Source organism: Pongo abelii, chromosome 1 (genome assembly GCF_028885655.2).
Source record: "Pongo abelii isolate AG06213 chromosome 1, NHGRI_mPonAbe1-v2.0_pri, whole genome shotgun sequence".
NCBI lineage: Eukaryota > Metazoa > Chordata > Mammalia > Primates > Hominidae > Pongo > Pongo abelii.
Window position 1 is genome coordinate 134856637 of NC_071985.2, and position 72089 is coordinate 134928725.

The 72089-nt window shown below is 35.4% G+C and overlaps 1 protein-coding gene and 1 long non-coding RNA gene across 2 annotated transcripts; both read left to right on the plus strand.

The window, feature by feature from the left end:
- The first annotated feature begins 30578 nt into the window (after positions 1-30578).
- On the plus strand, positions 30579-34610 carry LOC100936419 (uncharacterized). The gene is made up of 3 exons (XR_150921.5): positions 30579-31168; positions 33893-34001; positions 34124-34610. It is a non-coding gene; the product is annotated as an uncharacterized LOC100936419 (long non-coding RNA).
- Positions 34611-34662: 52 nt separating this feature from the next.
- LOC100433211 (uncharacterized) lies at positions 34663-39593 on the plus strand. Its single transcript, XM_054530921.2, is given in 2 exon segments — positions 34663-35351; positions 35354-39593. Coding segments are annotated over 2 exon segments (516 nt in total). The 5' UTR covers positions 34663-35113; the 3' UTR covers positions 35632-39593.
- The last annotated feature ends 32496 nt before the right edge of the window (positions 39594-72089 follow it).

Here is a 72089-nt window from a genome sequence, read left to right on the forward strand (position 1 = left end):
TGCCTTTAATTTTTACTCTTGTTCCATAAAAATGAATGAACATCTTTCAGCGTGGTTATTATAATGACATTTTAACATTTTAGTTAAATTATAATTCAAGATAAAATTAGATATTTTAGAGTAAATTGGAATTGGAGAAAAAATGAGAAGGAAGACTTGAAGCAGGTGGAGGATACTTGAAAGAGTCGGTGTGAACAAAGTGGGAGACAGTTAAAGGGAAAAAGAGCAGATTTTGCTAAAGTTTTGAGGGTCCAGCTGAGGGAGGTGATCAAGAATCTACCCAGTTGTATGATTTCTCTCTGTGTTTGTTTCATCTATGTTTGAACCCACAGATGGGTTCATTCATTGTTGAGCTTCCTATTGAAAGAAACAGGAACTATCACAGGAAAAGGGAGTATAGGATTTGATTAGAGACAGGCTGAGGCTTTGGACCAGAGAATATCAGCTTAGTGACGGGCAGTGGAGAGTGAAGATCAGCAGAAGGAGTATCAGAGAGGAGAAAGCAATGGGCCAATGACATCACTGAATGAATGAGCCACAAAGATAAAGATTAGGATAAAGACTAGGGAACAGAAATTTTCCCAATGACATGCCATTCATAGTGGGTTTTCCATTCTCCAAATTTCTCCAGATTTTGCATTTTGTACCCCAAAGTCAGATTATTTTTGTTATCTCAGACTTTCTTGCTACTCAGACTTCCTTGCTTCAAATCTTGGTTCTACCGCTTACTACCTGTGTGGCATTGGACAAGCTACTTAAATTTATGTGCTTCAGTTACCACATCTATAAAAGACAGAAAAGAGTGATGCTGCCTGCCTTAGCTTGTCATTTTGAGTTGAGGACACTATCAAACAATTAAAGTATGACAAATGCTTTCTCATTACTGGCTGTAAGAGAAATTCTGATTTCAGAGATGTAATAATGTAAAAACAAATACGCACATTGGATTTGATTCTTATTGAATTAGTTTGCTCCTTCACCATAGAACCTAGGACTTCTAAATTAATATTTTAAAGGCCAGATTAAAGATTTAATATAACAAAGTTACAGCCCATTAATGTTCATTACCAACCCACATTTCTCCCAGTGGTTCCTAAAACAGTGAAATAAACCAGCCCAAATTGTAATCATTCTGAAAAGGGGGGTAAGATATTTTTGTGGCTTCTTTAAGCAATGCTTATTGATAAATGTTTCTAGTAGAACAGTTATTAGATACAATGTGCCCTATATTCTTTGTGTTTATTTCATAATTGCAGGTTATTGTACCTGCTTATTTATGACCCTTTAGAAATGCAGAAAAATTAGGGATAATGATGTTAATATTCCTAAATCAAAAGACTATGTATAATAGGGGAAAGAATATTGATTTGGATTTAAGCTCATGTGTAGCCTTCTCCCACCTCTGTTACTTTCTGTCTGTATGAATTTGGATAAATTACTAACCTTCCTAAACCTGTTTTCTAATTTGAAAAATGAGTACAACCTAATAGGTAAAAATACATACCATTTAATAGAATTGTTGGGAAGTTTAAATAACATACTGTCTATAAAGTGCCTAGATACATGAGGCTTGAATGCTTGTCCCTAACCCCCTACATTGATTTCTGCCCTGACATCTCTAACAGTATAAGATTAAATAACAAGGGAATGCTAAGAAAGCTGGACCTATTACAAAACAGTTCATACTTACTAAGATCACTCCCCCTCACCCAAGTCATTTAGTCACTTCCTCTTTTTTTCAATATCCCATTAAAAACAGTCTTTTTCTCTTTAGTTTATGATTGATTATCTGGGAAAGGGCGGTAATGCTCTTTGTGAATAATGCTACATATTGAATTGAGAACAAAATAGCTGAAAACAGTCTGAGGCAGTTCTAGTTGGCACACAAATCAATTATAGATCATCATTTAACAGAAACCAAAACACACGCACACTACAGGACTAATTTTGCCCTCAATCTCTTTCTGAGAGAATATATATATACACACACACATATATATATACACACACACGTATATATGATATATGTATATATACATATATGTATGTGTGTATATATACACATATAATTGTCAGCCTTCTCCATTGACTTGTAATAAAAGAAAAAAATCTTAAAAATATCAATATTGCCATTCATTTGAATCAGAAAAGCATTGTCTCTATAGTATGTAACCGTAGGAGTGAGTTACCTGCAGTAAAACAGAAATTAGATTCTCTGCATCTTAACAAAGTATTATTTTGTGTAAACACCGATGCAAAAGAATGGCAAGAACTTTTAGCATAACTACTAATACTGATTCCAAAAAAAGGGGGAAGAGGCATAAATGCTCTCATGTCTGTGTGCACACTTCTTTGCAGTGGGACATTAATGTTCCTTTCATCAAGAGGTAGAGGCAGTTTCTTTATCTACTTATGTTTGGGTCTGCCTTATAACTCCCCGTGATCAATGGAATGTGATGGGTGTTATGTTATCAGAGTTCCAAGTCTATGCCTTAGAGGCCTTGCAGCTTCTATTGCCAACCCCTTGGAAACCAAGTAACACTTTCAAAAGAAGAATGAGCTAGCCTTTTTGACAATTGGTGAGGGGTGTGGGTTTTGCCAACAGCCAGACATGTGAGCGAGGTCATCTTAGATTATTTCATCCATTAAGCCTCCAAGTTGCTGCAGTCACATAAGGGACCTCATGTGAGACACGCAGAAAAAATATCCAGCTGATCCCAGCTGAAGCAGAATTAGGATAAATTCTACTATTCAAGAGAATTCAACAGAATTAGGAGAAAATAAAATTATTACTTTATTTTAAGCCACTGAAATATTTTTTTCTGAAAAAGGTGGCATATTTTATTAGTGCTCAACAAAGTTTTTCAGAAGATTAGAAGATTAATAATAACAGTTTGAAATAACATTATCAGAAATTGCAACTGCTGGGCCCAAAGAAAGCACAGGTTAAACCAAGATGAGTTCACTTCATTTCTTCTGATTCATTCATTCTCTACACCTCCTACCTCTGCTGCAGCATGTTTTGAATTTCATATTTCAAAGCAATGATTGGACAAGGACAGCTAGTAAACAACCTTGGCATTTCAGCTGTACAACACCATTCTCAAATCCTCTACAGGCCATTTCTCCTTTATCTTCTCCAGAGTTGGCCATATTCTAGTTTCTAACAATTTCTTATTTTTACCATAAGTTTTTTTCCAGATCCTTCTTCTCCTGAAGATGCTTCCTCAGAAAGTAAGGATAAACCAGGTGCAAAGAAGTCCAAAATTGTTGCATAAATATCTGGCTTCATTAAATGTCAGTCTACATCTTCACTTTCACTTGTGAAAGCAATGAAATCTGGGCTAAAGAAGACATTTTTGACTCCTTCCATCCTAAATAACTGCTTTGCCAGAAGGGAGTAAAATGCTGCAGCTGGTGTGGGAAAATCTATGGTCCTTGTCTCTAAAATTGGTTTTCCTCTAATAAACTTCAAACTGTTGGGATTTGGGGTATGTTATGTTTAACTAAACTTATTTTATATGCAGTTACAAGTAAGTGATAATTTCTGGTGAAATAGAAATTGAAACTAAATAACCATACATTTTACTACATCATTGTCCTATACATGTATCAGTTTGTGACATAGTGACCAGGCAGGCAGTTGGAAAAGTGGTCTTAATACATGTTGATAAAGAGGCTGTTTCTTAGAGATATGCAAATTTATCATATTTAACAGAATCACTAGCAAGGCTCTATAGCAATGGCTACAGTTTCCTCCAGCTACTATCATATGAGGTGATTTGTTACCCAGCAGTAGATAACTAATACATCCACCAAAAAAGGCAGTATATTTTGGTAAAAAGAATACTGAAAAGGCAGATGGTAATCTGGGTTCAAGTCCTAATTACACTAACAGATTAACCATGTGAAATTGGATGAACCTCTTAACCTGTCTAGTCCACAATTTCTTCTTGTGCAAACACAGAAAGTTTCATTGGACAATCTTTTTTTATTATTATTATACTTTAAGTTCTAGGGTACAATCTTTTAAGTCACCTCAGCTATAAAGTTTATGCTTCTAACTTACTATAGCTGACAGCAATTGTAGATCCAAATTAACTGAGCTTTAGTTTTAGAATGTGGGTCATAACTGTCTAGAAAGCCTGGATTCTCACCTGCTAAAAACAATGATACCTCTTATCTTTCTCAGAACAATGATTCTGGAAAACATCTAAGGGAAAATGCTAGTTTGAAAGATACTTTTCTTTTACAAGCTGAATTAATACAATATGATTGGGTGAATAGTACTGGCTTGTATGTACAAACCTAACACAAAAGATGAACTTGGAGAATTTTTAAACTTTCCCCTATTTGAGAAAATATTGTTTGTAAAAATCCTTAGCCGTGACAATAAATCCATATAAAGGAATCTGCAGAAATACAGACGGAAAGTGTTGCACCATGTTTTCAGAATTTCCATTTGCTAATGTCTTCATATCATTTTAAGTAGCAAGAACTAAAAATGATATGTGTTGTCTAATATTCCATTCTACCATAGACATCATTAAATCTACTTATTTTGTAGCTACCCAAATGTTAACCAAGGATTTTGAATATAAACATTTCCTGAACAATCAAAATATTTGTAATTAGCCTCAGGAAATGTTTGTGAGCTCCGAGAAAGTGCCCTTTATCTGGAGTCTGCCATCCAGAGCATTTGCAGTCAGCTTCCTAGCCATGTGACCCTGGGCAAACCACTAACCTCTCTGAGCTGTAGTTTCCTACTCTAAAAAAAAGGGATGAGGATATCTGTCCTAATTATTTCACAATGATATTGTGAGGATCAAATTGGAGGAATCAATGGAAAGGTTTTTACAAATGCTCAACGGGTAATATCCAGAGGAAAGGAAAAGTAAGGGGCCTGGATAATTCTCAAACCAATGCAATGCCTGAAAGTTGGCTGTATGTCCATAAAGCTGTAATGTTTGAGACAGAAATTATTAACACCAGAACTAGACTTTGTGTTTTCTTTTTAGGATCATTTACTTTTGTCAGTTGAAAACTTTTCCATTTTTTTCTTTTTTCAGCCCTTTTACTTTTTGTACCCCATGCCGTTCTCATTCATATGTTCAGTAACTCAACTAACAAACATTCATTGAGTTCCTAGAGAATGTGGAAGACACAGATGATCGAGACCTGCTCCCTGGCCTGAGGGGCCCAAAGTCATAAAGCAACAAGTCATTCCAAGGCAAGGAGAAACAGTAGTAATGAAATCACAGCCAAGGTGCCAAGGAAGCAGAAAGGAGGAACGACTCTCTTTTCTGAAGGGGAGAGAAAGATACACTGAGTGGCCTCTCCAAAGGAAGTGATTGGCATTTGAGCAGTGTCTTGAAACATGAGAATTTTTCTAAGTAAACAAGGGGCATCTGAAGTAAATCATAAGATCACAGCATATGTAAAGCCCTTCAATAAATAATGTTAAAAATAATATTAAGAGTTAACATCTAGCATGCATTTGCTATGTGGTACGAAATGAGTTTAGACTATATTTTTAAAGTAGAAGGAAGATATTTTTCACACTTAGAGTATTTCACATAGCAAATATTCAATTCCTGATTTTTTTCATTTTACATAATCTTTTGGTGAATTAATGTCTCTAATTGGCGACTCGGTGACATGATGCCCTCCAATGAAAATTTACCTCAAGGCTATGCATTTAGCAGTTTTTAAAATGCACCCTTTGGTTCAGTTTTGAAGAGAAAGTAATTAATGATTAAGAAGTAGAAGTTGTAACAGCTTAACAATAACACATTCAGGACTCTAGTCTTTCTGTTTACAAGGTGTTCAATCTTTTAAAAAATTGCAACTAAAATGCTAGCTATTGGAAGCATTAACAATTTAACTTGCACTTTCTTTGACATCAGTGAAAGGTTATTATTTATCACACTAAGTATATATTATAATCTTCTGTTGATAGTAAAAGATCAAAGATTACCTTGCATCAAACAGAATTATGATGCCATAACATTTTATCTTGTTACAGCTGATATCAATCACTAAGCAACAGTGAGCTGCAGAGGAGATTTTTCAGTCAGTATCCCTGACATGCTCAAACATCTGAAACATAGCAACCAAATTCTATGTGCATTGGTTGTGAAAGTGAAAAATGTAGTATAAACAAATAAGTGGCTGATTGCTAATATCATACATGTTGCTAAATATCACTTGGCTTCTGAGTGAAACCAAGTGATAGTATTCTTACTAAGAGCCTCATTAAAAGAGAGAAAAGACAGTGTCAATAAAAGGAAAAGTGGAACATTGTTTTAAATGGATGGTGGTAACATCCTCAATCACAAGATTAGGGCAAAGCCCCCTCCTAATGTAACTCTCTAGAGAAATATATATTCCCTCTCTTTCATCAGAGAGCTATATAAGGCCCTGACTGAAGTCACAAATCTCCCAAGCAAATCTTCTTTCTCAGGAAAGGTCACAGCCTCTTTCTTGCGTCGATTTTGAGTTATATCCTAGGCTCACTCAATGGGTAATCTAGGCCAAGTTTTCCCCCCCTCATGGTCACGTAACTTTCCCTCCCTTCTCATTACGGTGGTGGCTTTGCTTTTTAGATAAAAAGAGCAGAGTCCTTGAGTTTTTGCAATGTTCAATGTGCATCCAGCTCTCTCAAATACTGAAGCTATAGAGAGGAAAACATTTTAGTTGGAAAATCATTTGTTCATCTTCACATGCAAATTTTACAGCATGCTGATTCATGTCAAAAACTCAGCACTATATTCATCCCTTTGTCATACCTGCCTCTTTTTTGATATTTTTAAAAAGGAATTACAGATTAAAAAGAGCTTTATTATAAATCCCAAACTTTAACCTTTCCAAGGACTGAGTGAATATTAAAGTATTTAGCATTTATAAATTGTTACATTATTTATATTAACAATAGCAGTCACTCACCCTGTGAATCATAAAATCATTTGCCTGAAAATTGTATTTTCTTTTTTTTCCTGTATGGAGATGGTCATATATCATATTATCGAGAACACAGCAAAACGTTCCCAAACATGCAAAATTGTTGGATGGGGACATTCATTTTCATGCAAACTATATGCATATTCATATAAAACAGTTTGAAAAATGTATCAGATATAATTAGCATGTTTATGAATCTATTTGCTCTGCTATTAAGTAACAAATTTGTAGTAACCATGGCAACTGCAACATCACAGGCACAAATTCTATTTTTGTAATAACATGAGTACTTTTCTTAAAGCAACATTCATGCTCAAACCTCACATTTTTAAAGTATTAAAAGAAGAGTTTTTAAAATATGTCATTTCATTTTTCATTAGATAAGGGCACATTTTATATTTGAGTTTAATTTATATTAAAAGCTGTTTCTTTTTTGATGTGCGTTGTATCCATGTCTGTGTGCTTGTGTTTGCCAAAAATAATATTTAAGTGTAAAGAGGAAAAGAACCATGGAATATCAGGGGTATGTTAGTTGACACCTGTGGTTATGAGATTGTTAATTTTTTAAGATTCCATTTCACTTGAAACAATACAAATATATTACTTTTCCAAATTTTTATAATAAAAATGAAAGCCAAATGTGGTTTCTCATTAGGTTTTCATTTAAAATTCTTCTTTAGTTGTAACCATTAAGTTTTATCAAAATCTAAACAATAACATTTCTCTGCATGGTCAATTTGGGGAGGCTATGTTTTGGTTAACACTTTATTAAAATAAAGTTTTACTTATTCATCATCTTAGCAGAACCACTTTCAGATATGTCACCTGGGCATTATCTGTAACCTTTGAAAACCTGACTTTCCTTCACTGTAAACTGGAGATTGTAATAATACCATTATTAAAATATTTTGGGGAATATAAAATCAGAAAATGCCAGCTTGATAAAAACCTTCATAATCTTTAAAAATTACAATTGTACATTCAGATGCATTTTGTTAAAAATATCAAATCTAACCCTGAAATGAAAAGTTTCAAATAATACAGGTCCTACAAATATCTGATTTCTGTATTTTCTCAAAAAGCTGCAGAGGTAAAATGGGTGTCTAGGAATTGGGATGATGAGCTTGGGAAAAAGGATTTTGTAAAAACTACTTTTTTCAGTTAAAAAAAAAAATATCTGGCCTGGGTTTAAGTCCTTGAATCAATCTCTTACTGAACCTCATTTTGCTCAGCTACATATGGAAATAATACTACGTACTTCTTTGTATTTTTCCATGAGTAAATACAAAGTAGTCATCATATCCTATGATACAGAAGAGTTGCCAATAAAAGTAGTTTACTTAATTCCCGCCCTTCATTTTAAAACTTTATTGACTTGAGAAAGTAAAGAGAGGGCTAAAGAGAAAGTAAGATGTTCAGACGAATTTGGTCTTTTAGATGTATGCTCTGAACCAAGGATAGGCTGGAAGGAAATTTCTCTGGACAGACCATAGGAGATGGTGTTTGAGCCAAGACTCAGTTGGCTTTGAGAAGAATGGCTTCAATCTGAGCTTCAAGGGTAAAGCTGTATGCCAGATGGAAAGGACATGCTCATCCTGAGACAGAGGAAGGGACTCTAATCAAACTAGATGGTAAACAGTAAAAGCAAACCCAGTGATACCAAACTTTGGAGCTGGCAAGGTAAAGGAGAACCCAAGAAAGATGGAGAGAGTCTGTTAATCTTTAATTGTCCTCCTCTACCAATAGATTTAATATTATCTTGACCATTCAATGATAAAATTTCAGCCCCATTCAAGACACATCTATTCCCCCTCACTTTGCTCTATTTTATTCATAGCACTTATTACATTGAAATTTGATACATAATTCACTTATTGTTATTTTGTGTCTGCCTCTACCTGCTAAGATGTATACTTCAAAGACTTGCATTTCTGTCTTCACTGTTTTTTCCTCAGCAACTACTTTTTATATTGAAACAATAAAGACTCCGCGTGGTGTTTAGCTTCTAGTAAGTACACAGTGAAGAATATTTGTTATTAATTTTTTTTACTTTTTCTCAGAGAATTTAAAATTAAGGTCTTCCTGAAGCTGCTGATAATGGAAATAATGATCTGCCTTATTGTCTTTAGGGAAAAGAACTTAATTTTGCCTAGATCAATCACTAGAAAGAGATCTAAACATCTAATCTTCCAAGTGACTATAATCTGTGGCCAATTGAATACAAATTAATCCAATAGATTATTTAGTCAACCAGTTTAGTTGCTAAATCAAACAAATAATAATCAATCAAGTGATCATTCACTAAGATGAATCTAATTTTGCCATGAATTCCATATACATCTTTATTTCTGTAAGATCCATTCTTTATTCATAAAAATAAATAATTTGAAAAGTCTATCCCTTTGACAGTATAAATAGCCCCAAGACTGAGTTGCTTACTTTAGAGCAGGTACACGTTTTAACTGATTTGTTATCATTTAAAAATTTAGGAAGAAAATTAACGATGATGGTGTGATTAGGTCTAATTTATCTCAACCAATGCAGTAGACATAAATTCTCTCTAGTCAAAGTCAACATTTGTCAAGCTTACGTACCTTGTCTTATTTTGTGTGTGTATTTCAGAGGCATAGAAATAGGAGTCATTTTCTGAGCAATAATGTAGTTAGTGATATACTAAACAGAACTTACAAGCTTTCTAATGATAAGAGATATAAACAGTAAAAACAACAGGGAAGGAGTGTTGCCTATGTCTTAGGAAGAACTGGAAAAGCAATGGGTTGGTCAGGTGTGCTACTAGCAGTTGGTGAGGCAATCTGGATCAGATTGCAAGATAAGGGAAATGAGAGGACCATAAACGAGTCAGCTGCATTTTAGGGGACTCTTCATAGGAAATTTAAAAAGAATATTTTTACTCCAGTTCTATATATCAAACAGAACAGGGACTATCTGGATGCTCACAGAACTAGTCTTAACAGAATCGTGCGTCCGTTGAAATGCACATATCATGATGGCTGAAAAGGATCTTATTTAGTTAAACTGTATGACCAATTGCTGTAATGAAAATATTTCAAATACATCATGTCTCCACTTGATGTTTATTCATTCATTCTAGAAAAAATGTTGTTAAAGTTAAATTTAAAAATAATAGTATACATTGTGAACAATTAGAAGGTTCAAAAATAATATTAACCAATGAAAATCCAATCGCAAAGGGCCTTAAAGACAAGGAGAAAAATTGATTTTTATTCCTTCTCATGCTGTGGTGAAGACTTTCCTATAAAATTTGTATCCCAGAAACAGAATTGTAACAGGGCCCAGCAACACTATTTTGCAGCCTCCATTTCCTTGCCTTTCAATGTGGCGTCATGATTTTTCTCTCCAACAATAGCTTCTCTTCCAGCCGAAGCTATTGTTATGCATAAGTTCTGTTACTTCCAAGGTTGGCCCATAAAGCTCCCTAAACATCCCTTCAGGTTCTTCTCTCCTTACTATGAGTAAGAATGATGTGTTTAAGATGGTATAGTTCTTGTCAACCCAGGTCCTCAAATGATATTCATTCATTCAACAAATATATATTGAGTGCATCATACGTTGCTAGGCACTAGGTACTATATGGTTCTAATAATTTACAAAACTGGACCTATTTTATCAAAATGATTTAAATGTTATTTCAATAAATTCAATCATGCCATTCAAATATGTGATTTCATAACGTATTTAACGATGTGAGAAATGAGTGTGATATTTAAACTGAAAAATGCCAGACATAACACTATCTATATAGTATAATCCTAATTTTGTTTGACGTTATAAGAGTTGCATAGGCTTTTTCACACCCCATTCCACTCCCCTGAAGCATCAGAGGCTCAGAAACTAAAAATGGCTCATTGTATATCCCCTTGTAGCTAGTGCTCCAGATGTGATTTGGATTCCCCTTTGATTTGGGTGGGAGTTATGCAGGGAAACAAGGAGAGAAGCAGGATGCAAGGCACCTATCCAGGTTGTTAGTGTGGACCAAGGCAGTAACAGTGAGCTGCTGGAGCCAGCAGTCATGAGGGGAGGCTTCTTAATTTTGCTGATTCCTGTGAGTGGCAGACACAGTAGTCCTCTGGCTTCTGCTGTGCCTTGGAGTCATTTCTGAAAGCTGGGAATAGACACTGATTTTTCAGCCCTGCAAACACTTCTGTGATCTATCCATATTCTCTAGTAAAGTATTCTGTGCTTAAACTAGCTGAAACGGTGTGTGTGTGTGTTGTGTGCACATTGTTATATCTGAATTATTGGATTAAAGATTTCTTAAATTAACTGAATCTAACCCATAAGTCATTGGCAATTATTATTATTTTAATTGCATATAAAAGGCTTATTCTCCGTAAGTACTTTAACTCCAAATTGAATGTTCTAGTTGCTTCTGGAATTACTCTTTAAGCAGATTCTTTTCTTATGTCTCTATTGTGATAGTATGGAATCATAGAAACTGCAACTTCTCTAAAAGTGCTGTTACATAAGACATTTATAGTCATAGCATTAACTATACTCCAAAACCTTGTGACTAAAAGCATTTATGGTCCTTAACAAAAAACAGTAGTACAAATTATAAGCGCTGAAGATTGGGACTGGCATTAGCCCCAGTGGAGCCAAATCAGTTGAACATTCTAAACAATTTTATAGACACTTTTTAAAAAACAAAATAATCCAGAAACTTTTCAAACCATATATTTAGATATTATAAGTGCATAGAGCTTTTGTAATAATATTTATTATTATTAAACAGACATTTGTTTTGTCCAGTTGTATGGTGTCACTCAGAACTGAAAATGTACTGGCATTTCTAGCATAATCATATGCAGACCTCTTAATGGATATTTGCATAATTGTAATAGTATACTCCATTGGTATTATAAAATGGGAAATACATGACCACATCTTCTTGTTGGAAATTGATAGGCTCTCAATAAAGTAAAATAATGATAATAATTGGTATCAATGCCTTTTGGATTAACAAACAAAACTTCTGCACTACCCCTATTTCCATACTTTCAACCACAACTTTCAAGACTAGCAAATAAAGGTTGATATCACTTGGATTATGTTGCCTTTTTCATTTGCTTTCAATGCACTTCCATTGTGCTCTTGCCAGAGAACAATGTTATAATGCCTGTGACACAGCTATAGTGATTGATTATCCAAATATTTTAAACATCATGTCGCACAAGTATTTCACAATATGTCACTATCTACCTTCAGCCCAGTTTTTATTCTCTTCCTTCCAAATTCCATGTCTTTACCTTGATCAGAACTACTTAAGAAAAGGAAAAGGCAGCAGATTACTTGGGAATGTTTGAGCACACCCATTACTGCTGAATCGGGACCTGGTCATACCCAGACCTGGTGACCATATTCTGCCAGGGAGTGCAGTCTCACAGGCTGTTCCCAGGCCAGCTACTCCTAGCTGGGGCCTCACTCTCTGTGCCTCCTACCATTGCTTTTTGTCTCCCTCCTCAAGTGTGATGTGCCTAACTTTTTACACAAATATTCCTGAATGTGTATATAAATGTATATGTATGCATGAAGAGTTCACTTAATTATAATTATAATTCACGTAGTTAACATATTATAAATTCATTTAGAACACAATGCAGTATCTAGTGTGATTTCTGTTATGGTAGAAATGTAAAACCTCTGTTGAATTTCATTGAATTATGACAACTTTTTTTTAAATATTCTAAAGTAGAAATGTTTTTCTCTATTTTTTGTGATTAAGTAATCTAATGTTTATCATACAAAAGATTAAAAAGTCACATATAATCCCCCATCCAGTTATAACTAGAGTGAATAAATTAATGTACTCTGGTTTCTTGACAATTTTTGATGCAAATACACACATTTTTAATAAAAAAGAGTGTTCTATTTATACCATTCTGTTGCTTTCTTTTACAATTTAAAAATATTGGCTGGGCGCGGTGGCTCACACCTGTAATCCCATCACATTGGGAGGCAGAGGTGGGTGGATCACGAGGTCAGGAGTTCGAGACCAGCCTGGCCAAGATGGTGAAACCCTGTCTCTACTAAAAAAAAATACAAAAATTAGCCAGGTGCGGTGGTAGCACCTGTTATCCCAGCTACTCAGGAGGCTGAGGCAGGAGAATCACTTGAACCTGGGAGGTGGAGGTTGCAATGAGTCGAGATCACACCACTGAACTCCAGCCTGGGCGACAGAGCAAGACTCCGTGTTAAAAAAAAAAAAAAAAAAAAAAAAAAAATTCACATGTTCAGGTGAGATAGATGAGTCATGAGGATCTGTGTCAAGTTTTGCTCTATGTATCCAGTATTATCTCTTCATCTCCTTTTCAAGAAAATTTCCAATAACAACCACTGATAGATTCCAAAACAAACAAAAAAGAACAAATGTGTCACAAGAGGCATTCTCAGTTCCTGTAGTATAATGTAGTAAAGTAAATCTTCATTTCTCCACACTACGTCCAAAGGGCCATATAGAACAACAAAAAAAGTAAGTAAAACCACTTATCCCCCAGCCTACAGAATAACTAAGATAGAAGGACCACTACAAGTTTCCAATTCTGTGTAAATATGAAAATAAATACCCAAATCTAGCAGAGGAAGCTCCTGAGCCCACATCAAGCAGAGATTCTACACATGAATACCCAGAAGGAGCATTAGCTGACCAGTGTGGTACACAGTTAAAATGCCCATACCCCCCATCCCCTGGCCCAGAAAAAGAAAGTCCAACCTTGAGATGAGGAAATACAAGAACAAGTCTGAGATCTGATAGATCAGAGCACCATCGACTGGAAAATCAACAGGAAAGGGATAAAGTGCATGAAACAAGAAGTAGGTCCCTGGGAAAGCACCACTTCTGCAAAGAAAATGCCAGCTTGCAGAGGATGCTCTTGGAAGCTTGAGAGTGCAGGAAAATATGGAAGCAAGAAATGAAACTTAAGGAGCTTGCACAAACAAAAAAAGAGTCACAAAATCAAAACACGCAGCCCTCCACTATCCCCCTACCCAAGAGAAAAATAAATGCAATCAAAGAAAATCAATTTCACCATATTACAAGAAAGACACTTGGCCTAAGAAACCTAATGAGCCATGCAAGCATGTCTCCTTTGTCTACATAAAATTTCTAGTCTGAGAAAATTAAACATGTTTAAAATTTTTTAGAAAGATAATGTCAAACAACATTCATACAAAACTATTTTACAAGAAAAATGGAAAATGCAAATCAAAATAGTTCAGCATATATTCTCCTTAATAAAATGACAGTAAAGCATAAGGAAACTGAATTAAATATCCTTAAACAATAATTTACAGAATTTTTTTTAGAAAAACCTAAATCATAAGTTTATAAACTTCAAAACAGAAACAGACAAAAAAGCATGAAGATATGAAATAAGAATTGACAGCCAGAACAAAAGTCATTCTTAAAAAGACAAAAATCATCTTGGAAATAAAAACTAACTTACAAAATGCTCAAGCGAGAATTAATTCAACAACAACAAAAATAGATTATAAGAAATGCTGAAAAAAATGCAAGTATAGCATTATGCCAATGAAAACAAAGAGAAAAAATCAGAGAAATGTAGTTGACATAGAAAGTAAATACAGAACATCTACTATAGAAATAATATAATCCCCTGAAAAATAAAAAAACAAAACAATGAAATAGAATTAATATATAAAATTACAATCAGAGAAAAACATCCTGGAAATAGATAAAGACATGACTCCCATATTTTAAAAGGCCCATATGTACCTGGAGAAATCACCTAGACAAACTCTAATAAAACTAGTATTTTTTTTAGCCATTAGACTGTAAAGGTGAAGAAAAATCCTGTTGGTTTACTCAAAACACACACACACACACACACATCAGCTCTATCAATCTAAACAGAAAGAGAAACAGACAAGCAGATAAAGAAAATGTCTATAAAATGTAACACCGATAAATCAAGGTGAATGGTATCTGAGTGTCCATTGAATTATTCTTTCAACTTCTTTGTAGGCTTAATTTTTAAAATAAAAGCAGAAAAATTATCACAAGCAACACATACAAAAAAGATAATGAGCAATGTTTATGTAAATTATTTCCTAATTTCCTATCATAATGTCATAATATTTTTGGCTGCATAATGTTCTCTGTAAGAATTTTATGCCATTTTTTAAACCAATAAACCCTTCTTTGGCATTTAGGATTTGCTTCAATTATTAGAAATCTTCAAATTTTGAACATGGGTTAAATTTTTTTTAATGAACCAAAATGAGAACAAAAAGTAAACTGGCAACAAAATAATGGGACTGACTTTTGAAATGATTCCAGAAGACAATCTTAAAAAAAGTCTTAGCAATGTCAACATGAACAGAATAAATATAATCATTTTGAAAGGTGAAATGACATTTGCTGTGTAAATTTCATAGTTTGTTTCAAAAAAGAACCTTGAAAATAAGTAAAATTAAAAAGTAGAAGAAAAAAGAGAAAATGTATTACTTTATAGTCACACTAAAAAAAAATTGTAGGGCTATGGATATATCTCAAAAGATAGCACCACTTTCCCTTGATCTTTCTTTCTTTCTTTCTTTTTTTCTTTCTTTCTTTCTTCTCTTCTCTTCTTTTTTCTTTTCTTTTCTTTTCTTATACAAGCAGTCTAGTGTGATTAGTTCGCTGACTGATTGAACATTCATTGAAAATGTACCATGGAAAGCATAAATATATGATCCCTTTTCTCGTACCGCTCACATGTTTTTAGGGTACAGGTATGTACCTAAGAGCTATAATATGGTAACACAAGCATGCACCTAGCATATATAATGTAGGTAATACAGGCATACAAATAACAGTTATAAAACAGGTAAAGAGCAATCTGATATGTGCCACAGCAGAGGCAGAGAAAGTGCAGTGCAGCATAATAGAGAGGAGATGGTGCTTGGTTCAAATTTTTCAGAGGATGCCCAAGAACAGTAACAGAAAGTTACACAGATGCATAGGCCATGACTCAAGTGAGAAAAGGCTTCCCCAGAGAATTATGGGAAAAGCCTTACAGTCAGAAAAAAAAACAAAAACAAGATTTAAAGATCTTTGAGAATTACTGGATAAATGCAGGACACAATGTATGACAGCAAATACCCATGAGCTCATTCAAAAGATACTTATTGAGGCTGGGCACAGTGGCTCACACCTGTAATCCCAGCACTTTCGGAGGCTGAGTCGGGTGGATCACCTGAGGTTAGGAATTCAAGACCAGCCTGGCCAACATGGAGAAACCCCATCTCTACTAAAAAAAAAAAAAAAAGAAAAAAAGAAAAAAAGAAAATTAGCTGGGCGAGGTGGCGCATGCATGTGATCCCAGCTACTCGGGAGGCTGAGGCAGGAGAATCACTTGAACCCGGGAGACGGAGGTTGCAGTGAGCCGAGATCATGCCACTGCACTCCAGTCTGGGTGACAGAGCAAGACTCTGTCTCAAAAATAATAATAATAATAATAATAATAATAATAATAATACTTATTGAGCACTACCATGGGGAGACTTGACTGACATGCTCAGGATTTTGAAATTGGTCCTCAGAAAATACAGAGTTTTGAAGGTTTTGAAGCAGTGTAGAATGTGGTGATCATGCAAATGGTTAGTGGCATATGAGGGCCTGTCTCAGTCCAACACTAGACATCATAGTCTGCCTTGATTTTGTACAAATGACATGCCCAACAAGTTTATCTATCACTCCTGTGGCAACATGGTTTCTGCCTTAAAAACACTTGATTTCCTGATCAAAATTACCAACTTTCTATTACTCTACACAATTATCCTAATGAGCAACCCAAGGTTCTCTAGAGTAGTCATATGGCTGATACACAATAACAATAACAGAAGAATCAGCCCTAAGCTATATCACAGTATATATACACATGAATGCTGAATAAACAAATAATTTTTCTTCTAAATGGCCAGATATGGGTATAGCATGATTAATCACAGAGAAAGATAAATGGCCCAGTTATTCACTTTTTTCTTCTGAATGTTTGGACATAAAATCGGTTCAATCTAAAGGTTTCTAAAAACTCCAGAAACATTCTCCATATGTCTGGCAGAGACATCTACTTTGTCTGATGCTTCTTTGTCCCTTTCAATCACAAGGATGAAGATAATGTACTACATCAAGAATTATGATGTTATTGGAAGTAAGTGTGATTTTCTAGGTCTTCTGGAAAGTACTGTACATTTGGTTGTTGTGTTTTTACATGATTTCAATGTGAAGCCAACCTTTGAATAAATCTCCTTTGGCTGAACTGCTGTTAGTTTCGACCTCATTTGATTTAGGCAAAAAGAGTACAATCATGTGCAGAAAGATAGAGCCAAATTTCCTGCACAAGAAAGTAGAGATGTTGCCCCACTCCTCCTGACTATTAAGTGACAAAATGAAACAAACACTGGATTGGGATAGAGGACACTTGGATGCTAGGACTCAATCTGTCTCATTCATTCATTCATTCATTCAATAACTAGCTATTGAGCTTCCCATGCACCAAGCACTGAACTAGGCATTGAAAAGAAAAAGACGGCATTGACTTGGAGAAATATTCTTATTCTGAGTTAACCTTCTCAAACACTTTCAATATTGGGATATCTCCAACATAGTCATGAACTCCGGATGATTTTAAGAACCAAGTGGAAAATATGTGAAATGAGGATGAGAATTGGTGAGAGTGGTGAGGGATCATGCTGTACCAGATAATCTATGCCCCAGCTAAAGGCATTCAAATTCAATTTTTTGAAAAATAATACACTGGCAGGGGGGAACCACATATGTGAGCCCAATTTGGAGGGCTTCCAATTTCCCATCCTTGAACTATGTAATTTATAGGATATTCTCTGTTCCTCACATCACTTTCATACTTTAAAATGAAGGAATGAGGCCAGGCCCAGTGGCTCACACGTGTAACCCCAGCACTTTGGGAGGCTGAGGTGGGAAGATCATGAGGTCAAGAGATTGAGACCATCCTGGCCAACATGGTGAAACCCCGTCTCTACTAAAAATACAAAAATTAGCTGGGCATGGTGGTGCACACCTGTAGTCCCAGCTACTCGGGAGGCTGAGGCAGGAGAATTGCTTGAACCCGGGAAGCGAAGATTGCAGTGAGGCAGGAGAATTGCTTGAACCCGGGAAGCGAAGATTGCAGTGAGCCAATATCACGCCACTGCACTCCAGCCTGGTGACAAAGCAAGACTCCATCTCAAAAAATAAAATAAAATAAAATAAAATAAAGGAATGAATGAATGCACAAATGAATCTTGTTCTTTAAAGCTGGACTTCTGTTTAGTTTTTCACATATGCCTAGTCAAATACAAATTTTGCCAGGAGTCCCTTCTTCCATGAGTTGGTTCTATAGAAATGAGAAGCAAACTTGGGGAAAAGTATGGAAGCAGATAGGCAAAGGAGTTGACGACGCATTGGCCCACTTTGCTATTTCATTTTAGGTTGAACCTACCTATACACCCTTCCGCTTCTACACTTAGCCTAAGCTCAGAAGTGCCTTTTAGTCAAAATCTTTGTCTTAGATCTATGATTTAGATTTGGTGCTAAACAAGATACATTTTCAACCTGTAAAGTATGAAGTACAGCATCTGACACATGGTAAGTGTTCCGTAAATGAGAATTGTGAAAAAGCCACATTGCATTGTATATAAGAGCCTTGCCTCATAAATCAGAACTTGATTTGAAACCAGGCTCTACTTTTTTTTACTAGACGGGAGACTTTGAACAAGGCATTTCAGTCTCCGTAGTCTTAGTTCTCTCAGAGTAATTTCATGTGGGGTTGCTGTAAGATGCAATGGGATAAGATGTGTCCCATATTCAGCACAGTGACTGGCATTTAGCAAGAACTAAAGAGGCACCGGCCATTTTGTCAGCAATGATGAAAGTTCTGCTTATTTTTAAAAAACATTCTCATTTATCTTTCTGGAAATTGATATATAAAATATCTTAGGAGCACATTATTAAATATATCATAAAAATTACTTGAAAAGAAGTCTTACATATCAATTGTAAAAATTATACACGTTGGACGGTTCTACGAAGAGTTTAATCATTGCTTTATCTTGCCACTAGAGATAACCAAGTGGCACAAGGATCAATATCAAACTTCAAATTTTTTTTTTCAAAAGGAAAATCTTACATCTAGAGTTCAGGCACATTTTACACATCAGTGAAAATTCCAATCAATATTTCTGAAACTTGTTGGCTGGCATAGATTTTCTATATAGTTGGAAAATTGTATCCAGTTAAATTGTGAAATGTTTAAACAAGGCAACAGAAGTTATGCTGGTATAAATGCAAATAATATTTTAAAATTTAGTGACTAACCAAAGTCCCTAATCTTTGGTCTTATCTAAATCTAGGGAAATTAGTTTGATGATTCTAAGTCCTATTTGTGTATTCATCGTCCACATTCTGTTCATTTTTTGAAATCAAAAAGGGACATCCTATTTTTTTTGCATAAAAGCTTATTTTAATCAACAAACAACCATCATCCCACTGAAAATAATTAAATACCTATTTAAAACATAAAAGTCAGTATTTTCAAAAAGTGTACTTTTATCATTTACTTCTGTTTTTTAAAGCTTAGTTAGGATGAGGTATTTTATTTTTTTGAACGAAAGCTTTTTTCAGATGACACTAAAGGGCTGCCCTCCCTCTCTTCCACCCATATCCATACCAATCATTTCTGTGCCTCAAAGCAATTTCTGACATGAATACCATCTCTTCAACATGCTAGCTGCCTGAACCTTAAAAGTAAACACTAACAGTGAAAATAATCCCTCAACTTTTAAAAGGAAAATCTCAGAGGTACCATAATGCTAAGGGAAGACTTCATTTCACCCTGGATTTTATTTAACTATTATTCTGAGTTGTCTCTTTTCAAAGCAGGAAATACTTCTCCTTTGGTAATGTTCTAAGCAAATGACTTTATTTCAATTATATAAACCATAAATAAACAGAAATAAAAGAGATTAATGAGCACCGGTGCAACTGAATGACAGTCGTTAACGACAATTTTGCTTTATTGAAAAACCTCTCTCTGACTTTTGTTCCATTAAGACCATATCCTAATTATCTCAGTTTCATTCTGCCATTAATAACCTTATTTTCTTAGAAATAGAACTGATAGATGGGTTTTAAACTGTACTTTTATAAGTAAGACAGAGTACAATCAAGAAAGGGATTCCCATGTATAGTTTGTGGGAATACATTTGAAATGATCACACTTCCTAAATGGTCTTGCAAATCAGACTTCAGCTAAATGTAGTATTCCATTATAAGGGACAGGGGAAAAAATTGAATGTTGGAGTTCAAATTCATATAATAATTAGAAGGGACATTTATTTCAAAATGTGGAGGACTTGACAGTAAGAAAATGACAGAAATTCAGCTCCACCGTGAATTATAAATGTCAAATTACTGGTATGCATGTAAAAAAGTATGTAGCTATTAGAAACCATACTCTGCATTCACGTGCAGTGCTTCTGCCTTTATCAGCTTCTTATATTCCTCTAAGGTGTGCTGTCATTCACTGTCAAGTTTTCAGTGTAAGATTATAAGACATACGTCAGATGAGTGTCCAAAGCTTTCCAGGTTCTGGACACACCAATGCAGTCCCATATTTTACACAATATTAAGTATATTAAATGGGAAAAGCTGCTCAGTTATTAGAAGTCAGTTACAGAGGGTACTCTAGCATGTGATATCATCTACTCTGAGGAATGCAAAGTGCAGGGAAGGGGGGAGCAGCATGACTCTATATTGTGTGTGGACTCACGATGCTGTCAGAGTGTCAGCAGGATGAACAATGAAAAGGATGTTAACTAAATTTTGATGTGCAAGAACATGTGTTTAATTTGCAAGATGCTTTGTTTAATTAAAAGGTAAATACCATTTACAATTCCTCTTGCAGACAAATTTAGAGCAGCAACAACACCTACAGAGTGTTCAAATTGCCAGCAGAATTTCTTGGATGCATTTGATCAATTAAAAGGGTACACATTTGGGGAAAAATAATTATTTTTTTTCCATTTGTTTTCAAATAGAAATGGCTTTATTTTCTACAAACAGATTATTCCTAGAATTTAATGCCTAGCTAAGTATGGATTTAAAGATCCAAAAACCATATTATTATGTACCTGGTGCAGAGCAAATATATCTGAAGGCTAAAAGCTTCTCTTGTCACTCAACCTCCATCTCAAATAGGATTTGTTTTCCTCTTTCTGTCTGTCTGCTTTTCTTTTTTTAGCGGGTTAGCTCCAAAAGGAATGTGGGTCACAAAGACCCTTTCACCCCTCCAGAAAGACAACCTCATTCACATTATTTGGGAACTTCAACATAATTATTCCATAAACGCTGTCCAATCTTAAGGCAGATCGAAAAGATCTCAGATCTCACGTTTTCCTTTATTTAAGATTTGCTACTTTTTTCAGTGACCATGGTGGGAGAGCATGCTATTACTTCTTCAGCTGGCCTCAGGGCACAAAAAGTTGAAAAAGACCCAGACTTCTTTAGTTACAACTTCTAATCTCCATAATACAGGTAGTAGAGATAACAATTCGACCACATTTCTGCAATTCAACACTTCCTGTAGTTGTAGCTTGGTTTCGGATATGCTTGGAGGCAGGAAATATACCAGTGATTCTCCAGAGAATCCAACTTAATCATTTACCTGGTTGATACCACCACATGACATCTGACAACATGAAAGAGAAATTCTGCAAAATTTCTTCAACAGTTCACATGCAGTGAATTGGACTTGGGTGGCCCCCGCTATGTAATAATCATCTAATAGTTTCTTTCAACCAGTCCTGCTTACATGTTTTGTGTTACATGACTAACATGTAAAATACTAAAATATGAAATAGCCAAACTATTATACTATTAACATATTATATTATAAACTATATCTGTTACATTAATATATCATCAGAACTCCGAAGAAAATAAAAATTAAACTGGCAGAAAACAGTACAAAAGAAACTTCAGTGGAGTAAATGCACTTTTTCCCCTTGTAATATCAGACAAAACCCTCCTCTCCCCTGTCCCAAATTAACAAAAGTTTCATTCTGTATATTTGCCGAGAGGGAGCTTCATTTCATTGCCAAGTCAAATACAGTAAAACACTAAGGGAAAAAAAGTGCTCCTCTCAAGTGGCAAATATGGACATAAGACAATTGGCAATTGGTCCAAACCTTGACAGGCAAAAATTCTTGTGAGGAAAGTGGCAGTTTTAAGGAAGTTACTACATTCTAGTCATTTGATAATTTATCATTTCAATGTCCAGTATATGTTCTCTTTGTAATAACCAGTTCTATTTTCTTTAAAAAACACCATTTTTAATGCATCTCACAATCACAAAACCCAAGATTTTACAGAATTGAATTATTTATACATTTCCCTCCCCAATTATTCCATTGATGAGGGAAGACTACCGTATATCATATTCTAAAAGGGAAAAGTTGAGTTAATCACAAAAACCAATTATAGTAAGCCTTGAAGCTTCTGCCTTAAACTCAAGACAGTGCTCTCTTGCTCTTTGGTTCATCTGCTAGGACAGTCTAATATACATTTGAAAATGTGTCAAACATCTTGTTGAATAATTTCCTCTTTGATCTCTTTTTTATTTCTTTATCCCAGCTCCTGTACAAGTCTATGTTTTCTCAAAGGCATTTAATCCCCGATTCACAGAAAGATCCTGTGATGACTCTGGGAAACAGTCTTCATTGGTCCATGGATGGATCACCTGAGAGGGCTCTACTTACCTGGTTAGGGTTTGCTATGACCATTTACTACTTTTCCAGTTGGTGATTTCATTATTTGGCGATTTCATTATTTAGTGATTCATTACTTGGTTTCATTATAAGTTCCTCAAATTTCTTTAACAGAAAAAGCAGCAGAATATCAGCATATTTTTGTCTGCTTTGAATTTTATAACCTATTAGAGGTAATTTTTAAGAAAAATGTCTTTATAAAATGTCTTTATAGCCACTGTTAAGACTGCCATTTGATTCTGTCCCACTCCACCACCAGAATATGTTTCAACAAACGAAGGCCTTTTTTCAGGATTGTTTTATTTTTCCCTCTGTTGAATTCCTAATGCCTAGAACAGTTGCCAAGTTCATGACAATAACTAGTTGTTGAATGAGTGACTGAATCTCTCACAATGAAAGAAGTAGGGACGTGATGCTGTGAGACTGCATGGGTCTTAGAGCTTGAATACAGAAAATCTGGGTTCCAGTTCCCATTCTTCCTCTTACTAGATGGGTGACCTTGAGAATTCTGTATTACCTCTCAGGACATCAATTTATTCATCAGTAAAATAAAAGGGTTAGACTAGATCATTTCAAAAAGCCCTTCTTCGGGTCTAAAAATCTGTGAACGCATTTATGGTATAAATTCACACAGACAAGCAAGCTTCATTATATAACGTTAATAGTTCAAAACTGATATTGATACTAAGGGTTTTAATGAGAGGTGAGAAGGAAAAAAATCCCAACTTGACAATAACAATCATATTTAACTAAATTAAACCTTTGGAAAAATCACAGATCCCCAACATGACAGGAGGCCATGTGGCCAAATAATTTGCACACAAATGACCCAGAAAGCTAAGACATGGGCTGCAGCCCAATCAGTGACTTAAGGCAGTTCATCTGATTTTCTCTGATACTTTGAGCCTTACTGAAAATGGAGGAACCCTAAAATCGTTTTTTGAAACATATTCTGGACCTGAACTACCTTTAACGTAAAGGGTAAATCAATTTCCACAATTTACTTCAGTACATCGTAAGTGTGTCTTAAAATGTGGATGCCAGTCAAAAATCTTTGGTCAATTAATATTGTATACATTTTTTTCTGTTAAAGTGTTCATTCCAGAGGTTTGTTTTGACATTTTTACTGTAACCATTCACAGTTGCAAAGAAGAAATATATGAATGGAGATGAAAAGCACCAAAATCTTGTTAGTGTTAAACTCCTTTGTGAACAAAAGCTAGCAGAAATAAATGTAATGTGGAATGGCTTTCCTGGAGTAGGGTAGGATGGGTCTTGGGGGGTGGAGAAGACTAAATTGGTACTGAGACGAGCCTTTCAGATATCTTTTTAACTGCTTTAACTGCTTTTCAAGAAAAGCTGATGTAGTTATTTTAGTCTTTTGCCATTTTTGTCATTTAATTCACCACTGAGAATAGCCCTATTTCCACATTTGCATCCTTTCAGTATAAAAAGGTATTCACAATTAAGGTGAAAGAAAGCTTCCTCACTGAGAAATATGGGATTTGGGCTGTTAATGATCTACTGCTTAGCATTTTCAGAAAAACCAAGGATCTTTTTGTGTTTCAGCAGTATGGTTAACTGGAACGGATATAGAACCTGGATCTGCAACTCTGGTTTTAAGGCCTGGCTATGCACTTTGCTATGGTAGATAAATGGATTCATTCTCTCAGTTTTCTCATCTGTGAAATGGGGATAGGGAGTTCATAACAAACATTTTAAAAAGCAAATATCTCCCTTTGATCAAATGCTTTCATTCCGGGAAAAGAAAATATTTTCTTCTTTTTTTCATGAAAAACAAAACTGAGACCTGAAATATTAGGTTAGTTACTACCAGTCTGAATTCAATACAATAAATCTGAGTTCTCAAGATATCTCTTTTACTGCCTGCTTTCAGATCCTTGCTCTTCTGCTTACCAACTGTTATAATCTTGGTCAAGTAAATAAATCTTCCCAATCCTTACTTTCCTTCTCTGTAAAATGAGAAACTATTGTAGTACCTAATCCATAGGATTGCAGTGGAAATTAAATGAGAAAATGACGGTAAAGGTCGCAACACAGCACCTGGCAACGAATAAGCACTCAACACATGTTAGTTTTTATTGTTATAATTGCGATTTTATCCTCAGGAGGAGCTGCAACTCTTTACGACCTGTTCAGATCTCCTGGATTGATGAACACAGAGAAAAGATACCAGATCCCTCTTCATTTCAGCCCCATCCCCTTACTTATTAGCAGTTCAAAGATTCTGTCATCCATCTGAAAATACCAAATAAAACAGACGCCATTTTAAAAGATTGTCTCGTGGATCCTGCCTAGATAGAACAAACTAATTCCAGGGACAGTAAAAAAAAGTCCTTTGGCTTCTTTCCCCAGAAGAGTGTGTGAAGAAAGTAGAAGCAAATATTAATAGTACTGATCACTTACTAGACCTATCTACACTTATTTTTTGCCTAAGCTTTTGAATTTTTTTTTAAACTATTATTCTCTAAAGACAGTAAACATCCAGAGGCAACAGACTTTACTAAAAGTCACAATAATCATAGCATACTATGCCCATCTCTAACTCAAGGCTGCCTGAGTAGAAAGAAACATTGTGATTTCTAACAACCTTTTCCTGAGAACAGAGAAGCATACAGCCTATTTCACTGTATCACTCAAAGCATATAGCCTATTTCAAGGTTAAACTAATTTCAAAACGCCATACAAAACTAAGTCATGAATTGTCTAGATAAACAAAACAATCACTTCCCCAGTTCCATAGTGAGGGGTGGGAACACAGGAAACCTCGCAGAAATGGATGACTCTCTCTCCTTCTCAGTATAAGAATGAAAACTTTTCGGCCCATGCTAGGACTTGGGACTGAAAGTAGGATTCACACTCAGATACGGGAGGAAGGGTTAAATTAAGAGGAATCTGTCTTCCTTTACCCTCCCTCTCCCCAATTCACAGAATAATTATTGGTTTCTACAACCTGAAATATTAGTAAACATTTCCTCCAATAGCTAAGGAAATGCTTCCAGAAACATGCACATCGGTAGTACTCTTCCAGACTGGCAAGTGTGGGTTTGAAGTGTGTGTGTGTGTGTGTGTGTGTGAGAGAGAGAGAGAGAGAGAGATTTTGATGCTTGGAAAACATGTTCTAAAAAGCGGCCATAATTTCTTTTTCAGGGGGGGCCCCTTTTGGCTCCTTCAGACCTCAGCCCAGAGAACCAGAGAAGGGTCAGAAACGCACGAGGGAGAGGCTGAACTCACACTTACCTTTGACCAGTAGACGAGGTGAGAGTGGGGTTTGGCGCTTTGTTTGTTTTTGTTTTGTTTTCTGTTGCTTTTAGCACGCCCCCAGCGCCAGGGCGCTGGAGGGTGGAGGCGGGTCCGGGCTGGGCAGCGCCCGCGGGGCGGAGGGGACCGAGCAGGCCGCCGCGCCTGCCGCGTCCGGCCAGCAGGGGGCTCCGGCGCTCTTCTCCGGGCGTATTGGGCTCAGCCCGGGCGGCCCGGGACTCGGGCAAGGCAGGGGATCTGGTGAAGGGAGGACCAGGGGAGGAAGGCGAGAGCTGGAGAGAGACAAACGCGGGTGAGCCGCACAGCGGGGTTCCCCAAGAGCCAGCGGAGCCTTCTCGGAGCTGCTTAAGACATGACAAATCCTGGAGGAGCCAGGCGTTTTCGTGAACGGGGTCTGAGCCTCCGCCTTACCAAGGCTCCCGAGTCCCGCGGGGCCGTCTTGCTCCGGCCTCCAACCCAGGGCGCCCTTGGCCCGACGGGCAGCCGTCCTCGCGAGGGCGTTAGGGAGTGAGCCGTGGTCCCTGGCCCAAACTTGGGAGGACAGCAGAGAGCGTGGCCAGGGCTGCGGGGAGAGCGGTGACTCCCACGCCCCCGCGACCGCACCAACCGCGCCTCGCGCTTCTGGAGCGGCAAAGCGCAGGCCCACTTAGGAGAGGCAACGGTGTGGCTATGGATGTCCTGTGTAACCACACCTTTGCTTTGGCTTCGTTTCCTCGATCTGAAATCCACGGTGGTGGTTGATTTTTTCGCTCTCCTAGTCTCCCAGAGGAGGCCCCGGTCCGAGCCAGCGCTGGCGGGCTGCGGCTGCTGAAACTAGAGTTCCTGTGGCCAGAATGGTGCCCCTTGCCCGCTCCAGGGCTTCAGAGAAGTGCGAGCCTGGCCCGGGGCCAAGGTGGCCGGCCTGCCCCGCCAAGGCGCGCTGGGCCTGGAGACTTTGCGCTCTTCGCTTCGCCAGACGAGAGTTTAGCCCGGGGCCCGTCCGCGACACCTGGCCTCCGGCGGTTTTCGGGACCCTCTCTCAAAACTGCGCGAGCGCTGAGATCACTCTGGTATTAGCTCCCTTTAGATGAGGAAGGCATTGTATCTTTCTAAGGGGGTCTCTCAGACCTAAGTTATTTTGGTCTGCAGTGGTAGTAATGGCCTTGAATTTGTTTAAACTTACTGCCCACGACACCCGCTCCCCAAATCCCCCCACACCCACACGGTACGCTCCAACACGGCCACCACCACTCCCACTCCATTTGCATTTGAAAACCTCTGGAAACATAAGCGCTTTCAGGATGAACTCTCTCTCCCTCTCTCTCTCTTTCGCTCTCTCTCTCTCACTCTCTCTCTCTCTCTCACACACACACACACACACACACACACACACACACAGCCCGCCAAGTGGAAACTGAGTTGAGTCATAGGATGCATATGAATAGGATTGGATGGTCCTTTGCTTCTGCGGATAAGAATGTTTAATAACCCAGGATTCCGGCAATAACAGCATTACAGGGTTTCTAGAACTCTGTTCTGATCCTTTAGAAACTATTAGAACAATAGTAATGATAGTAGGAGGAGAAGTAGGACTATGTTTTTCAAGGCACTTGCAAGCAATCTGCTACATCGTTTATGGGAGAACTTAAAAATATTCTCCTTGATTAAGACTCACAGGTCAAATATCATCTCTCTTTTCTGGATGCTAATTAAAAGCAACTCTGTTCTTAGGTATTTGACAGTCATTTGAATCAAGATACTTGAAAATTTCTGACTCAATAGCAATGTGCTTCAGTACACACAATCAAGTATAATCATATATATGTGAGATATGACTTTGAAGAGGAAATGACTTTTAAAAAAAAAAAAAACGCATACTCAAAGACAACTAGAAATGGCTGCTGCAGGCAACCAGTCACTGTTCTGGCTACAATATATTTGCGCAATTAATAGTCTCACAGCCTAGTCCAAATCCCCTCTTTACTTGGAGCAGGAATGTTAATGAACTCTAGATGCCAAGCTCTTAATGTATAGATGTAGTGTCCTCTTGAAATTTAACAGGCTTTGAAAATGTAATAAAACAGATAAGTATTCAGGTTATTTTTAGTTTGTGTTGGCTTGCTGTGTTTTTAATATTGTCTAAAATATGACACAGTTATCCCCAGTTCCTATCCCACATGTCCATTCTGGAGGATCCAGAAAACATATTAGTAGTTAGGGTAACAAAAAATCCTGCAAAAAAGACCCAAGTTTTGCCACTAAACTTTAAGTCTTTATTGAGCATTTCATAATAGCTTTAAAAAAACAAAGTGCAGTTCATGTTTCTAGCTACTTTCATACAATGTTGAAATAATGCTTCTATAATTTGACTAAGTAAGATTCTTATTGATTGCTAATTTGGTGTTAGAATTGATTATATTTCACATAATGATATCCCACTGCTCAATGGGATGAATATTTATATAATAGGGAAATACCATTGCTGGTTTCTTTACAACTCAGTGTGAATAGTCACATCGTTGACTTCCAAAGAATAAAAGACTCTTTCCATAAACCTTCTGAAGTCGTTTCTATAAACTTGCTCCACTTTCTAATATTGTGAAAGAGTTGATGTAATTTAATTTCTATTCTGTCAATTATAAATTTATTTCCTCTTGACAAGGTGCCCTATTTGGAAAAGTTGATTGTGGGAAATGATGATAGTATAGCAGGAATATGGAGGATGAAATAATGTTTCATTTTATAATCAAGAGAAACGGTGTAATTGACCTCATCATATCAGGAGCAGGGAGAATCTGAAACAGTTTGATTTGCATGCACTTCATTGAGTCTACCAAAAGCATACTGATATCAAATTGCCCAGGGCTATATATTTATTATTGAGAATTCATAATTCCAATTCTGTTACATATGTTTTTTTTAATTTTGCTGGATCTTGTGGAATAAGGATAAGGGAAGATGAAGAAAACTATACTAAATGTGTCAAAATGCTCCTTGTATCACAACAAAGTGGATGGTTTACTCAATGCAGCTAAATTCTCAGAAGAAAAACTGAAATCACGTCTTTAAAGAGCATTTTTCTTAATGTACTACCTATCTGTAAATAAATAGTGTAAACCATAATGAAAGCAAACTTAAAAAGTTGACTCTAGTTAAATATTGGGAGAGACTGAGTAACCTGACTACCATCAATTTCTTGAGGACTTGGCCAAATTCTGCCTGCACTTTCAGCCTAACCTGCAGGGGGCAATAGCTTGACACGAATGACAACAAAGGCTGCTGAACTACAGACTTGAATATCTGACTGTGACCCTGGAATGTTGTGTAGGTTGGAAGAGTGCTTAATTAATGTATATTGAAACAAAAGATCAGGTAAATTGTTTGATTTGTCTTCAAGCTATATTTTTAGACTAATTTAATTCATAACTGTTAGGTTTTTTTTTCCTTAAAGAGATTATCAAAGTTTTAGGAGACAGATTCATCTTTAGAATTTTCCTGAACACTAATTGTTTACTATGGAATTTATGTAATGTATGTTACCAAAGAAAAGACAGCAGAATCAAAATGACCATAGTTTTCAGTGTTCAAATGGATGACAAAATCAGAGGAAATATGGAATTTTTAGATATATTTAATAAAAGATTGTCAAATATCTAGATAATAAACTCTATTTCAATGTTTTTTAAACCTATAACTCTAAGTGGGTGGGGGGCAGTCATCCCATTGTTTGCAATATGTCTTCTTTCCATATATCAAACATTATTTTTTAAAACTGGTTTAAACTTAAAATCATGATCAACAATTAGTGAGTTATCTCTTTTATTGCTATATATTTTTCTATTACCAGTGGAATAGAATTTACTGGCTATTGATAATCCACACTCTCTTTTTTCCTCCTTCTTGGTATTTCCACTCCCTCCCCCATCCGTATATATCCCCATCAACTGATCTGGGAAGACTGGAAACAGACCAAAAGGGGTTTTGGCTAGAGAGAGTAATTAGAGAATTAGAAAGGAAAACTCTTCTCATCTCCTCACTGCAATCATACTAAATGTTCATTATGTCAATTTTAAATGATACAAAATGCCTTCCCCAAAAGGCATCCTGGTTTTAAGAAGTCAAAAGAGTACCTGGCATTAAACAACCTTGAATCAATCCTGGTGGGATTAACTGGACTGAGTTTCTGTATACTGCACATGCTATGGATCTACTTTGATCACAGTAAGGAAAAAAATGATAATAGATTTTTTTTAAAAGAATTGCTGCACAGGAGTGTTCCGTTTCTTTTATATGGCAGAGTTTGATCTTGATAAAAACCTTTTAAAACATCCTTTTCCCCCCACTATGGTGAAGAGATCATATCTGTTTTTGCTTTTCTTTAAGAAAAGAAAATGGGGATTGCTTACACGGGGAAAGAAAATTTTATTCTCCAACACCCCCTCCCATTCTACTAAACCATTTTAGTCGACATATGTTTGTTATCAGAGAGAGGTGCTGTGAACACACAGCCATTTTCTTAGCAGCTTTTTGACTGTATGTTACCATAGTCCCACAAGGCATTGGTCTTTTCCCATTGGGAAGTCATGAATAAGAGACTATGAAGCTTGCACGTCAGATCTTCCTCAATTAATCCACCATTAGCATGTTTGGGATCCACTACTGGATGGTTAACAGCAGCTTTTGTAACTGTACGCCGACCATATCCAATTATGCTCTGCTAAAAATGAACTCTTTGCAGACCAACCCTCTCGGCTGTCAGTGTTTTCCGTTTTCCTATTTTAACGTTTGTGTATAGTGGCAGGCGACAGATGGTGTAGATCAGATCGATTTGATTGCATTAGATGATTTTTTCCCTTCCCCACTCCTTTCTGGAAGCTCGCATCAGCTGAAGGCTATCGCCTGGGACTCCTCGGAAGCATGAGCAAGCCGCCACCACGCGAAGGCACTGGGGCACAGCCAGCGCGAGGCGCCGAGGTCCCTTCCCAGGGCTTGTTAACACTGTAACCCAGCACTCGGAGAGAAGAAGCAGCTCCCACTGCCCAGAGCCTACCTCACTGCACATCAGATGACTCCCTGGCTTCTACACACAGTTGGAGTTCCTCTTGAAACCTGGATTTAGAGGGTAAGCACTTCAATCGAGATGGATTTGTGACAGTTACTTTGCCATACAGCAAGACAAATCTCAGCAAACGTAAAGGATGTAGGATGTATGGGAGAGGGAGACTATGTTTACATCGAAAAATGTGTTTCTTTTTGTCTGAGAACGAGAGTATTATTCAGTAGAGATGTGTATACTCTTTTTCCATTGACTGTAAGAGTCGACTACCACCCTCCTCCCGATTTTTTCTCTCTCCTTGGTGTTTCCCCCTTTCTACTTGAGAGGGAAGGAGAGAGGGAGAGGGAGGGAGTCAAGGGGGAAGAGAGAGAGGGAGAAGGGGGGGGGAGAGAGAGAGAGGCATTTCAGCTTTAGCTTAATTAGCTTATTTCCTCAAACCGATTGCTTTGTCGCGTTTCTTTATGTATTTTTGGTTGCAAATTGCGAAGCGATTAACTGGGATGGGTGTTGGAGTGTGGGGGATAGCATAGGAAAGTACTGGGAACCGTCAGTCAGTCGCGGTGGCCTTGAGAGATCAAAAGGTGCTGAAAGCCCCCTGCCCGCAAAACACACCTCTAGTTATTGGGGCGCGAGAGAAATGTAGATTCTAATAAACATGGCTTGCAGGAGTCGATGAACAAAGGTACTTAATGCGGACCTAAGCCTCCGCTGATATTGTTCCGCTAGCAGTATCTAAATATTCAAAAGCGAAGTGTAAGTTGATCAACAAACGCCCTGATGGTATTGGGCTTTTTCCCTTTTCTGTTTTTGTGTGGAGGGTGGAGAAGGGGGGGAGGGTGGATGGGTGGGGGAAATCCGACAGCTTAAGGAGGCTTGAATTGAATATGCACCCAGCGGCAGTGGTCTCGTAGGAAATGGTGTTCTCGTAAGTCAGGCTGCCCCGCTCAAGCACGAGAGAGAGCTTTGGTTAGAGCTCAGAGCGTCAGTTCTGCTGCGAGTGCTGCCGGCAGTCGGCCCGGGTTGAGCTGTCCACTCGTCCAGGTGCTGAAGCTGGTGGAACATTGGGTAGGTAGGGAAAAGGCTGGCACTGCTACTTGGGTAGAAAGAAAGCATATCAACTGCGTTGTTCTAGTTTCTTAAAGCGTGTGAGTCTGTGGGTCAGTGTGTGTATATATTTTATTTTAATTTTGAGGAAGCAAAACTGAAGGAGACTACTTGGAAAGCATTGAAAAGCTGTGTGGGTATTTATGCTGTGATTCTGATGCCCTGTGTATTGGGGTGTGTGTGTGTGTGTGTGCCTCCCTTGACCATCCTTTTGAGTTTAAAACGTTCCATTTAGTAAATCCAAGCCTATCTGTATAGTGTGTTTCTTGTTTTCCTTTTAATATTAGTTGAGATTTAAATAGAAGAGTGCAGAAGCAAATGTACACTTTGCTCATAGACTATTGCATTACTTTCCCTAAGGGCTTTTGTTTCTAGGAGTTCAAGCTGAAGAGAACCTGTCAGCTTTCTGAATTTTTTTTTGTCTAGCACCAGAGAAAAGCTCCACTTTATACCTATGTTAGGTAACAGCAGAAAATAGTGCTTATTTATTTGTTTTATTGGTATCTGTCTTTTTGTAAGTGGTGTACTTAACAGTTATCTGAAAATAATGTAACACAGTCTGGTAGTTGGGCTATATTGGTTTTCTTTCTGGTTATTTTAGGTTCAGACATTATATATTAAGCATCTATTCATAAAACCTAGAATTCATGTTGATTTTTCCATCTGTAAGGTTAACATGTCAAGAAAATGATGAGTTGGTGTGCCTGGAGAAGTATTATAATTTTTTTAAAAATAAGAGCAAACACAGCCTAAGCACCTTAAATTGCAACCAGGTCAGTTAGAGATGAGTTGTGGTAGTGGGAGAGATTCTGTTATATAATTACTCCTTGATGAAGAGCTATTTGCACTTACATAATTTGGGAAATCATAATGTCTATTGCCATGTTTCCATATTCCCCCCCATTCCCCTTACATGGATGTACTTTCATGTATTTGAGAGTAAAGGGGAAAGCAAATTGAGAACTTTCTAATGAAGCTACACCATGTCTTGGGTAGTGACGTTGCACTTGTCCATTTTATTTAGTGAACAATAAACCCCCATTATCAGAATATCCACTGCAGGATCTTAAGACAAAGCTTTTCCAGTAAGAGCCATATTGATCATCAAAGAATCACAGAGATTCTCTCTCTGAATGCCAAAATTACAGTCACTTTGCAAATGAGTTTTTATTGGCTTTTTCTTCTTAAAATAATTTTTATGAACACAGAGCTTCAAAGGTTTTTCTTTAGAGGTGTCCACAACAGCTGTACAGCAATGCATTTATAGTATATGTTTTAAAAGTGTGCTATGAAATTAAACATTGTGGTGATATAAAATGATGCTTAAATCATAGAAAGTCTACCAGCTTGTCAACTCAGTGAGTTTTGACACTATGGAAAATGGGTTTAATTATTGTATGCCTTGAAGCTTTTTTTTGCTTTAAAAATCATTATGTTGTATAGCTCTAAGGCCTTCAAAGGAAAGATGCCTATTTTTGTACATCTATAAGTATTTGATTTCAAGTAGTAAATTGAATGAGTGTTTATTTTCCATGATCTTGGGCTTGAGAAAAATGCATTTCCAAAACACACTACTGAAAATTTCACCCATGCATGACCTATCTTTATTTAAGCCTCACTTCTTCCCAAAGCCGTCTAGGCAAATATATTTGTATTTGTGTGGGTAACTATTCATGTCTCTTACAGGGTTCCCTGGCTGCCATGGCACTCAATCAAACCACCTAGAGTGGACTGACCGAGACCAGACTGGGTACCAAGCAGAGAAGTGCAGAGGAAAGCACTGGGAGAGCACCAGGTAAACTGAAGGTTACTTGTCACTCCCACTTGTGCCCAAAGAGCCTTGCCACATCTTCCCTCCTCACTGGAAAGACAGCACTCTTCTGTGTTAAGTATTTGGTTTTGTGATTTGTCTTTCAGAATTGGAAATAGAGCGGCCATTTGGATTTGGGCAGGAAGCAGCCGAGCACAGCTTTGGATCCTTCTTTAGGGAAATCGAGTTATGGATTTATGGTCCCGGTCAAGCTCAGCCCATCCCCAGCCAGGGGCGGGCTCAGCGAGCAGCAAGAGTTCTGGTGGCGGCGGCGGCGGCAGTAGCAGCGGCAGCGGTAGCAGCGGCAGCGGCAGCTTGGTCCTCTGACTCTCTTCGGTGACGGGTATTCTTGGGTGGATAATACGGATTACGTTGTTATTGCTTAAGAATACGCGTAGTCGAGGAGAGTACCAGCGGCAGGGGGGCAGCGGCCGCCCTCCCCAGCCCACCAGCTGGCCACTAAACGCCCGTGGTTGCCAAGGTAGCACTTTCTTGTTCTTTTCATTTCCTCGGGTGTTTTCGCACTGGTTCCACCAGAAAGGCTGTGCGCTGCGCCTCTGGTGACCAGGACTGGAAAATGGGTTCGCGCAGGGGGCGGGGGGCGAGGTGAAGGGGATGGGCGGGGAGCGGAAGGGGGTACGTTCCCCCGAGCCTGCGGGCGGTTCGGCGTTCCCAGTCCGCTCCTCTCCTCTCCACGGTGGGGTGCGGCTGGGGGGAGAGACGGGGACGGGGCGATTTTCTAAAGTTGGGAACGACTGAAAGGCCTTGAGCAGTTTGGGAGCGTCGCGAGTGAGGCGCCGAAGCTGGGCAGAGGGTCGCTGGGGGCTGCCTCCGCAGAAAGGGCGTGTCCGTGGGCGAAGGTGCCCCCGCAAGCCTGCGGAAGCGCGTGACTTCGCGAATCCCGGGCCCGGGGCGGTGCCGGAGCCCCACCCCCGGCCGGCCGCGCCGCTCCGCAACCAGACTTGGCGGCCGAGCTGGGGAGGGGGCGGGGGCCCGGGGGCTGGGTCCCCGCGGAACTTCCAGATCGGAAGTGTGGCGGGTCTCTCAGGAACGCATATTTTCTTTTCGGATTCTCGGAGAAGGGGTGGAGAAACAGGATGGGAATCGGATTGGTTGCAGTGTGGCACAGACCTGGAACCTTCCTGAAAGAGGTTGGGGCAGGCAGTGACTGTTCAGACGTCCAATCTCTTTGGGACACCTCTTCAGCTCTGTCTTCCCTGCCTCTGCCTTTAGGACGAGTCTCAAACACCAACAAACTCAAGGCACGTTCCCCCTCTCAGGTCAGCTGCGAAGGGATGGGAGCAAGAGAGAGCCTCTCCCTCCTTCTACTTAGAGTTTTTGTTTGTTTGTTTGTTTGTTTCAAATATTAATGGACGATAAAACAACACGGATTCGTCACCTCCTAGCGAAGAGGAAGCCACCGCCACCACACCCCTCAAGCATGCCCGGGCACTCCTGGGGACATTCGGACGTGGCAGGAGTTGGCATGCCCAAGATGGAGCTGGGAAGGATGACCCAGAGTGGAAGGCGTGGGCTGAGGCTCCAGGTCTCAGCTCTTGCCAGCGTCGGACCACACAGCTTTACCAGCTTTGCACCTTGCCTTTCCTTCTTGTGAGGCATCTGGGACCGTCCTATCAAGGCGCTTCAAAGGTGGAAGGACAGAGTGCTGGGGACAAGAACGTACCAGGCGCCCAGAAGATTCCACTAGTGCGGCCAAACACTAAGACCAGGTTTCCTCCCTGCGTGGTGGTCGTTGGTTGTGCACGGGCCGCGCACGAAGACTGAATGCCTGAGAAATGGAAACTGCAGGAGAAAAATCAAATAAACTTAGAGGCCTGTGAAGCTCTCCCTGTCGTCGCTCTGGGACCGCTGTAAGCTGAGCTGCATCTCAGATACCTTCTCCACCTGGAGGATGGGCCTTTCTTAGGCACGAAGTGCGTGTGCCCCACTGGGCTCTTGCCCACAAGAGCAGTCTGAACCCTGGAGAGGCTGACATAGAGGTGTCTTGAAGGAAGCAGGCACACTCTCATGCTTCTCCACCTAGGGTTTCGCCTTTCTTCTAATATTTAGGATTCCCAGTGAAGGGTACTCCACACACACCCTCTCCCTACCCCTAATCTCACCCCATTGTGTCTGATCCCACAATTACTCCCAGGGTATCTATACTCACAGCTTTTGCGCTCAAAGAACATTATCGTCTGCGGGGAACGGGTGGAGCCCTTCTCAGAAGCTCCCGGGGGCGAGTCCATTTTAAGAATGAGTTGAAGTAGGAAAGAAAACACAGATGCTGTCTTTGCATTCGACATTCTATCACCAGCAAGAGAATATGTAACTCCTGTTCTTTCCTTCATTATTCCATGAATTACCTTTTTTCTCTAGGGATCCACCAGTTGGTGATTTAGGGCTTTTAAATATTATGCTTGTTACGTATTTAACAAAATGCAATATGTCTACTGGTGGCATTGTTTCCTTGGGAAATTAGAAAAGTAGAAGCTACATACTGTAGTTCCTAGGTGGTCTCTGGAAAGTTGGCCTCATGCTGGTTGGCTAAATAATAAGTGTTTAGGATTTGAAAGGAAGAAAGAGAGCTGAAGGCCTGGTGACAGAGTTTGTGAGAAACAGAAGATGTAACACTCTGGCATTTATTGAGGGGATGAAGAAGAACTTTTGAAAAATAAGCTATTCTATTCAGTTTTGTGCAAATTTATTGCAGTTGCTTCATAGAGGAAGAATAATGTTTAGAATGGAATAATTGCAAATGCTAGTGATGAAATCTAAAGGAAACCTCTACTCATAGTTAACTGAAAGTATTTTTGTTGTTGTTGTTAAGTACTTATCTCATTGCTTTCTTTCCTTTGCAGAATTATTTTCCTATAATAGTTTCCATTAGGTGTCAGTCTGACTGAACTGGTTCTTATTTAAGTTAGGGGTGAAAATGTTCCATCATCAGACCTTTTAAGATAAGAAAGTGGGAAAAATTAAAACTTTATTAAGTTGAAATTACTGGAGTTAATTTTTATTGTAACAAGGCAGCTTTTTTCTTCCCAGAAAAAATACTTTTAAATTATGTCGCCACTAGTCAATGACTGCTTTTGCCCTGTCACTGTCCATAGCCATGATTAAAGAAGTACAAAATGCTTGTTTGTGCTTTTCATGCTAGATCCAAGTAGTGTTAAGGAGTCATAATTTTTGGATGGCTTTTCAATTATATCCTAATACTAGAAGGGTAAGCAGCCTTTTCTAATATTTCTTTTGCTTTACAAAGGTGGTAGAAATTTTTCCTGAAAGAAAGAACATGGATTCAGCTTAAGCTGTTCATTTGACAATACTGAGGGCACAGTAAAGGAAGGAGACAAATTGTGAAAATTACTTTTGTCCACTAGTTTTACTTTAATAAAGCCTGCTTAAATACTCAGAATTTATGAACACAATTTATGATGTATAGGTGGGAGATTTTAGGTCGCCCATTTAAATTTATATAATGTCTATAAATGGTCAATTTTATACTATAATATTCATTAATAAGTATAAGAAACATCATCTTGATTGGTCGTTTGCTACTGAGTCCCAAGTAAGTAGCTTGATAGAAACTGCATTTTTCGGAAAATTTGCTTATTTTATTCTTTGTATTTGTGAATTCTGTTCTGATGTTGTTGCTTGAATAGAATTGTGGGGAGTGGTGATGGTATTCGTGGTTAAAGATCCATAGAGCATCATGACAACCCTATGAACTTTCCCTGAGGCCATTGTGAGCCCTAGAATGATGTGGCTCTTGGTGTCAGAGCAATGCCAATATAGAACAAGAACAGAGGTCCCAGTGAAAGTCCAAGCAAAGGCAAGCAACAATGAAGTAGCATTTTGATGGAAGGAATATTCCAAAAACCCTATTATCAATTTGTGTCTTATTATATTCCACATTAGTCATGAGAAATTTTCAAATATAAAAATGGACAACAAAATTAGAGATGATGGGCATATTGGGAAACATTTTTGTGTTTTATGTAGGACAGAGGAGAAGTGCTAAGGACATAGAAGGAAAGACAGCATAAGGCCATCACAGTTGTTCACCATCTTGTCAATATGTACAGGTGCAGCTACCATTGTATCACGGAAATGACAGAATGATGTTCTTACTGTGTTGGAAAGTAGTGTATTCTGCATAGGAGACTTACTGTTTAAAAGTAAATTTCTTTTGGATATATTTTCAGTAAGAAGAAAAAATGTAATAATGACTTCAGAATATTTAAAGACTTTTAAATCATTCAGCTATTGAATTTAGTTATTGATAGCTGTAGAACTATAAACACAAATGCTAAGTAGATTTTAAGCAAATAGCTTTGTAGTACAATTTGTTTTTTAAATGTTTTCAGATTTTTATCTTAGTGCTTATACTTTAAATCATGACTTACAAGTCTTGCGTTTAAGTCTAGAAAACATTTTGCATGATTGTATAAAATAAACATTTTAGTTGAGGAAACACGGCAGTTCATCCAAAAAACATAAGCCAAAAATATATATTGTAATATTTTAAATTTCTTGAAATGTGTTTATTACCCAGTAATTAGTTGAGTTTGTTGAGTGCATCCTAACAATAAAATCAGTGTATCTATATGTTTGTATTGTTGACCAGCTTAAAAATGTATTACCAACTATATCTTGTGAGTTCTGGGTTCTGTTACATCCTGGCTAATAATAATGTGAGCTAAGCAAGGCAGTCTGATCTTCAACACAATTAAAATATAATACATATGCAAGGGTAAAGACAACACTTCATTTGCTTTATTTGTGGAAAAGCCCTTTGAGACTCATAGTATTTGAAAATATACACATATATAGTAGATCAAGCTAGAACCAAATGTTAAAAACCTATGAGTTCTAAAACATGCAGTTCAAAGATTTTAAATAAGGATTATTGCCTTTATTAATTTAAAATCAATACTGAATCTCATTCCGTTAAATTACAAACTAAAAAAGACATATTGCTGGAATCTATTAATAGTATGTTTTCAGTTCAAATGCAATTTGTATCATAATAGGCTTTTTAAAAAGTTGACAAATTATATTTCAATAGTGACATAATTGCATAATTTGAAAGTAGTGTCTATTTGTAAACTTGAATGATATATGTGTTTTTTTGGAAACACTTTTTCTGAAAAGATTATTTTTATAAAAATGATACATTTTAATTGGAAAGTTGATATTTCTTGCAATTTTGTTTTTAAAATTTGTATTCAATACATGAGTAAGTATTAACTGTTTGAAGCCTATTTTTGTCTCTCTAAGCTAGTGTAGTCAATTTCAATAACTGGTTCAAAGAAGTCTCAAGATAAACTAAAAATTACTCATTTAAAAGAGTTTTTTATGTATCTGCCAAATAGTCCATTAGTTTTGGGATTCCAAGAAGAATGAATGAATGAGTGAGTGAATGACTGTCATGCCTACTATTCTGTCAGAAGCAGATACAAGAAAAAGACCTTTTCCTTTGTAATAGAAATATATCATGATAAGACTTCCAAATATCCTGGATTGTTTTACAGATAACTACACAGGAATTAAAGTTATAGAATGATTACTTTATGGATCCAGTTTCATGTAGTTTTTTTTCATAACTGTTATTTATATAGGCTTTGGTGTTTACCGAGACAAAGCAAATTAGAGAATTGAGGCCGTTACACGGAGAAATCTCAAATTTCATTTTGTCCCTCAATTACATGATACTTAAGGAAAGAGATATATCCTGTGGTAGAAAGAACTTTGGAATAAGACTAGAAAATCTGATTTTGAGTACAGATTCTGTTGTGAACTGTGACAATGGACCTGTCACACAGCTTGCCTGGTCTTCAATTGTCTCATCCATAAGAAGGGCTAGATTTAGATTCGCTTAAGGCCTTTTTACCTCTTTAGGATTCCATTTCAAAGAAAGCCTTTTTTTTTTTTTTTTTTTGGTATGAATTCTACTCTTCATTTCATGTAAAGATGGTGGACCAACTGATATCACAACTAAGATAGAAGCTTTTAAAAAGTATTCACCAATATTTTGTCTTGGTATTAAATAATAAATTGGTCTTTAAGATTTTTACTTAAATTCTTAAAGCATGAAACACCTGGAAATATTTGCTGCTTTTTCATACTTCATTTTTTATTTGAAGCTTTAGTAGAGAAAAAAGCCCCAAAAGAATGCTTTACAGATTCATTCTAATGTGTTGGCATGGGAGTACATGTATATGTACATCTATATAATACATTTCAAGCTACTCAAACCTTAGATCTATCTTCATAAGCATTTTAGCCTAATGAGGCCAAATCACAAACAACTCCATTCAAAGTTGATGTATATGATTGTAGTGGATAAAGAATGAACATGAACACTTGGTCTCTAAAAATGTTTACTCCTTGTGTAAATGTTTATGCTATTAAATTCAATTACAATATTTGGAAGAGCGTGAAAATTACTGTTTTTTTCCATTCTGTTAAAAGGACGAATAATTGTCTAGGATACTTAATTCTTCTAAAATGGTTAATCTTATAAAATACCTAGTCCAGTGTTTGGCACATAGTAGGTGCTCAAAATATTTATGAATTTTGTGAAAGCAATGATATCCTTTTGGGGCATACGTGAATATAAATTTTACATTATTTCATAATTATTTAAAGTCACTATTATATAAAATGATTGTTGTACAGCATATATTTAAGTTTAATTTAATGTTAACATAAAATTTAATTCTTTAATTGTTCACTAATAGTGCAGTTATTCTTTGCCAAGAAGGAAAATACATTCTCTCTGATTATTTGATATAACTTTTAAATAATGGAAAAATCCATGGGAACATTGCTTTCAAGCTGATACTCTTTTTGAAACTCCAAGTAGCTGTTTAATCTACTATTGAAATAGAAAATTTTAGTCCATGTGAATGTTACCTAATGTATTTATTTAATATTAAATGTATAAATATTTGTAAGAATTTATAAAGTTTTAAGAAGTAATCAATAGAAATGCACGTTGTGCAATATAATAATTACTATGATAGGCATATTTTGAAAGCTAAAGATCTGTGTAAGTTTTTTTAGTTTTAAAAAATTATTTACTAGGAAAACAGACTAAGTTACAATTTTATTTGAAAGGTATGACTCTCCGGGAGGTTCAATGTGTAGTAAATATAAATTGACTTTTTAATCACAAAATAATACACCCATTCTCTAAAAATTAAAATAATATGGTTTATCAGCTATTGCTTTATTCAGATAGTTTACATACTATCAATTCTCAGTTTAATTATGGATATAAAACATTATGTCTATTGAAAACTTTGACTCTGATTTGTGTGCTAAATGGAAGCAAGCATAAAAAGAATAGAGATTTAAGGAGAAAAAATTAATTTTATTTCTCAAAATAAAAACTTTGAGAATAAGTTCAATAAAAATTGTACAAATCTTTCAAAAGTAATTGCCTTCAAATACATATCTGGGGGTAGGAGTGTGAGGTTTGGAAGCCATTTATTCACAGTTTTATTAAAATATCTCATGTTCTTTTTTGTTGTTGGATGTAGTTGTCCATAAAACAGCTTTGAAATTGTTTTAATATTATATATTAGAACAGAGTCAAAATAAGGAGATTCTTTACCACAAACAAGCAAGTTTTTGTTAGTTGTGAATGCTATGTTTATTAAAAATAGTGAGTGACGTTAAACTTTTGAGGCGGTTTCACGTTTACATTTGGTGATTTGTGTAGATAACAATTGAATTTGACAAGAGAAAAGGGACAATGATAACAGGTAACAGTATTAATGATGTGGAGTGGAGTGAAGAATGTGCAGATTTTGGTGATGTATTAAAGTAACAATAATGAAATTCCTGGTGGCTGGGACCAGTACACCTTGAAAAAATATCAATCTTAGGAAATGTTAGAAGAGGTCTTGTTCTTTATATGGTACCCTTTACCCTGTTGTGGTGGGTAGTGTTCAATATTGATTTTATATAGTTTATCTGTGTAGGTTTCTTTCATAGTATGAGTGACAAGTGTATCCCAGAGTTCTTGCTTTCAAAGTCATGCTCTGATACAGAAATTTGAATCAATTAAAATAGAAATAAACTCTAAATAAAATAAGCCTAGCTTATCTGTAGAAAATTGAGAAAGGCAAGAAATCTGGGTGTTTCTCAAATAAAAGAAAGAATATCAGTCTGAAAAGACAGAATTCTGAAAATTGAGCCTAGGGGGATATGGCTTAAAAGAGACAGCCTTTTTAACAGTTTTTCTATTAGAAAATATATGCGTGATGCTTGAATTTATGCACTAGAAGTAAAGTAACCTATGAGGATTTGTTAAGACAGTATTTCCTGATATAAAATACTGATACCAAGAGTTTAGTTTTTCCTATTCACTTAATTGATTTAGATTTTAGAGAGGAAATCTATTTGTTAGTTAACTGCGATAAAGATAGAGAAGACTGACACTTTTGTCCTTGACTAACTTGGCCTTTATTTCCAAATACATAACATTTCCACCTGATCATTTGTTTGCTTTTAATATGACTATTTTCCCTTCCTGTATCCACATGGAATACAAAATTTCAAAAGTCTTTGATAAGCTCATAGTATACTTATATGATATTTAGTTGTCATTATAAATTTCTATCTCAGATCTAGTTCTTTGGTATGTAATACAATTCCCATGTTTCCCATATGAAGTCCTCACAACACAGAGAATCCAAATAACTTCTCCATGGACACCCAGATAATATTTGGAACCCATTTTCTAAGCCCTTGTTGGGTGTTTTCTTTCTAATACATCACACTAAAACTTCACTAAATGTTGAAGTTTTTCTCACATTACTCTTCCTATTGTCTGAGAATAATTCTTATATTTTTCATACTATTCAGTGATATTTTACCCAAGTAATCTAAACTTTTCAAAAATTCTTATATTGTATATATAGATGTGAATGTATCAACAGATTCCAAAGGCCTCTAGTGTGCTTGTACTAATGATTTTTTAAATCTTGGAAAATGTGTATAGGCTATCTTAATGTAGAAACAGAAAATGAATCATAATTAAAGGAATAATTTGATCTTTTACCCTAGTTGAAAATATTTCAGTAAAACAAGGGAAATGTTAATCACAATTACATCAACTCAGTTTAATAAACTTCCAAATGCAAATGTTGACTAAAAGATTGGATACAAAAATATTTGTAATACAGCGTATTCAATGAAAAATTTAAAGTGACATTGTTAAATAATAGTGACCCCATGATGTTCTCATACCAAATAACAGAAATAAAATCACATTTTAATATACAATTTAAAATTATATTTACTTTTACTTCACTTTTTAAGTGTTCAAAGCTATCTTGTTGAATAAAGAAGGACAGATCAGCTCTTGGATTAGGGCAGAATCAAAGTAAAATTCTCAATTTTGCAATTGAACCCTGTTCACTTCTGTTGTGCTATTTATGAAAATTGCATGGTGGTCTGCCACTGCCACATCTGGGTTACTTGTAATGCTAACCATTTAGGGGTTTGAGAAGGTGATTTTGCACTGTGGTTTCAACCAACTTATCAATCATGAAGCATGTTCCTCGTACATATGTTGCTTAACAACAAGGATACATTCTGAGAAACACATCCTTAGGCAATTTTGTCATTGTAGGAACAACATAGAATGTACTTACAGAAACCTACATGGTATAGCCTACTATACACCTAGGCTGTATGGCAGCCTACTGCTCTTAGGCTAGAAACCTGCACAGCCACATATTACTATACTGAATAATGTAGCCCATTGTAACACAATGGCAAGTATTTGTGAATCTAAATGCTTTAAATATAGAAAAGGTATAGTAGGAATACAGTATTACAAGTTTATGGGATCACCATTGTATATCTAGCCTGTCACTGATACACCATTATGTGCCATATGACTACCAAATCATTCCTCTGTCACAGCAGTGAGGGTTCACTAGAAAAAGTGGTATAACTGTCTTTGTTTTAAATTCACCAAGATAGAAAGTTGATATCCTTTTGACCATTTAATCCCATTTAATAGGTTTTCCTATTTTATTAATTATAAACAATAACTGTAAGTAACTATGTTCATTCTTTTTCTCAAGTTTTTTTTAAAAGGTTATAGATATAATCCCAAGATAGGTAGGTAGATAAACAGACAGACAGATAGACTGGCTTTTTGAAATCTATTTTCTTGCTCAAATGAAAATAATCCAGTGGAAAAATTGGCACTGAGAAGCCACACCTAAAATAATCAATATTTTGTCCAAAGAAAAATATTTTATGGATTCACATAATTTGGCCAAGAACAAAATGTTTTAAATTGTGTAAAGGATAGATTTTAATCCTCATACCAGATAATTAAGCTTCTTCTGTACAACATACAGTTTTAAGTTAACAGTAATTAATATAGCCAGCTTGGAACCTCAGGAAGCTAAAGCCAGCAAGTGCTTTTTGGTTCACTCGAGAGGATGCGGTTTGATTGCTGGCGCCAGTAAACAGGTTGGGAATTGTCAACATTGTAATTAGCAGCAAGTTTCTGGATTCTCTGCCTGCCAGACTAGTGGGCTGATGCTTGGAGCAGTTGCCCCAGTGGGGAGAGTGAAAAACAAAGGAAGGGAATTTGAGCAACCTTGGTAGGCTCTGCCAGCATATGCCACTGGACCAATGTTTTTCTTGGCAAAGTTCTATTTTAAGACATCTAGCAGTGGTTTCCACAAAATATGAAACTCACCATAGCAACCAAAATGGCAAGCGTCTCTAGGAACCTTTCCTTGATTGGGTATCAGGTCAAACTGTGTTCAGAGTGATATTGCCTTATGTGCAGTATGCTCTGTACCGTGCACAATGTGGTTATTAACAGTATGATTAAAAGGGTTAAAATCTGTTTTGGCAGCAATCCTTAAATAGTCTGCCTCTGCCAAAAAGCCTTCAAAGAATAAGGTTATGCAAACCTTATTAACCCTTCGTGTAGTACAAATGGAAAGGAAATGTCAACCTGAATACCACCGAGCATCCAATCTTCACTACTTACTTACATGATCATTTCAATCTAGTTTTCTTAATTCCAAACCATGTGATTGTTATGAACAAAGGTTCTCATAGATTTTAAACCCAAACCGTATTTGCAGTGACTGTAAGATGAGGACTACATTAGTAAAGCTTATAAGTAATTTATAACCCAACTGAACAAAAATTAGACTATCTTTTGAAACCTGCTTAATGTAAGTTCATGTTATATATGTATAGATACACACATAAGTAAAATTTCACTATCTTAGAATATTTTATCTTATCTAAAATAAACAACATGCATACTCTGAGTAGTCACAGGATAAATACTAACCCACCTACCTTGTGGCAAAAGCATGATAACAAACCCTTTGGCCTTTTCTTTCTTTTTTTTTTTTTTTTAAAAAAAAGCAGCTCTGTAGTAAATTAATTTTTCTTTCCAGTCAAAAAAAGGTCAAGGTTGCTGAGCATTGCTAAAATACACATATTAATTTCTCCCAAATAAGTGGTTGGAGTCCTATCACAGATATTCTTACTGTCACTATCTTTGCCAAAATGTGAGGAGGAGTTTCAAAAAGATAAACAGCATACAGAAAGACAAACAAAATAGCTTTCTTTACTGTTTAAAAAAAGTCCTCAAATGGATCAACGTGCTATATTAAGCAATTGCCACGTGGTAATTTCTGCAGGTGGATTATCAAAAGTGCACAAAAATGGCTGTTAGATCTGGCACCCAGGTGTCTGGTGTAGCATTTAGCGGACTCTTTTGTGGGGAGAAGGATTACTCATTTGTTGGAGAGAGTTCAGTTCTCTAATCCTCCTCCACAACAGAATCCATGTTGGAGTGAACAAGCAACATGATTCTTATCCACTCTCTCTAGACTCTGAGGAATGCTCCACAATTATTTATTATTTTCACTGGAATTAGATGCCTACAGGTGGCCCCATAATGTGCCTCCAGGCATACAACCTGCTGTAAATTTTTAAGTTACATTAACTCAGCAGTATGTTGTCTTATAACGACAGTTCATTCAGTTTATGGGGAAAGGAAAGGAAGCAGAAAGGCAGTCTTTCGTGTTAAGCATCATTACAGCTCTTTCCCCGTTCTTTCTTTGAAGTTAGTAAAGGATATTTGGCAGAAGCAACACTCCTGGTGTTTTGGTGCGGGCTGTGTCTCCTGATAGATTCAGAAAGGAGGTCACAGGCTCCAGGCCTCTGTATCGTATCCCAGGGACAGATTTGTTTATGAGGTGTCAGTATTAAAAACAGAGGCAGAGCAGTAGGACTTTTTCTTTTTTCATTCTTTTTTTCTCTTACTATTTCCCCTTTTTTGCCTCCCTTTCACCCTTCCTCTCTCTCTTCTCTTTTCTCTTTCTTTCTTTCTTTCTTTCGTCTCTGAGTGACTTCTGTTACTCAAGTGTTTTGTCATTAGTGGTCTTTCATATTGTATTAGGAAAAAATTAGTTTAGTTTTATTGAGACATTTGGGCTTATGATGTTGTTGCAATTTCACCCCTGTCACATATCTTCTATTCTGCAATTGTGTTTTCCTGGGTGTTTCGGTTACCAATCAGTGAGAGAAGGAGGGAACTGCTTCATAGCTTTTTGATCATTGAGTTTTATTCCTATCCTTTCTTTGTAATGGTGCAGTTGTCACTAAATGGATGCAGTTAATTCCCTCTTATATTTTGGGGTACAATTCTCAGAGCTGATGAAAAAAACAAAGATAATATCTAAATTAATATACTTTAGGAGTAGAAATTAGTAGAAACATTTTTAGGGACAATACACAAGTCGATTTAAGCCTCAGAAGTCCTAGTACTGCGTTATAAAGCTCCTTCTTACAGCCATAACAGAGTAAAATTTGTCTCCCACCATTCTATTCTCATTAAACCTATAGCTTATATTACAAGTAACAATGATGTGCATATTTTAAAAATATATTTTATGTGTACAAAGTCATATCTAAATTATTAGAAAGTACACAATAAAACTTGTTTTAGTGTTAAAACATTTTTATTAAAATTCCTGTATCATAGACGTGGGCAAACTTAGTAGCATAAGGCCAATTGGACACTTGCGAAGTTATCTGCCTTAATATACAAACACCTAGACTAGCTCATCTTTTATTTTATAGCAAGGGATGAACTTGCTGAGCAAAAGCAACTTGTATATTCAAAAGAACCAGGATGTCTTTCAGAATAAATCATTAAATATCCATTATGCATGTACTATTCATGAGGTTTGTGTCCAGGTCTGTCAACATTTCTTAAGTACCTACTATGCAACTGGTATTCTTCTAACTGCTGGGGCTACTGAGGAATAATTAACAGACCTTGCCCTTGAAACATCCATGAAGTATGGGACCTCTTACAATTCAGGCTGTTGGAGACTTGGTGGGGAAGTCAAAGGAATGTAAAGCAGCATCCTCCTTTCAAGGAGCAGACTAGGATGTGGTTAATATTAAATATTAAACTGTATGAAAGTGGTTGTTTCTACAAGCCCTTACTGTTTTCTCTTCACCAGAAAATACTTACATGTCACAGATGTAGTAATAAGTTCTTTCTAGAAGTGGATTTGCCTTCTCTTTTTTCGTTTAAAGTATGGAAAGTCTTTCAGAACTGAGTAGACTAAGGAAGCACCAGTTAGGAAAAGGAAAACATACATACTTTTTCACATCAAAGCAATAGTTACTGTATAACCAATTATAAGTTATATAATATCATTTATAATGACACATAATTATATTATCCAAGGACAAATTATTCGTGTATCCATAGTTTTCAGAAAATATGTTTTAGTGATTATAAAATGATAGTGCTTACATGTAATTCCCAAATTTATTAATATTTGATTCCAGAGTCAATAAATGTCTTTTGAGAATGTGATGATAGGCTTTATAAAAGAAAGTGCTGAACGCATTATGCTGTACTTCAGAAAGTGGTTCTCAGAATGGGGCCTTCTTAGCAGTAGCCTGAGTGTCACCTGGGAACTTGTTAAAAATGCCTGTTCTCGGACCACATAACAGGCCCACTGAACAAAAACTCTGAACCCTAATCTGAGTTTTAACAAGCCCAATTCTGATGCCTGCTAGAATTTGAGAACCACTGCTTTCTATTGATTTATTTAAAATGACAATTAAAGTCAGGTTCTATGCAACACTGATCCAGTGTTGACCCGTTTTAGGCTGTCTTGTAGATTTAAAGTTACAAGTTATTATTATTAATTAAACCAAATATCTTAAATTAAAAATTATCACTTTACTTGTCTGGTAAGTTCTACATTTGGGAAATATTTTAAGCCCTCATTTTGAGTTCTATTTATGTAAAACTTACATAGTATTCTTATTAGTGTTATATAATGCTCACATTGCTATCTTTATAATTATAACATTAGATTGAATTTTTCCAGGACTTAAACCATTCTTTTATTTAATTTATTATTATTTTTGTAATTCCAGTAGCTGTCCCAATTTTTGACTCTGGTATTTAATTATATCCCAGTTTACAATCTAGGAGAATCAGCTTCATTTTATAAAAGGCATACAATATTGAATAAGACCTTTAGATCGTGTGTGTGTGTGTGTGTGTGTGTGTGTGTGTGTGTGTGTATGTGTTATTGTCTCATGGATTATTATTAAAGTTTTCTCATTCATCTATGACACAAATAATTTTTAAATTCCCGTGGAAGGGAATTGCCCTGACAAAATTATTTGAGCACTTAAAAAATGTTCTAATATTACAGTAGCATAAAATAAGTTTCCTAATATTTGTATTGGAACTGTATTTAATAAAAATTTACTTAGAACATAGGTGATTATGTAATAGTGAAAATGAATGTTACTGGTTAAGCAATTAGATTATATGGGTTCTCATTATACCAACTGGAAATTGTTTTACAAAACTATAATATATTCTTATGTCAAACCACAGCTTTTTATTGAAGCTTTCATAAAAACATTTGAAATTCAAACGCTGGACTGTTTAAAATGCAGCTCTAAAACTTAGTGAATAGTTTCTTGTTTAGCACTTTAAATTAAAATAGAAAAGAACAACTGTTGAGACCATGTAACTCTGGATTCTAAGACCTAAACTAGTCCTGTGACTTTTACATGTTGGCTTTTGTGTTTAACACAAAAAATATATATCAAACCACCTTCAATGTAACACTGAAGTAACTGGCTGACAATGTCAGTGGGCTTTTTCTCAGTCCAAAGTCTTCTTTTCATTAATGAAACACTGTGTTTGCTTATGTCAATGCATGAACTTAGTCATACACATTATAGGACGCCAGGATATATAACAAAGAATTAATGATAATATTTTTTAGTAAAAGTGCATCTTTGGGGGGTTTTCTCTTTGTTCAAATCCACCCCCCCATCTCTGTATGAGGGAGCTGTTTTCTTCTTCCTTTCTTCTTTCTTGCCTATTAAAGTTTTTGCTCCAAAAAAGAAAAAAAAAGTAAAAGTGCAGCTTTTACTAATATCTGAACACAAAAGGTAATGGTCTGAGTAGCAAAAAATTCACCTAAGGAAGAAGTATGTGTAACACTGATTAATAAATTCTGTGGTATTTTACTTTGTATCCCTAACACATTGATGTATTCCATAATACTCTGTTTTCTCAAAGTTATTTGACTGTGTAACAGATCTTCCCCTCACTAAAAATACATTCTGACTATAAGCTTAGAAATGTAAATCCATTTCAGAATATGATCTTATTTCCTTTTCACGGTAGGGGTGAGTAACACTGTCCAAACTTACAAACTTAAGTTAAGAGAGAGTCACAGTGGTGGAACAATTTATGCACACCCAGTTTAGATGGAATGATTGACAGGAAATATGTAAGAAATTCAAGTTATTCTTATGGGGGGAAAAATGTCTATTATTTTGACAGTTAACATTTTAAGATTAAGCACTTTAGATTAACCAGAAAGGAAAATGAAATCGTTTTAGTAGGCCTATAGTTTGATGGATTTAGTTATTAAATTAAATAGACACTAATTTAAAGGTTACTACTTCAACCCTTAAACAAAGAGAGTTTTAACTGTATAAAAAGATGCAAATAAAGTACCAAGTAGCTTATATTTAGGCAGAGAAGATACTTAAAATTCAGAAATGTCAAAACCAGCTTATTCTTCTCTTGCAATTTAATTAAATGTTTCAGTTTATTTATCTTTAGTTTATCTTAAGTTGTATGGTGGATTAATTGTACTCAATAATTGTTTTGCTGTTAATGGTTTACATATTCTTTTTTGTATTAACAAGTGTTATTTTAAACACTTCATAAAGGAAAGTTTGAAAAGAGTTGTTTAATATCACAAAACCCATTGTGATCTTTCTCAAGTGAATTTATAGATTTGTTTTTTTGGCTACATCTTTTGTCTAGTTGTGGTCCTATATCACTGATAATCCCATAATATAAGTTATTATATTAAGAGCTGGAAAACTTATCAGATGTGAGCTTATTAATTATTCACAATAAAACATTAACAGTTTAACATTTCTCTTCTGGAAAGCTCAACATGTTTTACAAAGTTGATTTATTCATATCTCTTGACCATTTTATTTGCAGAGTGCTACCTTATGCTATTTAGATTTTTTAATATGCCTATAAAAGTAGATTTATGATAGAAAAGAATTCTAAATTACTCAGTTAAAAATGTATTCTTTTATACTTATTGAACTCTAATTTTTATGTAAAGTTTTGCAGTTTGTAGTATGTGAAATCTTACACTTAAAAAAGACAATATTTAGTATATTTTTAATAAATTACCATTCAAAAATGCATGATGGATTGCATTAGGTTAAGAAGTATTACCAGAATATCTATGTATAATAGAAAACTGTTGCAATTATAATTATATGCTAAATCTATATATTTATAAAATAATTATTAAGTTAAAATTATTTTAATTTTTAGATACTTGACATAGGAGTTCATAGTTCTCCTAAATTCTGAATTATATTTCATCTCCTAAAACTTTCAAATAAGATTTATATGGCATAAATTTTCATTAAAAAAACTTGGAATGTTTGACCATACATGAAAAGATAAATGAAGAGAGACTTACTAAGGAAATAAAAGTGAAAGTACACTTTGGTCAGGTATTAAGTCCAGGTATTAAAATTAGCATACTAAAATAGAAAATTTTATGTATAACCTGTTTATTAAATCAAAGTATTTCTAATGCCTTTCTTTTCTATTCTTTCATTTTGATCCATATCGACTTTAATGCCATGACTGGCTCACTAGTAAGTATCAGGCAAGATCACAATTTAGCACTTACCTCAAATTACGTGAAAATCGAATCCAAAAATGGCATACTGCAACCAGGTCTACTTTCATGTATCAAAATGGATTGCTGTACATTATAAATGATACTCCCTGATGTTTTTGCAATGATTCATGAAACTATGGGGCTGACATTTTAGTGCAAAGAATTCCATAAATGTTAATAAAGCAGGAAAACGAATCGCAAAGCACTTCTAAATCATGATAAAGCCAGGTATTCAAATAACTTTAATCTCTTTCTATTACTAATGCTATTTGTAATGCTTAAAAGATATCAAAATACAATACAAAATATTTTTATAGCTAAATGAAAGGAAATTAAATGTTACAAATCAAAACTGAGCTATGATAAAAGATCATCACATGATAATTAAGCTTTTGCTTTTACATCTCTTAGCAGAACATAACCACTTACAAAATATCCAATCTTTAGGATGATTTAGCATCTTAGCCTGATGTATAAACAATTACGAAATATAAAGAATTATCATTTATATCATTTTGACGTTATGTGATACATTTCTTAAAAGAAACTTTGAATCAAGTTTTAAATTCTGTACTGATTCATTAGCTTTTACCCTAGTTGATGTGGGTTTCTTAATCTTTAAAATGGAATCCCTCATCTCTCACACAGATGCCATTTCTTTAGTTATATGTATTTAGATACATTTTAAAATGTAATGTTTTTAAAATCTTTCACTTGTTAATTATATTTAATAATTTATTTGAAAAACTAGGCCACTTATGTCAAAGATGCCACTATTTACTTTTAATCAAGAGTTAAAAATGTAGTTTGCCTCAAACAATTCTAATATGATTTCCCAAAATGATATTTGGTACATAATGATTACTGTTTTCATATTTGTCTGTTTAACTTTATATGTTTATCAGTAGAAAGTACACTTATGGTAAAAAAAAAATCTATTATATTGTTTATATAAATTTTTTCTAAAAGAATTAGCTTCATTTTGATTTCTCTCCATTTTTAAATAGGAAGGACATTTATATGAATTTTTTATTTTACCTTTATTATAATATGAAATTACACTAATTTAAGGATTAAAGTTCATATTCAGAAAGGACATTTATTTTATTTTATTTTTATTTTGCTATATACATAATAATTTGCTTTCTGTGTCCAGATCCAAACGGATATAGAAATTATTTTGAAATAAAAACATTAATTTTTAATATTTAAGTTCCTTTAGTTATATATTTTAAAGAACTATTTATGTATTACTAAATGTTATACATACATACATGTATTTGATTTACATTGATTTGTGAAGATTATTATATTTCCAATCTGTCTTTACTATGAATATTGTTTTTTTCCCAGAGTATCTAGTTTTAAACAAAAAGTAATGTCAATGCGAATCTCTTGGTGTAGCATATTTGAAATTTTATCTACAAATAGATGTAGATGGAAGTGTACTTACTTAGTATTTATTATGGTCTCAATTTCTGTGAATTTCATGCTCACTTTTCCCCTTCATTTCTTTTTGCAAATGGCCACTTTGTCATATGTTTTAACTGTAGGAAGATGAAAAACTCTAAAAGTGCTCACCATCAGCATAAAGTGAGGCATTTTGAGCTCTACTGTGCAAAATGAAAGCATAATAGTCACTGCAAGGAAGACTTAAAGTTCTATTATCCTGTCATTTATACTTAGAGGCATTTCAGTTTCTGGAATAGTTTAAACAAAGGAAATTTGGAATGGATTTCTCTTTAAAATTTTGAAAACCTGGAATCCTCAGTCTGAAAGACTACGGAATACCTTCGACCACCTTCCAGATAATATCTGGATGGAGGATAATATGTGATGTAATAAGCTATAAGTGTCAAGATATGTGAGCATTAAAAAAGGAAGCTGATTTTGTGATGCCACTTATATCACCTCCACTAAGGGAACAGGTCAGCACACTGCAACTGATTTCCCATTTCTGCAAAAACAGTGCAGTTCTGCTTCAGGCTCTGAATTTGGGATTTCCTGTTGAAGTCAAAACTAGGTCTATGCTGTCCTGGGGGGTCAGGAACAAAATAGGTCGTGATTATGGAAGCAGTATCTCTGGGCTCACTGCCAAATCCTCCAATACTCCTGGGTGTCGATTTGACGTATTGTAATAGAACCTCACAGGGTGGAACATCTCTCCTCAATCCTCAGTCCTGATAGATTCTGGGTCCATATGTATGAAGGCTCTATCTTTAAACGGGTATCTTTGAATCAACAATAGAATTGTTTTGAGAGTTTAGTGGTGGAAGAGACTTAAGTAGTCATTTGGTAAATTCCGACCATTTTAAAGATGACAAACTGAGCTTAGGGATATTTCAGTGTTCTTTTTCCAGTAAAAGTCCTGCTGATAGTAGTAACTCTGAAGTCATGGATCAGTTGAGTACACATGTGGTTTGACCTATCAAGCATTTGTCACTACCATCATGATTGTTACTACAAAAGTGATTATTATTATGAAAATATTTCTTCCTCACCTATAGTTTATCACTAACTTTCCCATTATTTACTCGACCACTGGATATCTTATGGAACTTACTTAATTTATAAGGTATTTTAATGTCTTTATTTGAAGTAAATATATTGTTCAAATGTAACATGACAAACATTGAATTCTTTTTCCCTTTATGAAACACAGAGGCTGGAAGGACAACTCTATGTCCAGTTATTAATGCTAATATGTACACTAACATTAAAAATAACTGATTTTCACATTCAGTGCATCTACTTATTGGCATTCACATGATGTCACAATCCCCTCCTTTTCTGTGTAAATCTGATTAAGGGGCTTCTCCTGCCATTATTTTGCACGCAAAACTTCCGTTCCGTTTTGACAACAATCCTCTTTACACAAGGACCTCAGGGTTGAACACTGAAAGTACCTAACCATTACTGTATATGAATCATGTCTTTTCCATAAAATTGCAAATATGGTTTGAGAGCCAATTTCCAGATTACTTTGGTTAAGTAGGACTAATTACTTTTAAACTGGGTGCAGCCAGGGTCTGCCAAAACAGTGCTGAATTCTTCCAATGTTAGGCGAGCTCTACCCATCCTGAGATTGTCTCATACTGAAGTGCTGTAAGATTATTCATGCTTGTAGTAATGATTAACTATAAAAATAGTGCCAATTGCAGATGATCGTAATAACAGCAGCTATAGTTTATTGAATGCCTACCATGGAACAGGCATGCGATATAGTATCTATTATCTCATTTCATTTCCTCCTGAAAATAATCTTATGTGGGGTATTATTATTATTATTTTCTAAATTTTGTTTAAAAACTGAGTTTCCAGAGATGAGTCTGAGAAAAACATCAGTTTGCAAAGTAGTAGACTTGAGTTCTATTCCTGCTTTTACCACTAGCTGAAATGTGACTATAGGTTCAACACTTAGTACCTCATTTCCCTCCTCTACAGAATTAGGTCATAGAACTAGCTTTAACTTTCTGTGACTTTTAAAAAGCTCAAAGCAGTTTATTATTTTTTTGAGAAAGAAATTTTTTTTAAAGCATTCATAGTAACAGTATCACTGAACAGTATTTTTCTGGTGTTTCCCACATTCTCATCTGATTTCATGGCTTGAAACACAGAACAAAATCCTCATTAATATAAAAGGAAGTCCATATTCTGACCAGATCAGTGAAGCACAGAGAAAGATATGAAATTCACTTACAATGGGTCAGGCTCTTACAAAGTTTGAATTTAGCAACATGAATTTATTATGCTGCATATATAAAAAATTAAATGGATGATGTGAAGCAAGGTGGGAATCTAGTACAAGCATAAAGGATATTTACAGTATGTGTGATGAAGCATAAAAATACATTTTTCTCCTCCAAAAAGCAAAACATTGGATATATTCACATAAAACACCTTAGGCTATATCAAGAACACTATACTTAAATACTTAAGTACATTTGCATACTATTTATGTAAATGTATTGACTTAATCATAGCAGCTCTAGGGATTCATGATAAGCTGTGAAAATTGTCTATAAAAGATAAATGAATGACCCTTTAAAATAGAATAAAAATTAATTATAGCACACCAGCAATTTTAAGCACATATACGTATCATTTTGAAAATCTGTGCTTTTGCAATGTTAGCAGTTCCTTATATAGTTCTCATAGTGATGCATCCACATCACATATACAGTCTCCTAAACATATTGTATTTTTCTTAGAACATCAAACACCATTATGTCCCATGTCAATTTTGTAATATTTTGAAAGAACAAAATATGGTATAGTAAGCTGACATATTTTCCTTCATTGAAATATTCTTTTGTGTGTAAACTTTTTACAGATTTTTCTCACCATTTTCTCCTTTTCTAAAGTTGACAAAAATGTAAATGATGGCAAAGTGGAAAGAATTATCACTTCTTTCCAAAATTACTACTCTGTGCTCTCATACTGCTATTGTGTAAATATTGACTAAATTTCACAATTGTTGTATCTGAAATAATAATAAATAATTGCTCCCACTTGGAAAATAGGATGTTTTTCACACATATACAAATATGTCACTTGCCCATTGTGAGCAAGTAAGCAATAAAAAGTATGATTAAGTTTTATTTCACTCTTTGATTTATTTAACATTTATTTATTGAGCTCTACTATTTGCCAGGCACTATGCAAGGCACTGAATGTCATTGCTAAAAAAAAAAGACAAAGTTGATACCTAAATGAAGCTTGCAGTATGATGAGAGAGATGCAAAAACAAACCAATAAAGAGAATCAGTGATTACAAATAGTGAAAACTTTCATAGAGGAAGTTAACACCCAAGGAGATAGAGATAAATTAGGGAGGCCAATTTAGATAAGGTAGAATGAGGATCTTTCTGAGATACTAAAAGATAAAAATAAAACTAATGCGTGATGAAGAGTGTTCTAAGCCATGGCAATTCCAAGTACATTGAAACATATCAAAATATTTTATGAATACATTCTCTGCTTTGTCCTTCAGTTTCATTAATTAGCATGATTCTCAGGAAAATTCAAACTCTTTGCACAAAGATTTGCCAAAGAGATATCAGGCATTTTTGAAAAGCTGTAGTAATTTGGAAAAATAAAGAAATTACTCTTTAAAAATAGCTTTCAGAGAGGAAAATACTTAATACTTAAAATATTATTCTTCCCTGGATATAATTAATGTTTTTAAGAAACTTCAATCTCTTATAGCAATGTTCTCTGGATTTCCTGTGTTTGTAATAGCATGTGAGAAAGAGCAAGGTATTTTTATACAATGCGAATCTTATTCTGATGATTTTTTGTCCTTAGCATGGTAACTGTTTCTTATTTATTTCTTCTTATTCTCAATAAATGCGTTGGATTTCCAAAATATATACTATATTTGAGGAAGTCAGAAAAAATAGAAGTTATTTGTCAAAAATACCTAAAAGTATTTTTATGTGAACTCATCATTTTAGAAAAAAAATACATGGACCAGCTCAAAGACTGATTTAATGAAGTATCCTATCATTGGGTTATACATAGGTGCTAGAGAGTGCAACATTTTGTCTTGAAATATTTACATTGCAAAAACAAATTAAAGAATGTTTTCTAAAGCCATTTTAGATTTTTTTATGAAAGTACATTTTGATCAATTGACACAAAAATTCATGATAATGGCATCATATACCTACATAACTCTATAACAAATAAAAAATAAAAGAAATTTTGTGTGATTTTATGTACATAATGTAAGGATTTGTCTTTTTTGGCCATTCTGAAATTTTATTTGATTCAAATATTCTTAATTGACTGGTACTGAGTGACAAGAATTAAATAAAAATTGAATTAGTTTAATAACTTTGCATTTCCCGATTAAATGATAGTGCTAACAGATTTAAACTAAAACTGGTATATTCTATGAATCTTTAGCTTAGTACTTGGAGGGGGTACCACTCAATCTTCAGAATGATTCTTACAGGTATAATTCTCATTTATTTATTGAGACAAGGTCTCACTCTGTCCTCCAGGCTGGAGTGCAGTGGTGTGATCATAGTTCACTGCAGCCTCCAACTCTTGAGAATAAGTAATCCTCCTGACTTGGCCTCCAACAACGCTGGGATTCCAGGCATGAGGCATCATGCCTGGCCTCTAATTCTCACTCAAATAGTACTCTACAGCACAAATATCAGTTAAATATAATTTTCAATCAGTTTTGAAATAAATTTGAAGCTCAACAGGAAGCCAAACCATCTCTTCTGAGGTAGATGTAACACAATCCAAATCCACTTTGAAGAAGATAAATTCTAGAGCAAGGATTTTGTAAAAGTTGGAGATAAAAAGAATTTCTCAGTAAGCTTGTAAAATAAGACATGCAATAACAGTTTAACTTAAAGGCTAAAGCTTGAAAGACAAAGCTAAATTCTGGTCACATGCTAGAGATTGTAAAATAAAGCTTTGCCCAAAGAATGAATAGACACCACATTACAGTCATGAATGTCTCTTCCATTTTTACATAGTACTTAGAAGAAGGGAACAATTCATTCAGATACACTTTATACAGGTATTACACAAATGAACTAAGTTGAAAATTATGTTTCAGTTTCAGTTAAGGTTTACTGTTAAGGTTTTGAGCCAGCTAGACGTATTTCTACTCACACAACAAATGATGTCATTGAACATACCTTAGTAATTCTTGTGTGAAAGATCAAATGAAGCAAATTTTTATATGCAGATAGTAATTGAGGAAAATATGAAGGTGTCATTGACATAGAACCCACCTGGAAGAGTAGGGGTCTTTCCATGGTTTCATATTTCCTTATGAATACCTTATGGTACCTATGACATCAAATGTAATTATCGATTCCCAGACCTATGTCTTCTTCATGAAGAATTCCGTGCATACACAGTTTTGGATAACTAACACTGTAAAGGGTCTCTTCTAAATCTCTGGTAGATACTCAGTAACTGTGAAATGAAAGGATAAATGAATCAATGAGAAGAGAAAATGAGGAAATGTAACCAAGATAAAATTAAAATCAGCTACACGTGAAACAGGAGCTGAGTAGGGGGGGAAAAACGATTTTCTTTCATCCTATTTACCAAAACATGGAGAAATGGAGGCTGTTAAATGATACATTAGGAAACTATAAATTTTTGGTGCTCCAAAATTCATTAAAGTTTGGCATGCTTTGGTAGGGAGGCAAAAAAGAGGGTGATAAACCATGATTTCCTTTAAGCTTGTTTTATATATTCACATAAGGATATACATCACCATTGTCTCACATCTATACACTCTTGCCTCAGATCACATCTATCTTGTGGTGTCATTATGATCTTATTCAATTTACACTAATTGATCCTTATAGCCATGTTGGTCTGCCTCATTTTTCTGCAGAAATTTAATCTCATATGCTTTTTAATTTCAACAGTTGTCCTTCAAGGAACAAAGATGGTCTGTATGTAAGGATGCTGTTTCCACTAAAATGTCATCTTAGCCAATATAGAAGGGTAAAAATAGAAACAATTTTGGATAACTAACACTGTAAGAGTAGCCATCTGCTTCTTAGAAAGATATAAATGTGTTTTCTTATTTCTTTCCTCAAACTAATCCAAAAGATTTCATTCCTGAAATCTGAGATTATGTTATTTCCCCAGTTGAAATTTCTGATATTTTATGACCGAATAATGAACTTGCAAATACCTTGGATGAACTTTAAATAACCCATCAAATGTTGTTGATGGATACTACATAGAATGATCCAGCAGCCATCTGGAGACCCGTTGGACGATCAAGCTACCATTTTCCAGATTGAGAAAGCAATCAAAATGAGGAAAATGGGAAGAGTACCACACCAGATGGTATTCCAGCTGAACTATACAAGTGTGGGTACACAGCAAATAGTGAATACTTTCACCACTTGTTCAAAACCATATGGACACAGATAAATGCAGATATTTGAGGGACACCTATTTCTTAAGAGAACAAAAGAGGGGATACCTTAGGGTACTAAGAGCTGCTATGTTAACTGACAGGAGGTAGCTGACTTAAATTTTGTTAAGTTCTCTGTTTTCTAAAATAATTTACTTTAGAATATTATAATCACGACAATGTCCTAAAACTTAAAAAAGTGTAATTCATGAAATAGTAAAATAAAAGTAATTTAGAGAATATTTGAAACATATTGAGTTAATTTCAACCGAATTTATTTTTCTTAAGTCAAAGTTAATAAAAATGCAAACACTCTAAATTGTAATGTAAATCTCACAACATTAGAATATTTGAGATCATGGTTACTTTTAAATTTTTCAATGGAATAAAGCAATCTAAAACACAAAATTTGTTGAAAAGTCTACTATTTAGAATTCTTTGGATTATAATATTATGTAACACTCACTTATTTCTATCACTAAGAAACATTCTAATCTCATAGAAGCTATAAGCAAGATTTTGTTTTGTTTTGTTTTTCATGGGTTTTTTTGCAGAATGGGGTCTCTGTAAAATATAGCAAATTATTTATTTGCTACTTATTACAAAAAGTCTTGGGCAGACTCCAGCAAAGCAGGGGATTCTATAAAGATATATTCTTGCATGGTTTTAACCTCTGAAACATATATCAGTACCAACTTTACTAATTGTGCACCCCATGCAAATATTAGAAAGCTCAGCTAAGACAGCAGACCTCTGAAGTAGATATGAAATAAATGTATGCATAAAGACAAGATATAGGCCAGGTGCAGTGGCTCAAGCCTGTAATCCCAGCACTTTGGGAGGCCGAGGCAGACAGATCACCTGAGATCATAAGTTTGAGATCAGCCTGGCCAACATGGTGAAACTCCCGTCTCTACTAAAAATACAAAAAAATTAGCCAGGTGTGGTGATGGACACCTGTGGTCCCAGCTACTTGGGAGGCTGAGGCAGGAGACTCGCTTGAACTCGGGAGGTGGAGGTTGCAGTGAGCTGAGATCGTGCCACTATGCTCCAGCCTGGGTGACAGAGCAAGACTCTGTCTTAAAAAAAAAAAAGATATAGGAGCATTTGATTTTTCCTTGTCTATGTTAGTTACTTCTTCCTACTAAGAATTTTATGATGAAGCTGCTTGGAATGCTTACTATAAATGATATGTAGATATAACTCCAATAATAATTGAGTCAATGAAACTTTGTAAACCCATGCTGTCTTTTGCAGAATATGTTAGCATGCAATACTACACTTATCTCATCTACATTGGTGTAGACTACAAGCTACAGGAAACAGGAAGCTTCTAGAGGTAATTTTCAGAGATAGTATCTCAGAAACATGTATAAATGATAGTTCGAATGCTATGCAAACAACTGAAATCCCACATTTAACTTTACAGGAAAGAAAGAAGTCAGAAATATGCTCTCCCACACACATACTGCCAACATTTCTTAAAGCAAACACCTCAAACCAATTGTAAGTAAAAATTTGAAACCCCAAAGTCATAAAGTCTAATTTATTTTTATACTGCAACTACCTCAATTTTAATGGTGTTATTATTCTAATATCAAAAATGTATGGAGCATTTTCCATGTGCCAGGCACAATGCTCAGCTTAAATGGAGTGTTTAATTCTCAGTCCACTGTGTGAGATTGGCATTATTATTTTTTTTCATTTGATGTATGGAAAACAGTCCCAAGAGAAAACATTAGAATTGTCAGAGCATGGCTTTGCAAAAAGCAATCTGACTGAAGAGCATTTTTTGAACTTCATCACCATGCTATACTGCTTCCTTTGGAATAATCCACCTAAAACATTCTAGTGCTAATTATTTTTCAAAATGAAGAAAGCACATTTAAAAGGAGTCATGTCTGCTTTTTGGTAACTAGCATTAAGATTTAGTTACTTCTGTGTGAAATTTTATACAACTGATTTCTCCTAAGAGTTTGGTAAAAAAATTAATGTGCCTAGAGTTCCTGGCATATGTAAATCATATTGTTCTTTCAAGAAAGTTAACTTTAGTGTTATTTTAACTCATAAATTGATCAATAAATTCCTACGGTGTTTTATTTTTGTTTATTTTTTTTCATTTTGTTTGTTTTTTGTTTGCTTTTTTTTTTTTTTTTTTTTTTTGAGACAGTATTGCTCTGTCGCCCAGGCTGGAGAGCAGTGGTGTGATCTTGGCTCACTGCAACCTCCCTCTCCTGGGTTCAAGCAATTCTCCTGCCTCAGCCTCCCGAGTAGCTGGGACCACAGGTGCCCACTACCACGCCCGGCCAATTTTTTGTATTTTTAGGAGAGATGGGGTTTCACCATGTTGGCCAGGATGGTCTCAAACTCCTGACCTCAGGTGATCTACCTGCCTCGGCCTCCCAAAGTGCTTGGATTACAGGCATGAGCCACCACGCCCAGCCACATTCCTAAGGTATTTTAACATTCACATGAAGTATTTCTTCATAGGAGATATACTGATAATTTCTAGGTCTATATGAATAACTTATATTACAGATCTGGAGAACCTATTCAAGCATCAGAGTCAATAGAAGTCATGAAAATTAATCAAAATATTGGCAACCATGAAAAGGTAGAGATTAAGACAACTTCTTCATGTTTAAATGGGTGGAATCACTTATTCGAATATTAACTCTTTCTTTCCACCTGGAGAGCTGAATTCCAGCTATGAATGAGAAAAGCACATGTGAATTGGATTGAATAAAATTAATATTTTATGATAGGGAGATATTATTACACTGATGAACTAAAAAAAGTCTACTACAACCATGAAGGGATGTGCTTTTTAATTTATAAAATCTACCTTTACCAGCAGAAAAACCAAGAAAGAAACCACTTTTGTGTCACATCTAGCTATTTTGCATGCAGATGCTAAGGTCTGTGGTACTCCACTTCTCGACTTGTGACTGTGTGTATGTTGACAATTGTCATCCTGAGTACAGTTGGGGCAGAGGTCTTAGATCTGATTCTTGCCTCATAAACCGACAGTCAATTTGTTCTTAGCATGTAAAGTTAGATAACGGGTGTGTTTAGGGACTTTTCTCTTTCTTTTTCTAAGCTTCTATTATTCATGGAAACAATATTCTCCAAGATCATGTAGGGGAGAAAATTCTTATATGTTCTATGTTAATTGTAAGTAACAGTCACATTTCCCTAACTTATGAAAACCTAAAGACTGCTTCTCTGAGCAGCCTTTTCCCTCCCACTTCTCTATTGCAAGCTTTTATAGAATTAGGCTTTTGGTGACATAAATAATATACTCTAAGTTATTCTTGACATCTATTTCCTTTAATGATAAAATAAATGACTTTATGATGCTTGACTGCTCTGTAAGGTGCTATATAAATGCTAAGTATTTATTTGTAAAGTATGTAAACACAAACACACACAGCCAACATCTGCTGGTTTTATGTAGATATAGTTTGAAAAACTGTAAAATTTATATTCAAATTTTGAAACATTTCCCAAATTGTTGCAATTACATATTTGGTCAGAGTAATTCAAGTTCAATAACTCTTTCAGATTTCTAGTATTAAAAAAACTTTTCCCCCTTTTGCTATAGTGTTAATTTAAAATAAATGACCAATTACTTCTAATAATGAAACTTTTTTTCAAAACCAGAAGAAAATAGCTTTTGGGTATTTTAAAAAAATAATCCACATTGTATACATACATAAATACACACATATACATCTATTATCTTTTATTTTGTTATGGTACAAACACAATGTAAGATATAACTCTTAACAATTTTTTTAGTGTATAATACAGTATTGTTAGCTATAGGCACAATGTTGTGCAATAGACCTCCAGAATGGATTCATCTTGCATAACTGAAACTTTAGCCCATTGATTAGCAACTTTATTCACTTTATACTGTTATTCACTTTGTATCCTTGAAGTTCATCCATGTTGTCACATATTTCATGATTTTCTTCTTTTTTAAGGCTAATATTCCCCTTGAACATATATACCACATATTCTCTATCCAGTCATCTATTGATGGACACTTGAGTTGTTTCCATATCTTGGGTTTTTGAATAAAGCTGCAATGAACACGGAAGTGCTCATATCTCTTCAAGAACCTGATTTCAACTGTTTTTGCTAAATTTCCAGAAGTGGAATTGCTGGATCATATATTAGTTCTATTTTTAATTTTTTTGAGGAACACCTGCATACTGTTTTCCATGGCAGCTGCACCATTTTGCATTCCTACCAACAGTATACAAGAGTTCCAGTTTCTCCACACTTTTGCAAACACTTGTTGTTGTTGTTGTTTTGCTTGTTTGATTTTGTTTTTGAGACAGGGTCTCCCTTTGTCACCCAGGCTGGAGTGCAGTGGTGTGGTCATGGCTCACTGCAGCCTCAACCTCCCTGGCCCAAGCTATCCTTCCATCTCTTCCCGACAAGTAGCTGGAACTACAGGCATGCACCACCATGCCCAGCTAATTTTTGTATTTTTTGTAGAGACAAAGTTTCACCATGTTGCCTAGGCTGGTCTCAAACTCCTAAGCTCAAGTGATCCTCCTGCCTTGGCCTCCCCAAAGTACTGGGATTACAGGGATGCTCCACTGGGGCCAGCCTTGTTTTTTTAAAAAAATAATAGTCACCCTAAAAAGCGTGGGGTGAAAAGAATCTAGTCAGACAATCACATATATGATCAGATACAGAGATCTTTAAATCAAGAGGGAGCAGAGTATCTCTGGAAGGAAACTTATTTGTAATAATGCTTTGTTTTAATCTCTGTAATCCCATGACATGCATAAATAAGCACTCAATGAATATTTTTTGTTTGACTAAGTGAAGATTAAATTTGCCTTTTAGCAAGCTCAATGATTTCCATTGTTGAAATATAAGAAACAAGTATTAAAGGGTACCTCTAAAGGATAGTAGACTCCTAAAATTTTCAATTTTTGAGATTTTCAATTTGCAAGTTTACAAACATAGAAATGCTAGCACAGCATTGGCTTGTTTGAGTTGAGAAATCCTTTCACTGAAATTTAATCGCTTTTGCCTCTCTTTTTTGAGGATATTTTCTTTCCACAAAGAAACTGAGTTTTCTTGTTTCTTTTCAACAATTCTAAGAGAAATGTTTTGTATGGGCAGAGATGGTTGGAGAACAACAAGCAGCATTGAGCATGATGCTCAGTGACTCACAATACTTACTAGCTAAGTGACTTCTTCACATTACCAGAGTTAAAAGAAAATAATTCAAATTTGGAGTTTCGAAAAAAATGACTATAGTTTTAAAATATCATAAACTTTTCGGAAAGCTCATGAATAGTCAGATTTAAAATGGTAAATCCATAAATGGCAAAGATCTAATATAAATGACAACTCTCATATTTCTGGAGTCTTCCTAGATAGTATTTCTCCTGTCACTACTTACCAGAGTTATTAAATCTCTCAGCAGTCCTTAAGTACTGCTGAACCAGAAAGAAAAGTCTTGAATCAGTCGCCCTTCTATTTGAGCTACCCTTGTTCATACTTCCATTAGGCTAAATATCCTAAAATTGACTTAATTGAAATACCTGAAGGCAACTTTCCAGTATGTGAAAGTGCTTTGGAAAAAAATGAAGTGCTCTAATATTAGCAAGGCTACTGAAAGATGAGTGACACATCAAAGAAATGTGAGCTGGTTTTTCCATAATAATTTAAGGACTCAGAGTCCTCCTAAATCAAATCAGTTCTCCAATATATAGTCTAGTCTAAGATTCAAGAAAGCACCATGAATAGAAATTTTGTGTTATGTTGATTAGTCACTATAAATAATTAAACTGATTTTTTTTTCTCAAGAGAATTCCTTCAAAGCCTCGTAGAATTATAAGGATTAGAATAACTGGAAATACTATAACAACTAGACCATTTTAATGATACCATGTTCATCATCACCAGATAGAAACCAGAAAACATAGAATTATAAAATCTTTTCCCATTTGCTTTGCTTGCTTATATTATAGTTTCTTATTACACAGTGATAACACAAAGGAAAGAATACCAATATGAAGAGAACAGGAAGAAGTTTGAACCCCACCTCAACCTCATCCTCTTTCTTATAGTGTAATACTAAAAGTTACATCTAATTGTAACTTAATTCACCAAAAGTATACTGTGCTTCTGGATTTGATTTCACACACATCATAGAGTACCTGACTTCCATGCTGTTTCACTACTACCTGCAGAACTGATTTGCCTTTGACTGATAGGCTAAAATGCAAGCCTTTTGTTTCTCCATAGTAAAACAGGTATGAATCCAAATAAATAGAGGTGAAAATTTTCTGTTTTCACATTTCTTGGGAGTCATAACAGCCTCAGTGGCTACCTAGAAGTATGTGTTTCCAGCCTACACTCCAGAAGAGGTGTTTGTTTGTTTGTTTATGTTTTTTTCTTTTTCTTTTTTTGGGGGGGGCATTGCAGCACATGATGCATTATTTAAAATATTTAAAATAGCAGTTTCCTATAAACTCTTCAAATTTTTAGGCCAGTCTTCTAGGGTTACAACTGCCTAACGGGGGACAGGCAGGTACAGTATATGTGTGAAGTGGGTCTACTGGGAGTTGTGCTGTGCTAGAAAGTACATGTCTTGTGTAGAGGGAACAGCTGCTTTCAGTTCTAGCCAATTGTCACCATGTGAGAATGTGGGCCCAGTATTGTCAGAGCTTCCAAATTTTCAAGAGAAAGCTGGAAACTCAGGGATTCATGTAAAAAAAACAAATATCCTGATGTTTAAATACTGACTTAAATTTTTAAAAAATATTATGCTGGCCAAACAACACATTTGTAGGCCAAATTGAGTCTGCTGGCAGGCAATTTGCAACCTCTGCTACCCATATATAATCACAACTTTGTTCATTTTATTTACTGATTAACTCATAATTCACATGCTTGAGCACTGATCCAAATATGTCCAGTGGTGATCTTAATAGTCTAGATCAGCATATCTTCATTCATGTCAGCTATTTGCCAAGGCTACTCAGTTTTCATGACGAAAAGTAATTTGCCCTATCTACCTCAGTTGTGGAGATATATCTTACTCCACTTTTAAATCCCAACCTCATTTAAATATTCAGATAACAGCTTGATTGTGTAAATCATCCTTTAAAAAGCAGATTATGGAATACAGTGATAAGTCAGGCACAGTTCATGATGCTGTCCAACCTGGAGAGAATTAAACATTTCTTAGGGATTGAACATGTCACTACCTTAGCCCAGTGGTTTTCAAGCTTTGTTCCATAGAACATAAAAAGTTAGAGGTTCCTTATGGGCCACTTTATGGGGATAACTGAAGGTTGGTATTTGAAATGTGGATTTTTTTAGTTGACATGTAATAATTGTACATATTTATGGAATACAGAGTGATATTTTGATATACGTATGCAATGTATAATGATCAAATCAGGGTAATTAGTCCATCCATCACCTCAAACGTGTACCATTTCTTTATGTTGTGAACATTCAGAATTCTCTCTTCTAGCTTTTTGAAAATATGCAATTAGTTATTAACCATAAATGTTATTTTCAAATAAAAAACTTGAAAATACTTTTCCATCAGATTACATAATCAAAAATTTTATCTGTAAAGAAGAGTGTCCTATCTTTAGATCAATGGCATTCTAAGTGTCTATAAAAGTGTTTTAGGGGATCCATGAACTACCTGATATATACTAAATTCTGTATGGATCTGAAAATTGCGTTTTCTTTTACTCTTATTATATTCTCAAAGAGGTTTGTGCACAAACATAAAATATTGGAATCTATGATTATATATGTTTATCATTATATGTGATTATATGTGAACTGTGAAGTCAGATCTATGTAAGTTATTCATCCCAGACTAATTACAAACTTAAAATTTTTTGTTGATATGTAATAGATGTACTTTTATATTGATTGCAAACTTTTAAGTTTCATTTTGCTTATCTTTAAAATAAGAATAAAATAGCATCTACTTCACTGTGCTGTAGTGAAGACCAAATGAGATAAGCAAGATAAATTTATTCCTTAAGGTCATACATATAGTAAGCACTCTATAAATGCTAATTATTACTATTGTTGTTCAGCAAACTGAAACTCATATAGGGAAAGTCACAAGAAAGTAGTATACTATTATGTTTGCAAAGAAAGTGATCCAGAAACACAAGTGGAAGGATAACTATTCCTTCTTGGATGATTCAGGGAAGACTTCCAAAAGATGTGCCATTTGAGCTGGTTCTTGGAGATGAGTAGGAGTTTTACCAAGAGAAGTGGGAGAAGACCTTTCCAGGAAGTGAGTAGGAACAGTATGCGTAAGGTGTAGAGTGTTCACAGGGATTAGAGAGCTCTGAGTGATGAGAAGGTTGGTGCAACTGAATCAAATCGTGCGTGGAGTGGAGGGGTTAGAAAGTGAAGTCAGAGAAGTAAATTGGTGCTAGAATATCCAGGTGAATTGTGAGTTGTAGGCAATGTGAAATCATTGAAGGTTTTAAATAGAAAAATAAGTTTTTACAGGAAGATAATTTTTACAGTGTTGTCCAGGATAAATTGCAGTGAAAAAGTAACAAGTGTGTGTGTGTGTGTGTTTAATATGTGCCGGGAATTGTGCTAATCACTTTCTAGCAAGATACTACCTAATTTTCTCAACGAATTTGAAATGCACAGATTACTTCATTTAATAGGTGAGAAAACTGAAGCTTAGAACAATTAGCCATCCAAAATCACACGACCAAGTCATGTACATTTAATCATTTTTGAAAGATTCCAAAGCCCCTTATATTTCCACTACTAAATGTGGTAGGAAAATAGGATATGAAACTTTTGCCATTTATCCAGATGAGAGGTGATATAGGACCGAGATAAAAGATGGTGATGAGGATTGATATTCAGAAACCATTTTTTGAGGAAAATCAGCAAACTGGGGTAACGAATTCAATATAAAAGAGGAAACACAGAAGGCACTACTCAAGGATAAATTAGAGGGTATGAGGTTGGGGAAGTGTTAAAACATGTGGCAGTGTTGAAGACTGAGAATTCAGTAGATGAACCATGATTTTGGGGGGTGTGAAGGAGCGCTGGTAGAGGGAAAATTTAATGTGTAACACAATGAGTTTTAACTGCCTAGAAGACAAGCAGGCGGAGATGTCCAGTAACGAGCTGAAAGCACAGCTCTAGATAGAATTGTTAGGGATGGTCACTATTTACTGTGGTTGAAGTCTTGAGAATAGTGAGATTACCCAGGTAGAATTGAAGTACAGAGAAGACAAGCATTGATATCCGGTTGGAATGATTTACACATTAAATGTCAAAGTCCTCAGGACATTATCCTTATTGTATACAGTTTTGAATCCCTCAGAGTTTTTTATACAACTTTCTTTCTTTCTTTCTTTTTTATTTATTTATTTTTTTTGAGACAGGGTCTCGCTCTGTTGCCCAGGCTGGAGTGCAGTGGTGCAATCTTGGCTCACTGCAACCTCTGCCTCCTGGGTTCAAGCGATTCTCCTGCCTCAGCCTCCTGAGTAGCTGGGATTACAGGCATGCACCACCACGCCCAGCTATTTTTTCTATTTTCAGTAGAGACAGGGTTTCACCATGTTGGTCAGGCTGGTCTTGAAATACTGACCTCATGATCCACCTGCCTTGGCCTCCAAAAGTGCTGGGATTACAGGCGTGAGCCACCATGCACGGCCAATTTTCTATATAGTAAATACTTCATAAATGTTCTGTGGGTGGATAAATGAGAATAATACCAAAAATAGAACCTAAGAAATGGGAAATGGGAAGGGGCCCAGAAAGGAAGTTCAGAAGGATTGGTTAACAGATGGGATGAGATGAGAACAAGAAGAATGGAAGCCAAAGGAGAAGAGTATTTCAAGATGTAGGAAATGGTCCTATAGATTGAAATGCTTCCGAGAGATAAGTTGGGACAACAGCTTAAAATCAGCCATTGGGTTTGTTGATAGGAGAGTGCTAGAAAATGTGATTCTCAACTAATCACTGGAACTAATCACTGGGATTTTGTAATACGTCCTTTGATGAGCTGGGAGTCAGTCTATATAAGGCAAGTGTCCAAACCCAAAACTTAGCAACATATCTAGAAGTATAAATCTAGCATGAGAGACTAACAGGCAATTAATTGTGCTGAGTTTCATTACAGGTTTCCTAATTGAAAGTGCTTCCTGCTGATAGGGCAGGCTTAATAGATATTAAAGGGAAAAAATGAAAATAAGATATTTCCATTGTGATTCTTTACCAATTAAAAATTCCAAACACAGATGCATTTGAGAATGCATTGATTCACTTAAAGATTAACATCTTCTCACACTGAAAATGTTAATATAAAAAAAGATTAAAATGGTTTCAGATAAAAGCATATGTCTTTGATATTTCTATTTCAATATTTTATTGCTTCAAATGCTTGTATTTTTCTATGACAAATAACCATTTAAAAACTCAGTCTAATAAAAAATCCTAATATTGTTCTTGAAATATTAAAAACTCATAAATGTACTGTAACTTTCTATAAATTAAAAATCCTCATTATTTTTCCTACTTAGGTGGACTTTTTGGATTAAAAAATCAGATAAATTCAATTTTGTGTGATATAGTGCTGTTATAATATTTCATTGTAATGTTTTGAGAAAAAAGGCACTACAATCAAATAAATAAATGCATTTGAATAGTATAGTTTTATTTCTTAGAAAAATAATGGTAGAAAAGTGTAGTTTCTTTTCAAAAATCAGTATGGTTGTCCTCTAGATATCAGATTCAGTGTGTTAAAATTTTATTTATATATTGTCTTATAAAAATCCAGAAAGAACCAACTTTTTTTAACCCACGAGAGAATTTGACACCTCTGAATTACTGAATAATCATTGATCAGCATCTAGCATGCACTCTTAAAGCTCATAATAGCTAACAGGAAGTACTGCTATAGGCTATAGAGTTAGGAATTTAAAAATGTCAGGCAACACTAATAATTCATGCATCCTGGGACCATAAAGCCCATAGCATGTCAATAATAATGGCATGCTCTTTGGAAAACAGGTAAAATTAACATACTAATGTTTTACCTTAAGAGAATATCATAGAACTTTGGTAAAAGAAATCATTTTTCTCTGGCATAGGAGGTTCTGATTTGTGTTCTATGAGTTGCTACTACTTATTATGCCTCCTAGATATGTACCCAAATACAAGGCTACTTATACTGTCAATTGACAAAGTGCCTGACATGGCATGATAGCAAAATGTGTAGGCAATAAAAAGAAATGCACAAAATAAGTATCGATAACTGAAGAAATCAAGCGTGCTAGATGATACAAGAGATTTCACATTTAGGAAACATTTAAGAAAAGAGGTGACAGACAGTGAAGGATACCTTTAGGGAGCCTACTCTTTTGTTAAATTTTGATTAGACTTTTTATTTTTATTTTTATTATTGCAGGATTGCCTATTTTAGAAATAATGCTTAAAAGCAATACTTCAGTTCAAGGCTTAAAAAGCTACTGGGCTCTTCAGAAACTGTTTTGTTTTGTTTTGTTTTTCTCATGGTCTTCATATTTGAAAGAAGCATTAAGAAAACAGCTGCATTTGAAGAGAAACGGAATACCGGACACAGAGAAAAGGGAAATTGTGTTTTATTGAGCGATTTCTTTATTGCCACTCTGAGAACCAAAAAGTGACTGTGGCTATCAAATAAGTCTACCTCAAAAAAATCTTTAGATCAATCTTTAATGAGAAAGAAAGAAAGACAGACAGATTGTTCACCCAGGTCTTGCTTTATCCACACAATTCTGTCTTTTCCTAACTCATCAATATGCTTGTGGTTCTTAAATTTAGTATTTGAATTAAATGCTCAAGAGCCTTGAATGACATTCACCCACCCATTAAAAGATATATAGGTCAATTATATGGCATTGATAAAATCCTTGATATGATTTGTGTCCCTTTAATGACATTTCCTCTAACGTGACAAAATCACAACAAAACATAAGAAAAGAGCACCTCATTACAAAGGAACCCACCATACATTATTTAAATCTTCCCCTCTGAGATAGCAAGAGCTAGAATGCATACTGAGTAACTGCTACTCAACAGGAAATTATTCTTTTTCGTGCAATTCAGACAAATGATTTCTGACTGGTCATTACAAGAAAAACAAATACCATCTGCAAATAATAATTAGAATGTAATACTATTTAAGCTTTTGAAAAGAATATAAAATATGTATATAGAAGCTCTGAAGCTGATAAAAATATAATGCAGATTACTTCAAAGCATTTCACATTTATATTGCTCAACCACTAATAAAATGAAACAATGTTAAATCAATTTTCTTAAGTCCTATTTAAAAAAAAAAATCTCTCAGTTGCATCAAGAATGGTTCAGCTCACTTGAAGTTACAGCCTGGTTTAGGAAAATTGCATTTTACTGCTCTTCTATTGATTTTAAGCAAATTTAAAACTGTCACTATCTGCTGATTCTGCTTATCTTTGAATTTAAAATGTCCACAGTATTTACATAGCATTGAAAAATTACTGTTTCAATGTATTGTATTTTTAATGCAGCTCTCTTTTTGTGGTTTATATGGCTAGCTTGCTACCAAGAGGACACTTTGATGTCATCCGCCTTTGTAGCATACAATGAAATCACATTTTTCTTTAATCGGCAATGGCATACTGACAAAAAGTAAAACCATTTCTCATTTCCCTCCTCTTTTTAAGAAAATGATCATTATCTCAATTGTTTTGCATTTTTAGTTTTCAATAAAGCCTATATGTAGTGTTAGTGGGTAGTTCATTACTTTAAAAATTATTTGCAAACAAACACAACAACATCTTCAAATTAGCGCAAGCA